The following is a 72,089-nucleotide window of genomic DNA, read 5'->3' as shown; positions in this document are numbered from 1 at the left end:
ACCTTTTATCCTCTCTCATCTTATATACCAGAATGAAAATTACACTTCCTGAATAGTTCTGTTTTGTTTCTTCCTCTTCATTTCCACTGTCAGTTTTATTTCAGGTCTATTTTTTTCTAATTAATGACCATAAAGGCTCTGAATGATCTCTTTGCCTTCAATCTTACCTACATTTCATACTTTCTACCCTCTGCTTTCAGATTTGTCTATCTAAAGATCAAATATGGTGTTATATACAACTAATGAATCCTTGAATACTACATCAAAAACTAATGATGACTATATGTTGGCTAATTAAACATAATAAATAAAGATCAAATATGGTCATGTAACTCTCCTATTTCATTTTCTGGTTCTGTCATTGTGGATATGTTAAAATCTACTAGCATATCACATCAAGCTCTTTATACACTTGATCTTAGCCAAAAGGCCGAGAAGAGTTAAACTGAATGTGTTACTCTATTTTTTCACATTTCTCTGCTCTTGCATATACTGTCATCTGTGTTATTCCTGGTCATTACAAAGAGGAAACATATTTGCTTAAAAGGCCTGATAGACTTGGTTGCCATTCTAGATCTGCCACATATGATCTCTATAAAATAGGATATACTAGCCAATTATGCTGATGGTATTTATTTGTCTATAAATTGAGAGATGTCTAACTTACGTCTCCAGATTTTTTTAAAAAAATTATTTAATTTTATTTTTTTCAGTGTTCCAAAATTCATTGTTTATGCACCACATCCAGTGCTCCATGCAATACAGGCCCTCCATAATACCCACCACCAGGCTCACCCAAACCCCCCTCCAGAACCTCCAGTTTGTTTCTCAGTCTGAGAAACATATCCAGATGTTTGAAGATTTGAGAGTACATGGGTAAAACTATCTGGCAGAAATGTTAATTCCACTTTCCTTTATCCTTCAAAACTGAGATTAAATACAAGCTACTCTGGAGTATTCATTTATAACCCTAAGCAGAGTAGTATCTCTGAACTACTGTTATATCTTGTACCTTTTAAAAAATAAAATATATAATAATTTCTTTATAATATAATATAATATATTATATTATAATTTATTTGAGAAAAAGGGATTTTAGCCAATTTGTATACCCCAATAGTTAGCACAATTTCTGGCACAAGGTAGGCACTATCAAATGATAGTCTTCACTGACATTCAAGAATACATGGTAGGCAAAATCAGGGCATAGAAGCTATTGTAGGATATTTAGTGGAGAATAAATCTTCACCAAATGACTTTGAGGTTTGAACTCATCGGCACCTGCTTGCTGATGGAGAATGGAAACCAATCTCCATCAGCAACCTCCTTGTCATGACATCATTCTCACAGAGTGATCTCAGCACCTCACAGTCACGAGTCGATCCTAAATCTAATGCAGTAAAACTGGAAAAAGTACAAACTTACCTCTTTATTTTTTGCCTCAAACAAAATGTGTATAATCATTACAGAGTATCTGGAACTGTCCTCAAATTATAGTAAAATATTAAAGCATCGTAAAGACGTATTACTAAACTGAAAACATCACTGGATATTTGGAAAAAAATCAGTAATTTGAAAGAGCAGTATACTTTTTAAGCATAAGCCTCCAGTGGAAAGCTGTTTGGTACATGAGGCAGGAAGAGAACTTTTAAACACACTTGAGTCTATGTTCAGAAGAGTTTTTGAACACATGACAAAGATTAGAACTTCAGATAAATGAAACTGAAAAAATAATTTGTTAAGTTAAAAAAAAGATTTTAAAATAACATATAATGTAAATGTATGTATAGAAATATTTAGGCTTTATAGTATCTTTAGTTTGTGGGTTTTTAAGTGATTTTATTTTTTCCTAAATATGAACTCTTATTTTCTATATTTTATAAGTAACATTTTAAAAGAGAATTTGAAATTAGTTTAAGAAATAAGAAAAATGATCTAGGAGTAATTTTATAAATAGCAGTATTGTATAGTAACTAATAGCAAGCATTCTGGGGACAGACTACCTGGATTCGAATCTCCATCTCCTTGATTTATGAACTATGTGTCCTTGGGTGAGTTGCTTCATTTCTCTCTCCCTGAATTTCCTCATCTGTAAAATAAGGATGATAATAGTACTTACCTTATACTGTTGTTGTTGTGAGGATTAAATGAGTTAATACATGGACAACAGCAGAGTATGCTGTGGCACATAATAAGTACTTAATACATTTTAAAAAATAATTATAATGATTTTTAAGACTTGATCATTCAGTTCTTTCTGAACATAAGATAGCTTGCTCTGCCAGACTGTACTCATTTGCAATGAAATAACCAAGATATAATGTTCCATGAATTCCCATGAATCTAATATCAGAGGGAAAAAAAGGCATGGAAAATTGAAACCCCTTCACATATCAATTTAATAAAGATATGGGCTCTTTGAAGAGAAATTCATCTCACAATATAATTGAAATTATCAAAATGATACCAGAACCTGTATAAAATTATGTGAGTAAAAATTATTCAAATAAAGAGAATGAGCAAAAAGAACCTTAAGATAAAGGAGAAAGAAGATTTGGGAATGAAATGTAACCAGTTCTTGGGGAGTTAGAGAGCAGGTTTCATGCTCAGGTGCAGGTCTCACTCAGCAGGAGCTTCAAGAGACTGAGACGTACAGACAGTTCACACCCTTTAGAATTGCCACCATTTCTTGAGACAGATAGTTATAAATAGTTCTTACTATTTGGAAGGGAGTCAGCTGGACTGGATGGTAGGACTGGGCAGAGTCCTAATTGCTTCTAATGGAAACCAGGTCTTTTGTGTACACTGGTTTTCCCAAAGGTAAATTATCACAACAGATCCAGGGAAATCAAGCAGTTCAATGTGTTGATCTGTGATTTTGTGCTCTGATACACTTTTTTTTTTTTTCAAATTAGAGAATTTTAGGTTAACTTTAGATGTTCATTGTGTTATTGCAAGTTATATAAACCATTGATGGTATTAGCTGGGCACCACTATCACGCTTATGAAAACTATCACATTATACCCATAATGGTTTGTCTAACTTGGAATTTTGAGAAATAATGAATTAATACTTGAACATATCAGGGGGAGTTCCAAAAATAGTGAAATATTAGATTGGCAAAATCTCATTTGGTATTTTAACAACTTTTTGAAGGTTTAATATGTATACTGTAAAATTTATCCAGTTAAATATATTACTCAGTAATTTAAAATAAATTTATGGAGTTGTATAACCATTATCATTATTCAGTTTTAGAATAATTCAATCTCCCTAAAATGTTCCTTGTGCCTATTTGTAGTTAATCCCCACTTCCATTCCCAGATCCAGGCAACAAGTAATTTGTTTAATGCATCCAGAGATTTACTTTAGAATCAATTCAATTTACCAAACTGAAGCTTCTTGAGTGAAGGGAGGGCTGTGTTGTCTTGAGGAAGGAGACTTCTACATAGCCATAACTATTTTTTAAGTTGTTACTAAGCCATTATTTATTAGTTTTTTTAAGCTTTAGGTATTTTAAGTATGGAGTGCAGAACAAACATGGTTCCCCCCACTGCCAGCAATTTGCAAAGAATCAAGAGGCTGGTTGACAGGTTGAACAATTTTCTCTATTTCTATAATACCTTTGCAGAAGGCTTTTTAGTACGTTATCAAAACTAAAAGTGAGTAAGGTAGTTTTTTACTCACTTACTAAAGTGCTCTATCTTTTAAAAATTGTAAACGCTGTTAATAATGTCATTTCTTTGATTTTTTTTTGTAACTAGATTGAAATTTTGGCTTTAGAATTTTCTATGTGTCTTTAAAAGTTCCTCCAGTGGGAAAGAAGGCCTCCCACTCATATCACATAGGAATAGGGAGGAATTCCTTTGACCCACAGGCCAGTTATCTTGAAGATCCCACAAGCTGCAGGCTGCTGCAGAAGACCCTTGGGATCTATTCCATCCTGGGCACAAGTCACGTACATTTCAGAGTAGTCCTTACCTCCGAAGCAGCATTAAGTTGTTTTAACAACAGGCAGTTTCACAGTTTGGAGTCTTTTTCCTGTCTCAGAATCTAAACAAATCACTCTCCCTCCATTATAACAGGCCACCCAGAGCTTCCCCTCAGCATAGATACACATCCCATCTGGAATTTGTTCTTCTTTCTCCAGCTTGTAAACACTTCTGCAGTTGGAGATCTTTCCTGTCTGTAGGTCATAGTTAAAGACATCCACCAAGTAGGACAGGCTGCCGATGTAATAGAAGATTTTGTGATCCAGGGATCAATCCAAACCATTGGAGATATCCACCTGCTCAAAATACTTTTCCGCTTGGTGGTCCAGAAAGAGGGAGTACAGGGACCCATGGTGCCACCCCAGAGCTGCCGGGTGGTCTCCTCGGCCATGGTGCCAGCAAAATATCTCCCAGCAGGATCTACCTTCCCATTATTGAACCAATTGTTTTTCTGGTCTTTATCTCCTGTGGCCAGGGCAACTGCTGAGTGATCTTCCCAGTTCAGAGCACAGAACTTTGTTCCAATGGTGGTGACATAGCCTCCTCCCTGGTGAAGGGATCAGAGCTGATGGGGACAGCCACAGTCACTTGCTGCACACACTTGCTGAGTGAATCCCATTGGCAAAGTTTTTTTGCAAGAATATCTATAAAGAGCAGTGAGATGGATGCCTCCTCCTGCACCGGAAACTCCCCGCACCAGCAATTCTCCCACAAAACACACTCGATCTTAATGGAAGACATTGTTAACCGAAAGCTGTCTTGGTGTCAGTGACCCTTGGAGAACTGGCTCCACAGCCACAATTTGATACTGTATTTTTCCTATTCTTCAAAGGATAATGAGAATAATCAAAATTTTTGAGGTTATTAGACACTGATTTTGATTTTGAACTGTCACTAATTTCTGTAGAAAGAAAATGCTACTGTGGACAGTCAGAAATAGGGGTTTGTGGCAATCAGGTGGCCAATGAAATTTTGTCTGTGCCTATCTCAGAGTGTGCTGTGTGTTTTCCTAAATCTATTCTTTAGTTATGTCCATACTTTGAGATAAAAATTGGCATAATTACACTGATAATTGGAATATTTCCATATTGGTTACCTAAGTCATGAAATGAGAGCTGTTATGATAAAAAAAGCCAAGTGAAGCAAAATAGATCTAATTAACCTACTAAAATAATAAACCAAAGTAATATTTCACTTTAAGAAGAATTGTAGAGATTAGTACTATTATCATTGAATTCAAAGATGGAGAGTTTTGGGGTGCCTGGGTGGCACGGTCAGTTAAATGCCCAACTCTTTGTTTCATTTCAGGTCATGATTTCAGGGTCATGGGATGGTCAGACTCCAAGCTCAATGCAGAGTCTGCTTAAGCTTCTCTCTCCCTCTGCCCCTCCACCCTGTTCTCTCTCCCTCAAACAGGTAAGTAAGTCTTTACAAAAAAAAACGTAGAGTTTTGTTTTGTGTGTGTGTGTGTTTTTCAATTGTAAGAATACTTGATACTTGAGGCACCTGGATGACTCAGTTGCTAGAGTGTGTGATTCTTGATCTCACAGTTGTAAATTCAAGTCACTACTGGGTGTAGAGATTACTTAAAAGTAAATATTTTAGGGCACCTAGGTGGCTCAGTGGGTTAAGCCTCTGCCTTCACCTCAGGTCATGATCTTAGGATCCTGGGATCAAGCCCCCCATTGGGCTCTCTCCTCAGCAGGGAGCCTGCTTCCCCCCTCTCTCTGTGCCTGCCTCTCTGCCTATTCGTGATCTCTCTGTCAAATAAATTAATAAAATCTTAAAATTTTTTTTCTTAAAAATAGAATACTTGAGGGGCACCTGGGTGACTCAGTGGGTTAAAGCCTCTGCCTTCAGCTCGGGTCATGATCTCAGAGTCCTGGGATTGAGCCCTGCATCGGGCTCTCTGCTCAGCAGAGAGCCTGCTTCCTCCTCTCTCTCTGCCTGCCTCTCTGCCTACTTGTAATCTCTGTCTGTCAAATAAATAAATAAATAAAATCTTAAAAAAGAAAAGAAGAAGAATACTTGAGGGACCCCTGGGTGGCCCAGTCAATTAAGTGTCTGCCTTCAACTCAGATCATGATCCAGGAGTCCTGGGATGGAGTCCCACATGCAGCTCCTTGCTCAGCAGGGAGCCTGCTTCTCCCTCTGCCTCCGAGGCTTCCCCTGCTTGTATTCTATCTCTCTCTGTCAAATAAATAATTCAAATCTTAAAAACAAAACAAAACAAAAGAATACTTGGTACTTAATCTAAGAATACTTCATCTGCTTTCTTAACAGAGTTTTAAGTGTCCAGTACAATGTTGTTAACTGCAGATAGAGTGTTGTTCAGTAGATCTCTAGAGCTTAACTCTAGAACTGAAACTTTCTATTGAATAACAACTCTTAATTTCCCTCTCCCTTCTAGTCCATGGAAACCATCATTCTACTTTCTGTTTTTATGATTTGATTATCTTATTTTTAAAAATTTTTTAAAAGATTGTATTTATTTATTAGAGCAAACATTGGGGAGAGGGGAGGAACAGAGGTAGAAGGAGAAGAGAGGGACAAGCAGACTCCCCGTTGAGTGGGGAGCCTTACCTGGGGCTCAATCCTAGGATCCTGAGATCATGACCTGAGCTGAAGTTACCCATTCAGCTGACTGAGCCACACAGGAGCCCATGATTTGATTATTTCAGATACCTCAGATAAGTGAGATCATGTAGCATTTGTTCTTTGATGACTGGCTGATTTCACTTAGTGTAATATCCTCTAGGTTCATCTGTGTTGTTGCACATGACATGATTTCCTTCCTTTTTGAGGCTCTGTAATATTTCATTGTATGTATATAAAACATTTTCTTTCTTCATTCATCCATAGAGGGACATCGGATTATTTCTGTATCTTGGCTATTGTGAACAATGCTGCAATGAATGTAAGAGTGTAGATATCTCTTTGAAATGAAATAAAACTGATTCCTTTAAACATAAACTCGTAAGTGGGATTGCTATATAATAAGATAGTTCTATTTGTAATATTTTGAAGAACTTCCATACTGTTTTCCAAAATGTGGTACTAATTAACATTCCCATGAACAGTGTACACGAGCTCCTTTTTCTGCACATTTATTGCCAACATTCATTCTCTCTTGTCTCTTTTATAATAACCACTGTAACATGTGAGGTGGTATCTTATTGTGATTTTGATATGCATTTCTGTGATGATCAGTGATCTTGAGTACCTTTTCATGTATCACTGGCCATTTTTATGTCTTCTTTTGAGAAATGTCTATACAGGTCCTTTGCCCATTTTAAAATTGGATTATTTGGTTTTTGCTGTTGAGTGGTCTGAGTTCTTTTTTGTATGTATATATATAGAGAGAGTTGTATTTTATATGTATATACTATAGTACATATACTATAGTGTGTATATATATACTATTCTATATAATATAAAGGCAACCTATAGAATGGGAGAAACTATTCAGAAACTATACTTCTCATAAGTGTGAATACTATATATATATATTTATAGTATATATATTATATGATATATGTAGATTGTATGATATATGTAGATCACTTGGGATAAAAATGACATTTGAACTAGTCTTCTAGTTCATGAATGTGAGAAATCTTTTCATTATTTATGTCTACTTCAATTTTTTACATTGGTGTTCCATAGTTTTCCAAGTAGAAGTTTTACCTCCTGGATTAAATTTATTCTTATGCCTTTTATTCTTTTGGTGATAGTGTAAATGGGATTGTTTTAATTTCCTTTTCAAGTGTTTATTGTTAATGTACAGACATGCAATGATCTTTTGTATTCTGATTTTGTATTCTACAACATAACTCAGTTTTTTCTTAGTTCTACAGTTTTTTGGTGTATGTGTGAGGAGCCCTTTCAGTTTTTATCATGTGCAAACGAAATAATTTTACTTCTTTTTTTATGGCTTAGTTGCTTTTTATTTCTTTTTCTCATCTAATTTCTTTGGCTAGAACTTCCAGTACTGTATTGAATGGATATTGGATGAGTTGACCACCTTGCCTTGTTCCTGTCCTTAGAGGAAAAGCTTTCTGTTTTTCTCCATTGATTATGTTAGCTGTGAGAATTTTATGTATAACCTTTATGATATTGAAGTTATTTCCTTCCATATCATTTCTTGGGAGTTTTAATCATGCAAAGGCATTTTTAAATGCTTTTACTTCATTTATTGAGATGATTGTATGATTTTTATCTTTTATTCTGTTAACATTCTGTACCATAATAATTGATTTGTGTATGTTGACTCTTCCTTAAATCCCAGGGATAAATTTTACCTGGTCATGGTGCATGATCATTTTAATCTTTGAATTTTGGTTTGCTTGTAATTTGTTGAGAATTTTCACATCTATATTGATTGGGAATATTGGTCTGTAGTTTTCTTTTTTGTAGTGTCTTTGTCTATTTTTTTAAGTTTTTGTTTAAATTCCAATTATTTAAAATACACTGTAATACTGGTTTTAGGTATACGATAGAGTGACTCAGCAATTCCATACAACACCCAGTGCTCATCACAACAAATATACTCCTTAATCCCCATTACCTATTTAACCCATTGCCCCATACACATGCACTCTGGTAACCATCTCTTTGTTCTCTACAGTTAAGAGTCTGTTTCTGGGTTTGCCCCCTCTCTCTTTTTCTCCTTCCCTTGTTCATTTTGTTTCTTAAATTCCACATGAATGAAATCATATGGTATTTGTCTTTCTCTGACTGACTTATTTTGCTTAGCATAATACTCTCTAGGTCCATCCATATCATTGCAAATGGCAAGATTCCATTCTTTTTAATGGCCGAGTAATATTTCCATTGTATAAATATATGCCACATCTTCTTTATCCCTTCAGCAGTTGATGGACACTTAAGCTGTTTCCATAACTTGGCTATTGTAGTGCTAATGTGAGACCTGAAACCATAAAAATCCTGGATGAGAACACACACAGTAATTTCCTTGATATCAGCCAGAGTAACTTCTTTCTAGATATGTCTCCTGAGGCAAGGGAAACAAAAGAAAAAATAAATTATTGAGACAACATCAAAATAAAAACCTTATGCACAGCAAAGGAAATGATTAAACCAGATGTCTTTGCTTATTTTTTATATCAAGGCCTTCTAAATATTAATAGTGGCCTCGTAAAATGAGTTTGGAAGTGTTCTCTTCTGTTTAACTTCTATAAAGAGTTTGAAGGATTGATGTTAATTCTTGTTTAAATGTTTGGTTGAATTTACCAGTGAAGCCATCTGGTTATGGGCTTTTTTTTTGGGAAGCTTTTGATTAGTCGTTCTATCTCCTTACTCAGTATTGGTCAGTTCAGGTATCTGTTTGTTCATGATGCAATTTTTTTTTTTTTTAAAGATTTTTATTTATTTATTTGACAGAGAGAGATCACAAGCAGACAAAGAGGCAGGCAGAGAGAGAGAGAGGGAAGCAGGCTCCCCGCTGAGCAGAGCCCGATGTGGGACTCGATCCCAGGACCCTGAGATCATGACCTGAGCCGAAGGCAGCGGCTTAACCCACTGAGCCACCCAGGCGCCCTCATGATTCAATTTTGGCAGGTTGTGTATTTCTAGGATTTTATCCATTTATTTTAGGATATTCATTTTTTGTCTGGTAATTGTTTATAATAGTCTTTTATGATCTTTTAAATTCCTGTGTTAATAGTCTTAAGATCTCCTTTTATTTTCTTGAAAAAAAATTTATTTCTTTTTGTTTCACTTGAGCCCCATTTATTAGTCCAGATAAAACTTTGTTAATTTTTTTATATTTTTTAAAAAAATGTAGGGCAGTTAGTTTCTCTTTTTTCTCTATTTTGTTTATTTCTGTAGCAAGCCACCTTCCCCTTTCCTTTGTTTTTAGTTTCCCTCAGACATCCAGCTTGTACTCGTTCATCAATACCAGTGAAAGGAAGATAGAAACTGGCCCCTCAGGTGGTGCATCAAAAGACTATGGCCCTTGGATGCAGGTTCTACTCTCTCCTTCCTCTACGGGAAATGTATAGGGCTGATGTGATCTCTCTAGACACTGAGTTGTGCTAACTTGAGGCAAGGGCTCACACAGATAATGAGAGATTGCTCTTCTTTCTCAGTATAATGTGTCTATTCTTGGTGTTTTGCTTATGTGAGGTACTATAATTTTTAAATGGATTCTAAGCCTCTCAAAAAGGTATTTTGGACTGTATGTTGTCAAATAAGTATTTCTGTAGGGGAATAAGGGCTGGGACTTCCGATTCTACCATCTTGTTGACTTTACTCTCTCAAAGATGCAGTTTGATTCCTACCACAATCTCTTTTGACTTGGCTATTTGACCTGTGCAGAAGTCTTGATGTATCTTTAAGGAAAACAATGTATTATGTTATACTTAATTAGGTGATAATTCTAATTATACCTGTTGTTTCATATATGAATTTGTTGCTGTATTAAATCACTATGTATTTTTGATTCCTGGTACATAGTTATTAACTTACTAAATGCATTTCACTGTGTGTATTTTTAGCAAAAATTTTTCCCAGTATGGTTAACATACAGTGTTATATTAGTTTCAGGTGTATAATATAGTGATTCAACAGTTCCATACACTACCCAGTGCTCATCACGACAAGTACACTCCTTAATCCATGTCACATCTTTTACACATTCCTCTATCACTTCACCTCTGGTAACTATCAGTTTGTTCTCTGTAATTAAGAGTCTTCTCTTATTTTTTCTTGATTTTCCCACCAACTTTTCCCCTTTGCTCATTTGTTTTATTTCTTAAATTCCACAAGAGTGAAATCATGGTATTTGTCTTTCTCTTAGAGTTCTATTCTCTACCTTCATCCATATCATAGCAAATATCTAGATCCCACTCTTTTTATGGCTGAATAATATTCCATCACTTATATATCATGTCTTCTTTATCCATTCATCTATCGATGGACACTTGGGCTACTTTCATAATTTGGCTGTTGTAAGTAATGCTGAAATAAACATAGGGGTGCATGTATCCCTTTAAAATAGTGTTTTTAGGGTCCCTAGGAGGCTCAGTTGGTTAAGCAACTGCCTTTGGCTCAGATCATGATCCTGGAGTCCTGGGATTGAGTTCCGCATTGGCCTCCCTGCTAGGCGGGGAGTCTGCTCTCCCTCTGACTTCTCTACTCTCATGTGCTCTTTCTCTCTCTCTCAAATAAATAAATAAATAAATAAATAAATAAAAATCTTTTTTTAAAAATAATGTTTTTATATTTGGGGGGTAAATATCCAGTAGTATGATTGCTGGATCATAGGGTAGTTCTATTTTTAACTTTTTGAGATGCCTCATACTGTTTTTTGGAGTGGTTGCACCAGTTTGCATTCTCACCAACAGTGCAAGAGGGTTCCTTTTTCTTCATATCCTTATCAAAACTTGTTATTTCTTCTGTTGTTGCTTTTAGCTATTCTGACAAGTGTGAGGTGATACCTTATTGCAGTTTTGGTTTACATTTCCCGGATGATGAATGATGTTGAGCATCTTTGAATGTGTCTTTTGGCCATCTATATGCTTTCTTTGGAGAAATGTCTGTTCATTTCTTTTGTTCATTTTTAATTAGATTATTTGGTTTTTGGGTGTTGAATTTAATAAGTTCTTTGTACATTTTAGATACTACCCTTTCTCAGATATGTCATTTGCAAAATACTTCTCCTATTCACTATTTTGCCCTGTAGTTTTCTTGATTATTTCCTTTGTTGTGCAGAAGCCTTTTATTTTGATGTAGTCCCAATAATTTATTTTTTAGTTTGTTTTTCTTGTGCAGGAGACATTGTTAGAAAAATGTTGCTATAGACAATGTCAAAGAAGTTATTGTCTGTTTTCTCTTATAGGAATTTTATGATTTCAGGTCTCACATTTAACCCTTTAATTCATTTTGAATTCATTTTTGGGTATGGTGTAAGGTGGTTGTTGGCTTTTTTTTTTCTTTTTTATATACCTGATCAGTTTTCCCAACACCATGGTTGAAGAGACTGTCTTTTTCCCCTTGGATATTCTTTTCTGCTTTGTTGAAGATTAAGTGACCATAGAGTTTTGGGTTTATTTCTGGGTTTTCTAATCTATTCCATTGTTCTATGTGTCTATTTTTGTGCCAATACCGTTTGTTTTGACTACTACAGCTTTGTAATAAGATTGAAGTCTGGAATTCTGATGCCTCCAGCTTTGTTTTTCTGTTTCAAGATTGTTTTGGATATTTGGGGTTTTTGTATTTCCATACAAGTTTTAGGATTGTTCATTCTAGTTCTGTAAAGAATGCTGTTGGTACATTGAAAGACTTTGGATTGAGTGTCTAGATTGCTTTGGGTAGTATAGACATTTTAACAATATTTATTCTTCAATCTATGAGGATGGGATATCTTCCCATTTTTTTGTGTCATCTTAAATTTCTTTCATCAGTTTTATGTAGTTTTCAGAGTTCAGGTCTTTCATCTCCTTTATTAGGTTTATTCCTAGGTGCCTTATTATTTATGGTTCAATTGTAAATGGATTGTTTTCTTAATTTCTCTTTCTGTTGTTTCATTATTGGTGTATAGAAGTGCAACAGATACCTGCATATTGATTTTGTATCCTGAACCGTTTTTTAATTCATCAGTTCTAGCAGTTTTTTTGGTGGAGTCTTTGGTCTTTCTATATATAGTATTATGTCATCACAAATGGTGAAAGTTTGGCTTCTTCCTTACTGAATTAGATGCATTTTATTTCTTTTCCTTGTCTGATTGCTTTGGCTGGGATTTCTAGTACCATCTTGATTAAAAGTGATGAGGGTGGACATCCTTGTCTTTTTCCTGACCTTAGGGGAAGAGCTCTCAATTTTGACCATTGACTTTGAGGTTAGCTATGGGTTTTTCATTTATGGTCTTTATTATGTTGAGATATATTCCCTCTAATCCTACTTTTTTGAGGGATTTATCTTGAATGGATATTGTACTTTGTCAAATGCTTTTTCTGCATCTATTGAAGTGATCATATGGTTTTTATCTTTTCTCTTGTTGATGTATCATTTCATGGTGGTTGATTTGTGAATATTAAACCACACTTATATGAGAATGGAAATGGGAATAATCCTGGGAATAATTTCACTTAATTGTGGCAAATGGCGTTTTTTTTTTATTAACATATAATGTATTATTAACCCCAGGGGTACAGTTCTGTGAATCGCCAGATTTACACACTTCACAGCACTCACCATAGCACATACCCTCCCCAATGGCCATAACCCCACCACCCCCTCCCTACCCCCTCCCCTTAGCAACCCTCAGTTTATTTTGTGAGATTAAGAGTCTCTTATGGTTTGTCTCCCTCCTGATCCCATCTTGTTTCATTTATTCCTTTCCTACCCCCCAAATCCCCCACGTTACATCTCCACTTCCTCATATCAAGGAGATCATATGATAGTTGACTTTCTCCAATTGACTTATTTTGCTAAGCTTAATACCCTCTAGTTCTGTCCACATCATTGCATATGGCACAAATTCATTTCTTTTGATGGCTGCATAGTATTCCATTGTATATATATACCACATCTTCTTTATCCATTCATCTGTTGATGGACATCTAGGTTCTTTCCATAGTTTGGCTATTGTGGACATTGCTGCTATAAACATTCAGGTGCACTTTCCCCTTCGGATCAATACATTTGTATTTTTAGGGTAAATACCCAGTAGTGCAATTCCTGGGTCATAGAGTAGCTCTATTTTCAACTTTTTGAGGAACCTCCATGCTGTTTTCAAGAGTGTTTGCGCCAGCTTACATTTCCACCAACAGGGTAGGAGGGTTCCCCTTTCTCCACATCCTTGCCAGCATCTGTCATTTCCTGACTTGTTAATTTTAGCCATTCTGACTGGTGTGAGGTGATATCTCATTGTGGTTTTGATTTGTATTTCCCTGATGTCAAGTGATGTGGAGCACTTTTCCATGTGTCTGTTGGCCATCTGGATGTCTTCTTTGCAGAAATGTCTGCTCGTGTCATCTGCCCATTTCTTGATTGGATTATTTGTGGGTGTTGAGTTTGAAAAATTCTTTATTGATTTTGGATGCTAGCCCTTTATCTGATATATTATTTGCATATATCTTCTTCTATTCTGTCAATTGTCTTTTGGTTTTGTTAACTGTTTCCTTTGCTGTGCAAAAGCTTTTGATCTTGATGAAATCCCAATAGTTCATTTTTGCCCTTGCTTCCCTTGCTTTTGGTGCTGTTCCTAGGAAGAAGTTGCTGTGGCTGAGGTCGAAGAGGTTGCTGCCTGTGTTCTCCTTGAGGATTTTGATGGATTCCTTTCTCACATTGAGGTCCTTCATCCATTTGGAATCTATTTTCATGTGTGGTGTAAGGAAATGGTCCGGTTTCATTTTTCTCCATGTGGCTGTCCAATTTTCCCAATACCATTTGTTGAAGAGACTGTCTTTTTTCCATTGGACATTCTTTCCTGCTTTGTTGAAGATTAGTTGACCATAGAGTTGAGGGTCTATTTCGGGGCTCTCTATTCTGTTCCATTGATCAATATATCTGTTTTTGTGCCAGTACCATACTGTCTTAATGATGACAGCTTTGTCATAGAGCTTGAAATCTGGAATTGTGATGTCACCAACTTTGGCTTTCTTTTTCAACATTCCTCTGGCTATATGAGGTCCTTCCTGGTTCCATACAAATTTTGGGATTATTTTTTCCATTTCTTTGAAAAAAAAAAAATGGATGGTATTTTGATAGGGATTGCATTAAATGTGTAATAGCTTTCGGTAGCATAGACATTTTCACAATATTTTGTTCTTCCAATCCATGAGCATGGAACATTTTTTCATTTCTTTATGTCTTCCTCAATTTCTTACATGAGTTCATTATAGTTTTCTGAGTACAGATTCTTTGCCTCTTTGGTTAGGTTTATTCCTAGGTATCTTAGGGTTTTGGGTGCAATTGTAAATGGGATTGACTCCTTAATTTCACTTTCTTCTGTCTTGTTGCTGGAGTATAGAAATGCAACCATTTTCTGTGCATTGATTTTATATCCTGACACTTTACTGAATTCCTGTACAAGTTCTAGCAGATTTGGAGTGGAGTCTTTTGGGTTTTCCACATATAGTATCATAACATCTGCAAAGAGTGATACTTTGACTTCTTCTTTGCTGATTTGGATGCCTTTAATTTCTTTTTGTTTTCTGATTGCTGAGGCTAGGACTTCTAGTACTATGTTGAATAGCAGTGGTGATAATGGGCATCCCTGCCATATTCCTGACCTTAGGGGAAAAGCTTTCAGTGTTTCTCCATTGAGAATGATATTTGCGGTGGGTTTTTCATAGATGGCTTTGATGGTATTGAGGTATGTACCCTCTATGCCTACACTTTGAAGAGTTTTGATCAGGAAAGGATGCTGTACTTTGTGAAATGATTTTTCAGCATCTATTGAGAGTATCATATGGTTCTTGTTCTTTCTTTTATTAATGTATTGTATCACATTGATTGATTTGCGGATGTTGAACCAAACTTTCAGCCCTGGAATAAATCCCACTTGGTCATGGTGAAAATCCTTTTAATGTACTGTTGAATCCTATTGGCTAGTATTTTGGTGAGAATTTTTGCATCTGTGTTCATCAAGGATATTGATCTGTAATTCTCTTTTTCAATGGGATCCTTTGATGGTTTTGGGATCAAGGTGATGCTGGCCTCATAAAATGAGTTTGGAAGTTTTGCTTCCATTTCTATTTTTTGGAACAGTTTCAGGAGAAAATGAATTAATTCTTCTTTAAATGTTTGGTAGAATTCCCCTGGGAAGCCGTCTGGCCCTGGGCTCTTGTTTGTTGGGAGATTTTTGATGACTGTTTTAATCTCCTTACTGGTTATGTGTCTGTTCAGGTTTTCTATTTCTTCATGGTTCAGTTGTGGTAGTTTATATGTCTCCAGGAATGCATCCATTTCTTCCAGATTGTCAAATTTGCTGACATATAGTTGCTCATAATAGGTTCTTGTAATTGTTTGTATTTCTTTGGTGTTGGTTGTGATCTCTCCTCTTTCATTCATGATTTTATTTATTTGAGTCATTTCTCTTTTCTTTTTGATAAGTCTGGCCAGGGGTTTATCAATCTTATTAATTCTTTCAAAGAACCAGCTCTTAGTTTCTTTGATTTGTTCTATTTTTTTTTTTGCTTTGTTTTGGTCTCTATTTCATTGATTTCTGCTCTGATCATTGTTATTTCTCTATTCCTGCTGGGTTTAGGCTTTCTTTACTTTTCTTTCTCCAGCTCCTTTTAGTGTAGGGTTAGGTTGTGTATTTGAGACCTTTCTTGTTTCTTGAGAAAAGCTTGTACCACTATATATTTTCCTCTCAGGACTACCTTTGCTGTTTCCCACATATTTTGAATGGTTGTGTTTTCATTATCATTTGTTTCCATGAGTTTTTTTCAATTCTTCTTTAATTTCCTGGTTGACCCATTCATTTTTTAGAAGGATGCTGTTTAGTTTCCATGTATTTGGATTCTTTCCAAATTTCCTCTTGTGTTTGAGTTCTAGTTTCAGAGCATTGTGGTCTGAAAATATGCAAGGAATGATCCCACTCTTTTGATACCAGTTGACACCTGATTTATGACCCAGGATGTGATCTATTCTGGAGAATGTTCCATGTGCACTGTAGAAGAATGTGTATTCTGTTATTTTGGGATGGAATGTTCTGAATATATCTGTGATGTCCATCTGGTCCAGTGTGTCATTTAAGGGCTTTATTTCCTTGTTGATCTTTTGCTTGGATGATCTGTCCATTTCAGTGAGGGGAGTGCTAAAGTCCCCTACTGTTATTGTCAATGTGTTTCTTTGTTTTTGCTCTTAATTGGTTTATATAGTTGCCTCCTCCCATGTTAGGGGCATAGATATTTAAAATTGTTAGATCTTCTTGTTGGACAGACCCTTTGAGTATGATATAGTGTCCTTCCTCATCTCTTATTATAGTCTTTTGCTTAAAATCTGATTGATCTGATATAAGGATAGCCGCCCCAGCTTTCTTTTGATGTTCATTAGCATGGTACCTTGTTTTCCATCCCCTCACTTTAAATCTGGAGGTGTCTTTGGGCTAAAATGAGTTTCTTATAAGCAGCATATTGATGAATTTTGGTTTTTTTCCATTCTGATACCCTGTGTCTTTTGATTGGGGCATTTAACCCATTTATATTTAGGGTAATTATTGAGAGATACGAATTTAGTGCCATTATATTGCCTGTAAGGTGACTGCTACTGTATATTGTCTCTGTTCCTTTCTGATCTACTACTTTTAGGCTCTCTCTTTGCTTAGAGGACACTTTTCAATATTTCCTGTAGAGCTGGTTTGGCATTTGCAAATTCTTTTAGTTTTTGTTTGTCCTGGAAGCTTTTTCTCTCTCCTTCTATTTTCAATGATAGCCTAGCTGGATATAGTATTCTTGGCTGTATGTTTTTCTTGTTTAGTGCTCTGAATATATCATGCCAGTCCTTTCTGGCCTGCCAGGTCTCTGTGGATAAGTCTGCTGCCAATATAATATTTTTACCATTGTATGTTACAGACTTCTTTTCCTGGGCTGCTTTCAGGATTTTCTCTTTGTCGCTAAGACTTGTAAATTTTACTATTAGGTGATGGGGTTTGGACCTATTCTTATTGATTTTGAGGGGGGTTCTCTGTGCCTCCTGGATTTTGATGCTTGTTCCCTTTGCCATATTAGGGAAATTCTGTACAATAATTCTCTCCAATATACCTTCTGCTCCCCTCTCTCTTTCTTCTTCTTCTGGAATCCCAATTATTCTAATGTTGTTTTGTCTTATGGTGTCACTTATCTTTCAAATTCTCCCCTCGTTGTCCAGTATTTGTTTGTCTCTCTTTTGCTCAGCTTCTTTATTCTCTGTCATTTGGTCATCTATATCACTAATTCTTTCTTCTGCCTCATTTATCCTAGCAGTAAGAGCCTCCATTTTTGATTGCACCTCATTAACAGCTTTTTTGATTTCAACTTGGTTCGATTTTAGTTCTTTTATTTCTCCAGAATGTGATTTTATTTCTCCAGAAAGGGATTCTCTAATATTTTCCATGTCTTTTTCAAGCCTGGCTAGCACGTTGAGTATTGTCATTCTGAACTCTAAATCTGACATATTACCAGTGTCTGTATTGATTAGGTCCCTAGCCTTCGGTACTGCCTCTTGGTTTTTTTTTTTTTTTTTTTTTTTTGGTGGTGAGTTTTTCCATCTTGTCATTTTGTCCTTTCAGAAAGTGGTCGATTTTCTTTTTCTAGAATTGCTGCTCTTCTTCTCTTCGATCTCCTGTTGGACTTGTTGGTGTTCACAATGTTTTGATAAGCTATCTAGCTGATCTCCTGCTACCTGATGTCATCTGTGCCCTCTACTTCTTTGCCATCTTGGCTCCTCAATCCAAATCATTATTTTAAAGGTGCCTGAAGGAACAATCAGGCATAGAAACTACTGCGGGAACCAGCACCTGGAAGGAAAACATCAAGCATAGTCTCTGGATTGCTGGAGGTTCAGTGAGGGCTACTCTTGAGAGTTATAAATTCCAAGGGCACGCAATCAAAGAAGAAATCCCGACATACTGTGAGATTTACCTCCAGGAGGTTGGCCCGTGCATCCTGGATTTTGATGCTTTTTCCCTTTGCCATATTAGGGAAATTCTCTACAATTGTTCTCTCCAATATACCTTCTGCTCCCCTCTCTCTTTCTTCTTCTTTTGGAATCCCAGTTATTTTAATGTTGTTTTGTCTTATGGTATCACTTATCTCTTGAATTCTCCCCTCATGGTCCAGTAGTTGTTTGTCTCTCTTTTGCTCAGCCTCTTTATTCTCTGTCATTTGGTCTCCTATATCACTATTCTCTCTTCTGCCTCATTAATACTAGCAGTAAGAGCCTCCATTTTTAAAAAAATTATTATTCATTTATTTGACAGAGAGAGAGAGAGAGAGAGTGAGTGCATGAACAAGCAGGCAGAGCAGCAGGCAGAGAGAGAGGGAGAAGCAGACTCCCTGCTGAGCAGAGAGCTTGATGCAGGGCTCAATCCCAGGACCCTGAGATCATGACCTGAGCCAAAGGCAGATCCTTAACCCCCTGAACCACCCAGGCACCCCAAGAGTTTCCATTTTTGATTGCACCTCATTAATAGCTTTTTTGATTTCAACTTGGTTAGATTTTAGTTCTTTTATTTCTCCAGACAGGGTTTTTCTAATATCTTCCATGCCTTTTTTTGAGACTGGCTAACACCTTGAGAATCATCAGTCTGAACTCTAGATCTCACATATTACCAATGTCCTTATTGATTAGGTCACTGGCCTTTGGTACTGCCTCTTGTTCTTTTTTTTTTTTTTTTTTTTTTGTGGTGAGTTTTTCTGCCTTGTCATTTTATCCAGATAAGAATATATGAAGGAGTGAATAAAATATTCAAAGGGTGGAAAAGACCCCAGCAAAATGTGCTTTAACCAAATCAGAGGAGACCCCAAACTGGGGGGGGGGGGGGAAAAGGGGGGAAAAAAGAAGTTCAGAAAAAAAATTAAAAAGAGAAAAAAATAAAGAAAAAATATAGAAAAGAAAAAAATATATATATTAGAGTGGTGAATAGAACAGGTTCACCCAATTAATTTTGGGAGTATTTTGGTCTCTTAGAAGATACTACGTCCCAAAATTTTAAAGAATGAAAAACATATATAAGGGTAAACATGATGAAGGGATGGAATATGTCTATAAAGATGAAAAAAAATTCTTTTTTTCTAAAAAGGAGTTGATAAATAAGTTGGTTGGGAGAACAGAGAAAAAGAACGTGGAGAGAATTTGCTCAGGCTGGAGACTAGAACAAAGCCCCGTGCTAGATTTAGGGTATATTTTTATCTATTAAAAGAAGTTGTATCCCAAATTTTTTTAGAAGAAAAACCCTATGTGTATACAAAAAATAAATTTAGATACAATGAAGGATAAAATGTGACTATAATAATGAAGGCTCAAAAAAGATTTTTTTTGAAAGGTATTGTGAAGGTAAAATAGTTAAAAAATGTTAAATGAGGAAAGGGTAAAAGTTAAAACAATAGCAGAAGAAAAAAATGAAATTACAAAAAATTAATTAACTTTGCAAGACAAAAGAATCATGGGGACAAAGCCATGAATTCCATGCTTTACTTCTCCTCTTCTGGAATTCTGCTGTTCTTCTTGGTGAGTGAACTTGGTCATGGCTGGATTTCTTGCTGATCTTCTTGGGGAGGGGCCTGTTGTAATGATTCTCAAGTGTCTTTGCCTGAGACAGAATTGCACTGCCCTTACCAGGGGCCAGGCTAAGTAATTTGCTCGGGTTTGCTTTTGGGAACATTTGTTCCCTGAACAATTTCTGTAGAGTTCCAGAGGACAGTAATGAAAATGGCGGCCTCCCAATCTCTGGCCTGGAGGAGCTGAGAGCTGGGAGCACTACTCCTCAGTGCACCCTCAGAGAAAAGTGCTCAATCACTTCTGTCTCCCTGGTCTCCGGCTGTGCTCCAAACTCACCCAGCCTGTGACCCAGCATCTCTCTCTCTGGCACACAGCCCCACCTGGAGTCTCCAAACTCCACAGATCCCTGCACTCTTCCAGGAGAGTCTCCCTGGGTCTTGTGGGGTCCCTGCTTGCACAGCAGTGACCTGTGCCACTGATCACAATAAGGTAACCCCAAGTTGAGAGCTCACTCCTCAGCTCCGTGTCTGTAGCCAGCTTCCCTGCTCTAATACCTGTGAGCTCCGTGACATTCAGACACCCCAATCCTTCTGTGACCCCGTGGGACCTGAGACCATGCTGTCCCCACATGGGCTTCACCCCGGTTTAGCCTCTGGAGCGATGTCCCTCAGTGGAGCAGACTTTTAAAAGTTCTGATTTTGTGCTCTGTTGCTCCCCTGCTTCCTGGAAGCTGGCCCCTCCCACTGTGGTTTATCTTCCCATCGCTTTGGATTCACTTCGCTGTTCCTACCTTTCAGAAAGTGGTTGATTTTCTCTTTCTACAATTGTTGCTCTTGTCTTTGATCTCCTGTTGGATTTGTAGGTGTTTGGAATAGTTTGATAAGCTATCTAGCTGATCTCCTGCTACCTGATGTCATCTCAGCCTGCTACTTCTCCACCATCTTGATTCCTCCCCCTGGCAAATGGGTTTTTTAAAATGTATTTTTCATTCAGTTTGCTATATTTTGTTGAGGATTTTTTGATCTATTGTTCTTCAGAGATATTGGCCTGTAGTTCTCTTTTTTGTGTGATGTCTTTATCTGGTTTTGGTATCAGGTTAATGCTAGTCTCATAGAATGAATATGGAAGTTTCCCTTCTTTTTCTGTTCTTTTTGGAATAGTTTGTGCAGAATAGGTATTAACTCTTCTTTAAATGTGTGGTAGAATTTGCCTGTGAAGCCATCTGGTCCTGCACTTTGTTTGTTGGGAGATTTTGATTACTGATTCAAAATTCAACCTCTGTCTCTCTCTCTCTTTTTTTTAAATGTTTCAATATTTTATTTAAATTCTAGTTAGTTAACATATTATGTAATATTAGTTTCAGGAGTAGAATTTAATGACTCATCACTTAAATATAACATCCAGTGAGTGCTCTTCACAACAAGTGCCCTTTTTAATATCTGTCACCCATTTATCCCATTCTCCTGCCTACCTCTCCTCCAGCAACCCTTAGTTTGTTCTCTATAGTTAAGAGTCTCTTATGGTTTGCCTCCCTCCCTTTTTTTTTCTCTCTCTCTTTTTTTTCTTTCCCCTATGTTCCTGTGTTTTGTTTCTTAAATTTCACATATAATGAAATAGTATAGTATTTGTCTTTCTTTGACTGACTTAATTCACTTAACATAACACTCTCTAGCTTCGTCCATGTCATTGCAAATGGCAATATTTCATTCTTGTTGGTGGCTTAATAATATACATATATAATATTTTTAGCTAAACTATGGAAAGCCAAATTATGGAATAGTTAAATTATGGAAAGATCTCAAATGTCCATCGACTGATCTTTTTTATCTGTCAGTCAATAGATATTTGGGCTCTTTCTATAATTGGCTATTGTTGGTAATGTTGCTAGAAATATGAGGGTGCATGTGCCCCTTCATGATTACTGATTCAGTCTCTTTGCTGATAGTCAGTCCATTAATTTTTTTTTTATTTATTCCTGCTCCAATTTTGGTAAGGTATATGCTTCTAGGAATTTATCCATTTCTTCCAGGTTGTTCAATTTGTTGGCATATAGTTTTTTTATAATCCTTTTATTACAATTGTTTGTATTTCTATAGTGGGTTGTTATTAGCTTTTCATTTGTAATTTTGTTACTTAAGTCCTTAGGTTATATATTTCATATTTTTCATGCTTCTTGAGATAGGCCTGTGTTGCTCTTAACTTTCCTCTTAGAATTGCTTCTGCTGCACCTCAAGGTTTTAGATTGTGTTTTCATTTTCATTTGTTCCCATATACTTTTTGGTTTCTTCATTGGTTTCTTGGTTGACCTGTTCATTGTTTAGTAACATGTTATTTAACCTTCATGTATTTACGTCTTTCCAGATTTTATTTATTTATTTATTTTTGGGGTTGATTTCTAGTTTCCTAGTATTGTGGTGAAAAGAAGTACATGGTATCACTTTGATCATTTTGAGTTTGTTGAGGCTTGTTTTGTGGGCTAATATGTGACCTGTTCTAGAGAATGTTCTGTGTACAGTTGAAAGAATTTGTTTTCTGCTGCTTTAGAATGGAATGTTCTGAATATATCTGTTAAATGCATCTGGTCCTGTCTGTCATTTAAAGCCACTGTTTCCTTGTTGATTTTCTGTTTGGATGATCTGTTTATCAATGTAAATGGAGTGTTAAAGTCCCCTAGTATTATTGTATTATTATTGATGAGTTCCTTTATGTTTGTTATAACTGTTTTATATATTTGTGTCCTCCCATGTTGGGTGCATACATGTTTAGAATTACTATTTTTTCCTTTTGAATTGCCCCCTTTATTAATATATAGTGTTCTTTTTTGTCTCTTTTACAGTTGTTTAAATCGGTTTTGTCCAATATAAGTGTTTGTACTCTGGCTTTCTTTTGACATCCATTTGCAAGATACATGTTTCTCTGTCTCCTGACTTTCAATCTCGGGCATCTTTATAGCTAAAATGAGTCTCTTATAAGTAGCATATTCTTGGGTCTTGTTTTGCTCACTCTGTCAACCTATGTCTTTTGATTGGAGCATATAGTCCATTTATATTTGACGTAATTAATGATTAGATATTTACTTATAGCCATTTTGTTACTTGTTTTGTGGTTGCTTTTGTAGTTTTCCTCTGATTTTTTTCTTTTCTTTTTAAGATTTTATTTATTTATTTGACAGACAGAGATCACAAGTAGGCAGAGAGGCAGGCAAAGAGAGAGAGAGGGAGAAGCAGGCTCCCTGCTGAGTAGAGAGCCTGATGTGGTGCTCGATCCCAAGACCCTGAGATCATGACCTGAGCTGAAGACAGAGGCTTTAACCCACTGAGCCACCCAGGAACCCCTGATCCTTTCTTTTCTTGCTTTCTGTAATGATTTTCTGGTTGTCTAGACTTGGATTCTTTTTTTTTTTTTAAGCTTTTAAAAAAAATCTGTTAGTGGTTTTTGATTTGTGGTTACCATTAGATTTGTTTATGACATCTTCTGCATATAGCAGTCTATATTAAGTTGATAGTTGCTTAAGTTTGAACCTATTCTTTACTCCTCTCTCTCTCTCTCTCTCTCTCTCTCACATTTAGGTATATCATGTCATATTTTATTTGGTGAATCCCTTGACTAATTTTTATAGATATACTTATTTTTACCATTCCCTACTTTTTGTACTTTCAATTATGGTCTTTCCTTTTCATTCAAAGAGTCCCCATTGATATTTCTTATAGGGCTGTTTTAGTGGTCATGAGCTCCTATAGTGTTTTGTTTTGTTTTGTTTTGTTTTGGTCTGAGCTCTTTTTTTAAAGATTTATTTATTTTAGAGAGCTGGGAGGGGCAGAGGGAGAGGGAGAGAGAGAGAGGGAGAATCTCAAGCAGGTCTCTACTGAGTACAGAGCCTGATATAGAGTATGATCCTGTGACCTTGACATCACAGCCTGAGTCAAAACTGAGAATCAGACACTCAACTGAGTGAGCCATCCAAGAACCCCTGTCTGAGGAACTCTATTTCTCCTTCTATTCTGTATGAGAGCCTTGCTAGAAAGAATATTCTTATCTGTAGCTTTTTTCCTTTAGGCTTTTGAATATATTATCTCTCCTTTTATGCCTGCCAAGTTCCTGGTGAGAAATCAGCTGATAACCTTATTGGAGGACGCTTATATGTAACTGTATTTTTCTTTTCCTGCTTTACATTTTCTTTCTTTGTCACTGTTTGCTGTATTGATTACTATGTGTCTTTGTGTGGATTTCCTTGGTTTGATTTTGTTGAGCCTTCTCTGCCTCTTGGATCTGCAGATTAGAGAACTTTGCATTTATTATTTCTTCAAATATATTTTCTCCCCCCCCCGCTTTTTCTCTTTTCTCCCTTTGGGACCCCTATAATGGAGATGATGGATGTCACTGTGTTCCTGAAGACCATTCTTGTTTTGCATAATTCTTTCTTTCTCTCATTTTTTCAGTTTGATTATTTTCCATTAATCTGTTCTAGTTCATTAATTCATTCCTTCTCTTCTTGCAGTCTGCTATTTATTCTATCAAGTGCATTTTAAATTTCATTTATTCATTTAATGTGTTCTTCATCTATGGTTGGTTAATTTTTACTTTTTACTTTTTTGGTGCAAAAGTGTGGTTTTATTAAAGCACAGGGATAGGACGTTGTGGGCCGAATTGCACTGGGGTTGTGAGGAGCAATTGATTATATGCTACAGGGTGGGGGAGGTAAAGAAAAAGGGAGGTTTTCAAAAGAACTTTCATATGCTAAAGAGGATCTACAAGATATGGGAAGCCTTGCCAGTGTCAAGTTAAGGTTGTTTTTCCCTCTGGCAACCTGGAAGAATGTTACACATATCCCATCTAGAAATGGGTGTGGGGGGAAGTTGAAGGGTGTCAGCTTATGCTTTGTCCTCAGCTAACCTTCTGCTCCCTCATCACTTCCCCCCTGAATAATTTTCATCCTTACATCTTTAAGGTTGCTGAAGGCAGAAGGTCCCATCTTCTGTAATTTCTTCTTGCTGAATAGGGGCATAGAGATGTCCCTATCTGAAGGTCAATATTGGTCAGTTGGGGATCATAAAGGGGAGTTACGAAAGGGAGAGGCAGTTTTCATATATGAACCTCTTGACTGGAAAAGATTAACTGTCAGTTGGAAGTTATGGCAGTGAGGGAGTCTTGGCACTAGGCAGGGAGACACCAGAAATGACAATAAAATAAGGTTAACATTATAACGAGAAAGAGAAGTCTGAATAAAAGACCTTTGATAGTTGACCTTTGATAATTGACCTTTAATAATTTTCCTCCAGTCCAGGAGTTTAAAGCAATAACTAAAGGAAAGAGAGATTATTTAAAGTGCTAATTTGAGTATTCATGTCAGTTAAAAACCTGGAAATATTTTTGTGGTAATGTGGAACATATACATAACATTCTGTTTTTATGACATTTTCTATTAAGGATCTCACCAATGCCCTCCGCTCTCTTTTCAAGTTCATTGAGTATCTTTATGATCATTACCTTAAATTCTCTATCAGGCATGTTAATTATATATGTTTCACTTAAGTCTCCTGTGGTGATTGTGTCTTTTTCCATTTATGACTCTTTCCTTTGACTCCTCATTTTGCTTATTACTTTGTGTCTGTTTCTCTGTGTTAGGAAAGTCACCTACAAATCTTGCTCTTGAAAGTAGTGGGTTTGACTTGCATTTTTAACTAGATGGGGCTGGTCCTTCTCAGAGTGGACACAAAGCTGGTGAAGAGACTGGCTGGTAGTGGGGTTTGGGAGGGTGCTATGGTCCTGCGAGCTGTGTGTGCTGTTCTTCCTCAGGAAGAACATTTCCACAGGAAATGCATTGCTGCTATGGAGACTGTGCCAGCCAGGCTATTTTGCAAAACATATACAGGCTGGGGGTACCATTTTAACAAGGTGTGGGCATTCTCTGCAGGAGCTGGTGATGTGCAGTGTTGGCAAAGTTTGTGTATATCTTCTGGGGGAGGAAATCTGCAGCACCCATACTGTGGCATGTCTGGCTTGAGGGCTGGGGGTAGTGTAAGCAAGTTAGGTAGTGAATGCTGGAGCAGTGCTGATTCTTGCACATGGTTGTGTGTTTATGATGAGGGGTGGATAAGGGAAATGGCACCTGCTATTGCCTTTGTTCCTAGAGAAGTCCCTCAGATAATTATGAGATTAGTAACTAACTCTTTCTCCCATAAGCTCCAGGCACCTTCAAACTGTTGCTTCCAAGGTGTATCTCTGTGAGCTGTTGGCTATGCTATCTCTTTAAGGTCAGGGGCTCAGATTTCTATCACCCTCTGGGCTCTCTCAGAGCTGAGCCTGCTGATTTTTAAAAAAAAGTTGTATTTAAGTTCAATTTAATTAACATAGAGTATATTATTAGTTTCAAAGGTAAAGTTCCATAATTCATCAGTTGCATACAACACTCAGTGCTCATTACTTTAAGTGCCCTCCTTAATGTCCATCACCCACTTATCCCATCCCCCCACCCGCCTTCTTTCCAGCAACCCTCAGTTTGTTCCCTATAGTTAAGAGTCTCTTATGTTTTGCCTCCCTCTCTGTTTTTCTCTTGTTTTACTTTTCCTTCCCTTTCCCTATGTTCATCTGTTTTGTTTCTTAAATTCTACATATGAGTAAAATCATATGGTATTTGTCTTTCTCTGACTGACCTATTTCACTTATTACACTCTAGTTCTGTCTATGTCATTGAGCCTGCTGATTTTTAAAGTTCCAGGCTTTAAATTCCACTAGTGGGAGCATTCATGAAATTTAGCCCTTCTGATTTTCAAAGCCATATGCCGTTGGGATTTCTCTTCTTTTTGCAGGCTCCCTGGTATACTAATCTGATTTTTGCCCCTCTCTACACCCATGGCTCCTTTCCTCTTGTGGTCAAATGTAGGGTTTAGGTTTCCACTGAGTCTTCATCCTTCTAACCTCTTCAATATAGACTCTCTCTACCTTCATTTGTGGAGTACATTCAACTAGTCTTTGAGTCCTTTTCTGGGTTATTTTCCCTTATGTAAGTGTTATCTAGTTATATCCATGGGACAAAATAAATTTAGGGTCCTCTTACTCTACCATCTTCCCCAGAAGTTATTAGCAAAATTTTTCAGAAGCATTGTGTTTTTTTCTGGAACATGCAACTATACAAATTCACTATTTTATCTCAAGGCTCTATCAACTCTCCAGTATTCTATTCCATAGGTCATTTTCCAGGTCCATTACAGTGATGATATAATGCTATCGGAACTGGTGAGAAAGAAGTGGCAAAATTCTAGACACTTTTGTAAGTCACACATATACCAGAGAGTAGGAAATATATTTTCCCCAAATTCATGGACTTACCCCTTTAAGATAATTTTTAGGAGGCCAGTGGTTGAGGGTAGATGCAGTAGTGTTTGAATTTTCTGAGACACATATGGATATTATGTGGAGAATTTGTTAGCTCCTATAGGCGAATCTTAGTGTAGAACTTTATGATTTAAAACAGTGCTCTTCCATCCTCTGCAGCTTTCTTATAATAAGAAAACATTTCTGTAACACTAATTTGAAGAGATATATGCACCTCTATATTTATTACAACATTGGTTATAATAACCAAGATATGGAAGCAACCCATATCCATCAATAGATGAATGGATAAAGACACACACACACACACACACACACACACACAGAGGAATATTACTCAGCCATAAAAAAAGAATGAAATGTTGCCATTTGCAATAATATGGATGGATCTAGAAGGTATAGTGCTAAATGAAATAAGTCAGACATAGAAAGAAAAACATGATTTCATTCATATGTGGAATTTAAGAAATAAAACAAATGAACAAGGAAAAAAGAGAGAGAAACAAAAAACCAGATAACAAACTGATGGTCACCAGAGGGGAGGTTGGTGGGTATATGGGTGAAATAAATAAAGGGGAATAAGATAGTTACAAAATAAATAAATCACAGAGATGAAAAGTACAGCATCTAGAATATAGTCAACAAGATGGTAATAACATTTCTTGGTGGCAGATGGTAGCTAACACAGTGGTGAGCACTGAGTAATGCATAGAGATGTTGAATAATGTTGAATACACCTTAAACTAATATAGCACTATATATTAGTTATACTTCAATAAAGGAATTTAAAACTGAAAAGAAAAGGAAGGAAGAAAAGAAGAAGAGGGAAGGAAAGAAAAAGAAAAGAAACAAATAAGGGAGAAAAAAAAAAATTTCTGGCTAGTTGCTAGAACTTAGTAGAGACCAAGCACTTGAAGTTAGCACATAACATCAGTTCTGTAAGTATGAACTGAGTGAAAATCCACTATGACTTTTAAAATAGTGATTCTCAACCCAGGATTATCTTATCCAGCTACTGCTTTAAAAATCTATAGCAGGATAGGGGCAATTGGGTGGCTCAGTCATTAGGTGTCTCCCTTCCGCTCAGGTCATGATCCCAGTGTCCTGGGATTGAGCCTTACATCGGGCTAAACCTGCTTCTCCCTCTCCCACTCCCCCTGCTTGTGCTCCCTCTTTTGCTGTGTCTCTCTTTCTGTCAAATAAACAAATAAATAAAGGTGGAATATACATTGGCATTTATTGTTTCCAAACAAGGAGATGGTTCTTAACTGCCAACATCCGAAATTCTACCTACCAGCTTCCTTTAACGCACAGTATTCTCTGTGGGAAAGCTGAGACATACTAAGGAGTTAATGCACTCTATGAAAATGAAAACAAACAAACAAACCTCCAGCTTCCTTTACCTTCAGTTAGGACAATTCTAAGCCACAGTTTATAGAGTCTCCCAGTGGGCCATGATAGGCTTAAATCTCAGTTACATTTATCAACATAAGCATCTTTCGTGTCTTAGTCTCAATTCCCACATCCTTAATGATGTTATCAAAAATCAGCTTTCAAATAAACTACTGGCAATCAGTTTTTGTCTTTGGATCTTCTGAGGGAGTACAACCTGAGTAACTAGACAGAGTTACTAGTCCTTCATATATTTGATATAATGATGCCTGACATTCTCCAAAGCAAGTTTGCAGTTTATTTGCAAACCTATAGGAAGTAGAAGAGAAGTAATTATATCCTTTTATTATCAAATTATCATAATTTCAGTTATAAATGTTATTTAGTAGATAGTGATGCTGTCTGCTAAAACCACCCATATTGTAGTAGATTCACAATTTCCATGGTAGCAAAGGTAATGGGTATCTACAGGAATAGATATCTATTCAATGAGGTAGATGTTATATCTAGATCTGGATGTGTTAAGTTTCAGAAACCTAAGTAAAAATATTCAATAGGCTAATGGATATATAGTTTTAGAGCTCCAAAGCCAGATTTATTCAGCAAAATTTGACATAATATCCATGTTTGCTCAATCTTTTTATAGCTACCTTGATGTCTTTATTCCATAATGTATAGATGGTGGGACTCAAGACAGGGGTAATAGCAAAGTCAACAATGAACAGGTATTTGTCAATTGATGATGTGGGGAAAGGCCAGACATAGAGAAACATGCATGGAGTGAAAAAAAGAACCACCCCAGTGATGTGAGCTGACAGAGTGACAAATGCTTTCGATAAGTCTCCTGAAGAACGTTTCCAGACAGTGACCAAAATGAAGATGTAGGAAAGAATTAGCAAGAAGGTGCCCATGCTCATGAAGCCACTGTTGGCAGCAATAATAAACTCAAACCTGTCTCCATCTGTGCATGCAAGTTTTATGATCCTGGGAAAGTCACAGTAAAAGCTGTCTACTTCATTAGGACCACAAAAGGGCAAGTTTATAATGAAAGCAAACTGAGACATAGCATGGATCACCCCAGTTACCCAGCCAGCAATTACAAATGAAACACATATTTTAGGATTCATGATGTTCAGGTAGTGAAGAGGCTTACAGATTGCTGTGTATCTGTCAAATGCCATGGCTATGAGTAACACCATCTCCACTCCTCCCATGATGTGGATAAAACATATCTGTGTCATGCAGCTTTGGAAAGAAATAATCTTATATTCATTTAAAAGGTCCTTATTCATCTTTGGGACTGTGGTAGAGGAAAGCCCTACATCAATGAGTGACAGGTTGGCCAGCAGGAAGTACATAGGAGAATGTAGGTGAGAATCAAAAATTACCAAAAAGAAAATGAAGAGATTTCCCAGGATGATCCCTAAATAAATCAAGGAAAAAATCAACATGAGAAAAACTTTAGTTTCCCAAGAACTAGAGAGTCCCAACAACATAAACTCAGAAACCACAGAATCATTTAATCCTTCCACTGACTTGGGCAGACGAGCTGATTTCAAATCACCTGAGGATAGAAAATGAAAAAGAGTGAGAATCAATAGTACAAATGTAGGTTTTCTGTAGTGCCTGGGTGACTCAGTCAAAGTGTCTGACTCTTGATTTCGGGTTAGGTCATGATGTCAGGGTTGTAAGATCAAGCCCCACATCAGACTCCATGCTCAGTGTACGGCCCCTCTGCCCCTCTCCCTTCCCTCTTTAGAAAACAAAACAGAAATCAAATGCAGTTTTCCTACTTATGCTGGTAGTTTGTTGTATGGTTCATATTCTAGAGTTAGAAATCATTTAACTGATAAGAAAAAATACAAATAAAATAGAATTACTATAACGATCAGGGAGTGATTATATAAAAATAGAAAAAAAATTGAGTACTTTAGATAGAGATTAATTGGGGGTATTTCCCTTCTTAGTCCATTATCAGGCATTTTTTTCCTTTTATTGATTTCAAGACATTTTCCCTGACCACTTAATTAGGTATTCTCACAACCGAATAATCTCTAACATTTCTGTAACTTTCACATTAATGCTCACATACTAACTTGCATATTTTTGTCAGCTGGATATTTTATTTCACTGGTCAAATAGACAGTTTTAGGCTGAAACTGTTTAATAAATTTCACCTTGTTTTACCTCATCTGTGGGTTTTTTTTTTTTTTTTGGTACAATTTATCATGCATGTCTGATATTCAGATTGAAATTATTCATAATGCTTTATTCAAGACACACTGTCATGATAGATGCATAGATCTCTATATCAAAGAAAATATTGAAGAGAATAAATACCTGTTAGTAAGGAAATGTTTATTAAGCAAAGATAATATCAATAGATAACATACATTTATTCCTTCTTGCAAGCCACTGTGCTAAGCACATTATCTGCACTAAGCACATTTTAACTTTATAAAATTCCATAAGATAGTAACTGTTTTATTAGATTCATTGTATGAGAGGAGAAACTGAATTCCAAAGGGATCAATTGTCGGAGCCAGAATTTGTATCTACAGGTACAGGACATCAGAATTCCTGATTTTAAACATGGCACTATGATCTTCAAGGACAGCCCCTTCATATATATCCTGGGTCTTATAAAAGACCCATCAATTAATTTTCTTCCTCTTTAAATTTTCCTTGACTTATAACAGGCATAAAATTACTATTATTACCTATTATTAGCATAATGAACTTCCTTTTTAAAAATTAACTCTCTGTATCTTGTGTCCCGTTCCAGATTTTTCTCTCTCCAACTCTTCATTGGTAAGCTGGTCCACACTTTTGTTCATTCATAAGCTAAAAATGGTGTCCACAGATTTCTTGTTTGTTAGAAAGAAGCTTTAGATTCCAGATTCCTCATGTAATAATCACTTTTCAGTCATTATTTACCTTGATTTTTCTGCAGGTTTTTATAGTTTATCATGCCATTGTTTCTGTAACCCCTTCTGCCTTTGGCTTCCTGTCTTCTTTAAAGCCATTCCCCTTCCCACTTCTTGCCAGTAGAAATTCTGTTTGTTTAGGTAGTGAGCTGAAATCACTTCAATTAGGAGGGAGTAATCCTTGAAAGTATATTATATGATTTTCCTAACCTAGTTACTATAATTACTTTTTTCTTGGTCCTGGATTGGTGTAAGATGGGTCACACGGCCCATGACTGTTCAGTGAATTGTAAATCAATGTCGTCTGTGAAGGGTTTTCTTTCCAAATAAAATGACATATCTTCATGTGCAGATGGATTTTCCTGGTCCATTTTTCCTGCGTTTGATGCTAATGATGCTTAAAGGTGAAGCAACCATAAAATTCTAAAGCTCAAATACTAAAAGTAATAGTGAAAAGTTCTAAAGTTATCTGGGCCCCAAGTTGCATGTAGAGTCACTTACCCAAAGCCACAAATGATCTCCCTCCTTCTGCTTTTTAGTACCTATATGTTCACTTCTCTATCTTTAGATTTATCACTGGACTTGAGAGCAATATATTTAAAGCTGTATGCGATTCACACAAATTCAAGTCTGGCCTCCACCTTCAAGTTAACATGACAAACCGAACTCATTGTATTCCACTCCAATGTTTTAATAAATATCATTACCATTTTCCCAGATGCCCAATATAAACATCTGTATGGGACTTTTGTTTGTATTACCCTTTCTACCTCTAGTTGCATGACTTTTATTGTCAAATATTTCTTAATTTCTCTCCTCTTCATTTCTCTTGTCATATTATTCTGCTTCTAGTCCATATATTTTCCCATCTTGACAATTGAAAAGGGTACTCAATGATCTTTCTTCTCCATTCTTCCCCAAGTCCAGTCCATTCTATAGTTTGATTTGAGATATTATCTATCAAAAGTCAAAAAGAATCATGTGATTTTCCTACTTAAAGCCTCTAGTTTGTCAAGAGAAAATTATTGAAATCCCACAGTGTATCTCCTACTACTTTGAAAAGAGAGGAGTGATATTTGGTTTCAGAAGATATTTCCATGAAAATTATAGGGAATTAATGCCCTAAACAGTAACTGGATAAGTTTCAAAATTGATTCCTGATAAAAAACCCTGAGTAAATTAGGAAAGATTACTATTTTTAACATGATTCTAATAGAATTTTTAAACTAATAGTTAAAATCTGATTACAGATGAAATATCAAAATCAGTAATATAAAAAGGAAGCCTACAGCACTGTTTCAATCATATTACATAGTCAGAATGATTAAATCAAATAATACCGAAGGGAAGGTAGCAAAATATATTTATTCACAAAGCACTCAATTATCTACCTCAAAAACTTAAGACAAATATTAAGAAATACTACATTTAATAAGATCATTTTAATAAATGTAGTGTCAGTAATAACCTATTAAATATAAGAGAAACTTCATTTATAAGTGAACCAAATGTTCAGTGTATGCATTCCACTGAAGAATCATAAATTTTTCTGAAATATTTGAAACCCTATATGATATAGGAAATGAAACTATGCAAATGGAGAGAAGAAAACGCCAAGTAATAAAAATATCAATTCTCACTGACCAATCGGTGCAGTGAAAATCTTTTAGAATATTAAAAAGTGACTTAAATGTCCATCTTAAAGCTCAGAAAATTTTGCAAAAGAAATGAAATGGAGGGGTGCTTGGGTGGCTCAGTGGATTAAAGCCTCTGTCTTCGGCTCAGGTCACGATTCCAGGGTTCTGGGATCGAGCCCCGCAAAGGGCTCTCTGCTCAGTGGGGAGCCTGTTTCCCCCTCTCTCTCTCTGCCTGCCTCTCTGCCTACTTGTGATCTCTGTCAAATAAATAAATAAAATATTAAAAAAAGAAATGAAATGGAAATTAGAAAAGGAATGAGAATGCTTATTATGAAAGATATTAGAGTATATCCTAAATCTATATGAATTAAACTGATTAATTTGACAAAAGTTGAACAGATAAACATAACAAAACACAGTTAAGACTGTGATACAAATAGAGAATTTAGTATAAGATAAAAAGGCATCACAATTATGTAAGTAATGAAGATCTATTCAATCTAATACAACACTCTATGTTAACTACACTGGAATTAAAATAAAAATAAATTCAGAATATTTGATAGTTGTTAAACATGTACCTCAACATTGGGAACATGAAATTTTAAGTATCTTATTTTACATTTTATAACAGGTTTAAAGTAAATTCTGGGTGATTAGAAGGCTTAAATGTACAAGTAAAATTATATAATTTTGATAAAATATGTGAATTAATTTTAAAACTTGAGATCAAAGAGATTTACTCCAAATTCAGAAAGTAGGTTACATTTTTTAAATTTTCTCCTCAACAGAATGAATAAGCCTATTGCTGCTTTAGAATTGGGGAAGAAGTGCTTCTCATTCTCAGCTGAAGGGAAATGTGAAGTGGTACAGTCATTCTAGAAGTTAACTGAGTCATAAAAATAAAAAAAAAAAGGTGGGGGGCTGTCTGAGTGGCTCAATCTATTAAGCATCTGCTGACACCTCAGGTCATGATCCCAGGGTCCTGGGATTGAGCCACACATCAGGCTCATTGTTCATCGGAGAGCCTACTTCTTCCCTGCCTGCATTTCCCTCTGCTTGTACTTGTGCTCTGTCTCTCTCTCACTTGCTCTCAAAAACTAAAAATAAATAAATAACTCAGTAATTCTATTGGAATGATTTTGAAAGGAAATAGACACATGAACACAATGTATTTGTAACATCATATTACTATGAGCATTTTGAATAATGTGAACTAATTGGAAACACATTGTTTAAGAATAACTGATTAAATAAGTGGATACATTCATATAAAGCAGGTTTAAAAATGAATATTAAATCTACTATAAGTAGTGTGAAGTTATCAATAAGTCAAGGAAACATTTGCAGAGTAATGGCATTTTTCATGGTAAATGTGTTGGACTCACCCCAATTTTCTGCATATAGCGTGATTTTAAATAGTATTATATTTGTTTCCTTATCCCCAACTTGATTTGCTATATTTTTAGAGGTAACATTTATTTTTTTAACTTGAAAACAAATGTTTCAAAATAAATTGAGTCGATGGAAATATTTATATAGGAGCCATTTCCAATACATAGTAAAACACAGTGTTTAAGGTCACAGACCAAAAGGCTAGACTGTTTGCATCTCCCAGATCCCCCCTTTACCTTCTGTGTGTTCCATGTGAGTTACTCAGTTGCCAGATGTGTCTGTTCCTTCATCTGTTAAAGGCAGATACTAACAGTCACTGTCTCCTATAGTCGTTTTGAGGACTAAATGAGTTGCAACAAGAAAACATCGGACAGTGCCTGAACATACATTAAGTGCTAAATAAGTGTTCTCTATTATGATAATTTTGATGATTTTTCAGGAAGCAGACCTAGAGTTTTCAGACTGGTAACAGTGGTTGAATAAATTTGGCAGACAGAAAGCTAGCATGCTTTTTTCATGTTGTTTCAGTAGGAATGGAAGAGCAAAGACACAGACATTGCTTTTTATTTTTATGATCCTAATATTCAGAGAAAAAGGAGATGGAAGACCCAATATACTTCACATTCTATTTTCAAAATATACTAGAGCTTTGAAGAATATGTTTTGTTCATCTATCATATAGTTTTAACTCTGAGGATAAGATCAGAAGTATATCAAAGAATGACTGAAAATCATTTAAATAAAGTGAGTTAACAAAAGAAAAGGGTGACTAGAAGAGAAGTAAATTGTGGGGAATATTTAAAAAAGGAGATAATTATGGAACCTGATGCTAGAGAATTAAAAGGTGGGATTTCTACCTACCTGCACAGGCTCTGGTTTTCAACCCTCAGTAGCTTCAAGGGATTGGGAAACACAGAGACATTCACTCCCTTTTAGATTCATCTTTATTGAGACATAAAGTTATAAATAGTTGTTACCATTAGGAATGAAACCAATTACAGGACTGGGTATTAATAACTAATATCTATTCCATTATTGGCTGTCTATAGACATTAGGAATTTTATGAACATTTACTTTTTTTCCCCAAGGGTCAAGTTACATGAGTTGCAGAACGGAGTAACAGAGAAATTGAAGAGTCCCTGTGATGAGTAGTAATTATATGGTTTTGGCAGTATTTTTATAAAATTTGAGATTAGAGATGTTATACATTATAGATATTTTATAAATTATAGAATTTTTGAAAGTTATCATCATCATGAATCACTGATTATATCTGTTTGGCATCAATATCATGCAACAGAATAAATACTACTACATACTCTTAATTGCTAATTCCTCTTAAAATTTTGAGAAAATATATAAACATTTGAAAAATATGAAGGCTCAAATATGTCACTTGGAGTTTTAATATCTAAAATTATTCTATATAGAGTTCTAGAGACAAAGAAATTTTTGTTTTATGAAAAAAAAAAGTTTGTTCATGGGTTAAATATACCTAAATGTGTTTTTCAGTCTTCACAAACCACTGAATAAGCAAACAAGAGTATCCTGCCTAGGGTTTCACTGCGGGATTGCTTGGATTTCCATCAGTATAGCTTTGTGAAGAAATGATTTTCTGTTTAAAGGAAACCCAAAAGCTATTCAATTAAGGTGAATCTATTTTCTGGAGGGATTTGCTCCAGAAAACCAGTCCTTTTTAGCTAAAGTGGCAAAACATTTTATGGCAAGTATACTGGCTAAGTCCTTGTACATAGAGATAGAAAAATGGTGAATGACAAAATGAGAATATAATAATCAGAGAAGAATAAGAAGAATAAGAAGCATAAGAAGAATAAGAATAAGAAGAATAAGAAGACAGTCTAAAAAAATAAGAATACAGTCTAGTTTATGAAGTGTGAATTTTGTAGATGAGGCATGATCAAGATGAGGTAACAGTGCAGAAACAACTTGCAAAAGCCTGAGGATCTTTTTTCCACAAAGTTGAACCCATTAATATTTATTGTTTCAGGCAGGCCTGATAAAAGAGTGGGAAGGCAATAGGTTCAGCATTAAAGAATTAAGGATACATTCTCTAGTGACTACTTGTTCTCATCTCAGCAGTATAAACTACAAGGAAATGTGAGGCAATGTGACTATGCAATGGCATGATGTATTATCTGTACTGACTTGACCAAAGTACTGAAGAAGTTACCCATTTTGTGGCCAATTGTTTAGAAATATGAATATTTTGTTCATATATTATTAATAAAAAACCAACTTACCTTACCAGTTTACCTTTTATTGCTTATTTCATAGTATTGACTTTACCAGGACAATAATTTACCTTACAGTACATTCTGTCAACATAGCATTATAATGGGGGTGGTGTAGGTGATTTGGTGTCTGAGAAAAACTTGTTTGCTGCTTGACTAGGCAATTTTGGGTAGTAACCCTTAAAGTCTGGTATTCCTCTTAGTATTTTGATCATAGACATTTCAGTGTTCAAAACCAAGTGTTAGTGTCAGTTCTGGTACTCTGTGAAGCAGTGACCATGATGGAATTATATGATATTTCTTGACAGCAATGTCTGTGAAGGGGAATAAGAGCAGTAGTGGTAGGGAAAGCCTTCCTACAAAATGCCATGTGGCTCTTGTGGGAAAAAAAAAAAAAAGAGGGGAAAGGAAGGAGGTAGGGTGGAGTAGTCTCAGACTGCAGTGTGCCTGTGAGAAAGCTTCAGTAAGGTTGATGGGGGAGGCTCCAGGGCAAAGGTTGCCCATTACAAGAATTCCACATGGGGCAGAAATGTCCTGGCTCTGGTATGCCCGCTGTTGTCAATCATTGGCTAGGAGAAGCCTGGGCAGACTGCGGCCTCTGTGAATGCTACAGTGGAATCTGACATGCAACAGCTAGAAGCGGTCAGTTAAGTTCTTTCCATGAAGCCAATTTTTGTCTTGAAAGGAGATGTGAGTGGTACATTCCTGTGGCTAAGTATAGTGTAAGAAATTCCCTCCTTATTATATAGCAGATTTCACAACATTTGAAGCCTTTGCTTGATTTTTTTCACTGTTCTGGTACTTTTGGTTTTGTTTCAAAAGAAGCTCATTTTTCTTTACTAATACCTATTTGCTTCTAAAACGCTATTACATCTGCCTTTATATTATTCTTTACTCTTTAGAAATTCCTATTCTCATGAAGTTTATTGTCTATCTAGGAAAACAAATGAAACAGGCAATATTGTATATTAAATGCTATTGTAAGTAGGTAGATGGTCCTGGGTTGAGGAATCTATAGAAAGGGTATATAACTTTAAATAAAAATATTGTCTAGGAACAATAAATTTATTTTCTTTTTTTCTGTTTGTGTACCTCTTAATCCCTAATATATCACACATATCCTCATTCACATTTCTATCCTTTTATGCATTTTATTTAGTGCCCTTGCCTGAATTAACTGGTCGGGACTTCCAAAAAATACCAAATATTAGTGTTACGAGGAAGCATGTCTTTCTCATTTCCAGTTTTAGGCAATTTGTGCTGCAGATGTTATTTGCTCAAGTAATTTTCATTATAATTCCTTTCCTAAGTTTTATCATGAATGTGTATTAGATTTTTTTCAAATGCTCTTTCTATACCCAGATATTTGTATGTATGCTTCCCCCCACCCCTTTTTAACCTGGTGATTGACTTCCAATCAACCTTGCACTTCTGGTATTAAATTAATTTGGCATGATATTTTATTCTTATTTTATATTGTTCCAGTTTCTTTGATATAGTTTGGGAATTTTGCATGTATGTTCATGAGAATGAATGGCCTATGACTTTTTCTTTTTATGTCTTTATCTGATTTCATGTCAGATTTATGTTGGCTTTATAAACAAATTTGGACAAAGTGTTAACATTGGTCTGAAACCCTTTCTTCCTAATCTGTGGATATCTTGGAGCAAAAATATAGAAGGAAAGATAGAAATGACTTGGTCAATCTCCTTGCAAGCATGGTAATTGGACCACTTGATAGTATTTATTATTAGAAAGAAAATGGGGAGTCTTCACATATGGAGTCCTTTTAGCAGGCTACGCTTGACCTATCTTGGTTGCTAATGGTAGATTAGCCTGCGATTTACGGATTTATTGGATAGAACCAACAGAAAAATGTCAGTTAGCTAACCAGTTATCAGAGTAAACATTGAAGATGTTTTATGACCTAAATAAACTTCTTTTCTGTAAATTATGCTCTCCATGCATTATTAGAACTGAGTCTTGATTGTTATATCTGGATAGGTGCATCCTAAATATTGTGAGCAAACTTGGGGATTCAGATTAGTGGTCTTAGAAGTCTCCATTCTTGACCTTTATATTCTGTTTCCTTTGAATTACCACTAAATTTTGATACTGGATAATATTTTTGATTATCCAACTTTGTTATCTCAGCCCAAAACAAGGTGTTTCTACTTTTTCTTTTCTCAAAAGAACTTTATGTAAAAAACACTTCTTTTTTCTTTCTTAAATGTTTTGCAATATTCACCAGGGAAGCCATTTAGGCCTGTGTTTCTCCTTGTGGGAAGCTGTATCAGTCAGGAATCAGTCATTAAAGAGGATATACACATTATTTGAACAGAGTTTAATATAAATATTAAGCAGGTATCAAGTTGTTAACTAGCTATCTGAAAGTATAAAGATAGCTCTCTATTGTCATGGAGGGAACAAGTGTAGGAAGCAGCTACTACTTCTAAGGGTGAGGGAACAAAGATAAGAAATTAGAATTACGGAAATTTTGTTATTTAGAAAAGGGATCCTGTGGGGCTAAAAATCCCTTTTTGGATGTAGTGTGTCTTGCCTTTTGCTTTTTCTCTGAACTCAGAGGAGAGGCATGATAGGCCTGGGACCCAGAGTTTTTGAAGATAGAGTACCAGCATGCTGACATTATCTATAAGAAGGTACAATAAGGCTGGTTCTGAAACTTCTGAAGAAACAGCAACCTGAATTCACTTCCCACCACAGAAAAGAAACTTCACTGTAGTAGCTGTGGTAATGTTCACACACCACAGCAAGCAGAGGGGAAGCCCAAATCTTTCTCTGCCTTTGAACTTCCCTCTAGCATGCTCTATCATTGGAACATAAAATGCAGATGTAGACCATGCAAATATCTTTAGTACCCTGTCTAGCTAAGTAAGAGTTAGTAAGTAAATCATGTAATTTTATTTTTTTTTAATATTTTATTTATTTATTTGACAGAGAGATCACAAGTAGGCAGAAAAGCAGGCAGAGAGAGAGGGGGAAGCAGGCTCCCTGCTGATCAGAGAGCCTGATGTGGGGCTCAATCCCAGGACCCCGAGATCACAACCCAAGCCAAAGGCAGAGGCTTAATCATGTAATTTTAGAAATGAGAATAATGATAATTAGATCAGAGTGGTTTTGTAATAATACATAGGCTAGATAAAATGTTTTAGCATGGTGTTGGGAAAGTTGGTAGTGTTAAATAATGGTAGTAATGACTATTTTTATAATTATCATTGTTATCATCTGGTAATCTTGGAATAAATGCAAAGGCATATTTATACAAATTATGATTATCAATTATTATTCTCTCCAAGTGGTAGGATTATAAATGTTGGATTCTTTTTAAAGGCTTATTTATTTATTTATTTGAGGGAAGCAGGTGGAGGGGCAGGGGGAGAGAGAAAATCCTCAAACAGAATTCTAGATGAGAATGGAGCCTGTTGTGGGGCTTGATCCCATGACCCTGAGATTGTGACCTGAGTCAATACCAAGACTTAGACACTTAAGAAACTAAGTCACCCAGGCATACCCAGTGTTGGAGTTTTGAACATATTTTTGTAATGGAATGAACACAAACCATACATCTGACAATACTTCAAGCATTCAGATATGAATAAGTCCCATTTCCAGTTTAGTTTATAGGTCAAAATGTGGACAAATTGGGATGCATTTTCTGATTACATGAGAAAACTAAAAATTATCCTGTGAATCCATATGCTGATTTATCAGTCTCTTTATGGCATTCCTAATGTCTTTATTTCTCAGTGTGTAAATGGCTGGATTCAGGAGAGGTGTGATTACTGTGTAAAACACAGCAAGAAACTTGTCCATCCAAGTGATGTTAAGTGGCCACAGATAGATGAAGATGCAAGGTCCAAAGAATAGCAACACTACTGTGATGTGGGAAGTACAGGTAGAGAGTGCTTTTGATGCTCCGTCCTTGGAGTTTAGACGGACAGTTAGGAGGATATAGGTGTAGGACATCAGTAAGAGAATGAAGCAAGTTGTTGCCAAGATCCCGCTGTCAGCGTTTATCAGCATTCCTAGAGTATGTGTATCCATGCAGGCCAGTTTGATCACCAAAGGGATATCACAGAAAAAACTGTCCACTATTCTGGATCCACAGAAGGGCAGATCTAAAATCATGGCTAGTTGGCTCATGGCATGCACAAAGCCAATGATCCATGAAATCAAAACTAACCAGATGCACTTCTGTCTGTCCATGATGCTAGAGTAATGGAGTGGCTTGCAGATGGCCACATAACGATCATAGGCCATTGTCACTAGCAGCACCATCTCACCCCCTCCAAAAAAAATGCACACAGAGGATCTGGGTCATGCAGCCACCAAAGGAGATGGTTTTATTATCCTTTAGAAAGTCTGTTGTTAATTTAGGGGTAGTTACTGAGGAAAGGCAGAAGTCCACAAATGAGAGATTGGCTAAGAGGAAGTACATTGGGGAATGGAGATGAGGGTCAGTGATGAATAAGAGCACAACAAAGAGGTTGCCCACAACAGTCATCAGGTAGAGCATAGAAAAAGGCAGTAAGAGGAAGGTCTGGAGCTCCCTTGAATCACAAAGTCCACGAAAAATGAACTCAGATGTCATAGACTTGTTTGCTTCCTCCATTTTGTACATGGAATTCTAATGGAGCCCAAAGAAAGAGATGAACTGAGAACTTCTAAAATGGAAAAAAGAATCTCCTTAACACTCAGGTACTGAGAGCAGACACCTCCTATTCATGGGCAAAATTCAAATCTTACCCTTGTACTAGCTAAAAATTGAAAATAAAATTTTCTCGAATTTACATGTAGACACAGTCTTAAGTCAAGATGAGGAGCTAAATATGGAAGGGGAGTTCAAAAACCTTACCTTATGTGAAATAAAGTTGTTATGGGAATCAGAAATGGATATTCTGTCAATAGTTATATATAACGGAAATAATTTCTCCAAGGCTTGAATCTATCTCTTCTATAGAACTTCCACAAACTCATGTATTCTTTGGCCTGAGTAACATCATTCATGAACGTATATTGACTGGTCCTTGGTTCTCCTTGGTAACAGAGATTTCTTTTCTGAGATTATATTAAATGACAGATATATGCAAGCTAGCTTACTCCTGACTGTACTTCACTGGAAAAAATATAAATTCTAAGTTCATTTGTATGTAAACTGTTGACATGCTGTTTAAGTTGACCTATGTGGAAACGCATATATTTACTATTCTCTATAACCTAGGAGCCCAAGTTCTTCTCTTATTCCATTCTTTCTTGTATTCTATTTTTTTTTCAGGCTATAAAGTTCACATTATAGAGGTGACTAAATAGCTCTTTTTTTTAATTTTTATTTTTTTTTAATTTCTTTTCAGCGTAATAGTATTCATTGTTTTTGCACCATACCCAGTGCTCCTTGCTATATGTGACCTCCTTAATACCCACCACCTGGCTCCCCCAACCTCCCACCCCCTGCCCCTTCAAAACCCTCAGATTGTTTTTCAGAGTCCGTAGTCTCTCATGGTTCACCTCCCCTTCCAATTTCCCTCAACTCCCTTCTCTCCATCTCCCCATGTCCTCCATGTTAATTGTTATGCTCCACAAATAAGTGAAACCATATGATAATTGACTCTCTCTGTTTAACTTATTTCACTCAGCATAATCTCTTCCAGTCCTGTCCATGTTGCTACAAAAGTTGGGTAGTCATCCTTTCTGATGGAGTCATAATACTCCACAGTGTATATGGACCACATCTTCCTTATCCATTCATCTTAATATGTATCAAGTTTATGTTAAACACCTTAAAAACATTTATCTGTTTTGCTTTTTATTTATCTGTTTATATTCCTTCCATAGGAGTGAAAGTATTTTGAATTTTCACAAGCAATGTAAGAATTACCTGTTTTTCCCCAGCTTCTCCAGTGCAATCTTATTCTCATATGATGATGAGAAATAGCAATTGAATTTAGTTTTTTTTTTTTTTAAGATTATTTATTTGAGAGAGAGAGAGTACACACATGCATGAGCATGACAGAGAGGGACAAGAGGAGTGGGAGAGAGAATCCCAAAACAACTACACAGTGAATGCTGAGCATGATCCTGAGCTTCATCTCAAGACCCTGAGGTCAGAACCTGGGCTAAAACGAAAAGTCTGACCCTTACCTAACTGAGCCACCCAGGTACCATTGAATGTAGTTTTAATTTCTGATTGTGAGATTAAGTGGTTTTCCCATTTTTAAGGATTAATTGCCTTTCCTTTTCTTTGAACTGCATACTCCTCTTTTCTTGTATGTTTTTCCTATTGGGTTTTGCTCTTTCTCCTTCTAAGCTTTTTTTTTTTTCCTCAAACAAAAAAAAGTCTTTTTTTTTTTAAACAAAAGTAACATGTGGTTGTGATTTCCTTGTGACTGTCATCTCACTACTGATTCTAATTATTTTATTTTATATTATGTATTTATTTTTTGGTAAGAATACTTAACAAAAACATCACAAACTATATACATACATACAGAAATTACCTATTTTCCTGGTTGTAAAATAACAATAAAGCTAGAATTTAAACTGAGGCCTGAGGGTGCCTGGGTGGCTCAGTTCATTAAGCATCTGCCCTTTGGCTAGGGTCATGATCCTGGGTTCCTGGGATCAAGCCCTTAGTCTGGCTCCCTGGTCAATGGGGAGCCTGCTTCTTGCTCTCCATCTGTCTGCCCTTCACCCTAATTGTGCTATCTCTCTCTCAAGTAAGTAAATAAATATACTTTCTTTCTTTTTTTTTTTTTTTTTACATTTTATTTATTTGATAGAGACCGAGGGAGAGCATAAGCAGGGGGAGAAGCAGAGGGAGAAAGAAGCAGGCTTCCTGAGGGGAGCCCAACAGTAGGGCTCTATCACAGAGAGCCAGGATACAACCCGGGCTGAAAGCAGACGCCCAACTCACCAAGCCACCCAGGCACCCTAATAAATAAATAATCTTAAAAGAAATAAACTGAGGTCTATCTGACTCCAAATTTTCTACAATAACTTCCCTACTATAAAATGGATCCTGATAGAAACCTTGATTTTGGCAGACTAGGAAAACTAGATTTCTGAAGTAATACATTTTTTCAATGAAAAGATAACAGAGACATGAGTAACTGTAAATGGCTAATAATGATAAGAATGATACATACAGGTTCACATTAAAACCAATCAGAAGCATTTTGTTTGATTTTAAATTTTAGGCACTTTGGCCTATTAATTTTTTCCTGAAGCATTTCTCCATTTGCTACTTTGAGGAAAGGCAAAACGAGTAAAATCCAAAAGGAATTAGAAAACGTCAGGATAAGTTGGAAGGTTTTGAGAACCAGTCATCCCCAACCTGGACTTCTGGGAGCATCTAAGAATGTAGATAGGCAGTGCTTTTGTTAGTGTGTGAAATGCTGTTAGGAATGTAGAAGCCCCAGGGATTCGCTGGGAGAGAAAACCCATAATCTTTCCCCTAAGACATTCACTGAATAACACATTCAGAACTCTAAACTCTATAGATAGGTATGAAAAAAAAAAAATGCTTCAGGGGAAGAGAAAGAAATAAGTCTCAAAATAGGGGAAGATATCAAATGTGTGAGTCAAACATTAGTTGTCCAGGATGTACTTACCTTACACAGATCACCCCTGAAACCGGTTCCTTCCTTGCTTACTGAGAGGGCTTACTCTAGAATCTACCTTACGTGGAATGAAGTCCAATTAAGTTTCTGCCATGAGCAGCATTGGAGGATTGTGTCCTCCTCGGTGTGCCAAGTTTCCACTGTAAGGAGTAGCCTCTGAGCTTGCAGGCTTTCCATCTCAGTGGCTTAAATAGAGCCAAGTGTTTGGAAAGGCTTTCCCTATCATGCTCTTGGGGATCCTTAACTTCCAGTTCTCCCTGAGGAAAATTTGGGCTTTGAGGGCATCATGCAATAACCCACGCCTTTCAAAGCTAGATTCAAGGTAGTCCAGTTAAATACAAGTAAAAGTGTAAGAGAAGGGGGATCAAAATGTTTAATTACTTTGTCTATGAGGAGGCTGTAACTTCCGTTCTTTAGCTATCTACCTTGTCATAAAGTGAACTAAGATGTCAGTTCCAGTCCCACCAGAATCTAGTTGAGTTATGTAGGTGGGCAGGTAGCAAGTAGCTCATCGTTGGCATGTTGCAACTATGGTCATGATTTAAGGGCCTACTTGAACTCGCTTCCTTGGATTTCAGAGGGATGTTAGGTCTCAGCCTTCACATTCCTTCCTTAAGCTGGTCCTGAACACCAACAGTTTGAGTATAAAACATATTAGAGGCATCTCTCTAAGTGATGGAGAGATAATGAAAGGATACTTTTCAAGTCATTCATTTACCAAGGAAATAATATGTGAATGGAATCTAATAAGATTCCAATGGAATCTTAATAAGATTTCAACTATTAAAAATAGGTGTATCTGGAACAAATAGTAAAGGCCCCCTTCACCTGTGCTCTCGCAGTCTCATGCACTCTTGGAGGTAACAACTACTGGTCTTGCAGTGCATCCTTCTGTTCCTGTTCCCATCAGTGACGATGACTGTACGTATCACCATGTGTCCTTAGAGAATTTTTTTTAATCTCGCTTTTGTGTTTGTTTTTACTTTTGATTTTAAATAAATTAGATGTGAAAGGCTATTAATAAATTCTCCCATTTCCTTCTTTTTCTCTTATTCCTTACTGGCCCTGCCCCTCTCTGTCCTCTTTGCTGTCTCATTTTCTCCCTTTCTGAGTTGCATGCATTTTTTTTCACACCTAGATCACAAAGCATAATCTATGTCTAAATCATCTCTGGTCTAGATCACAAAACATGATCCATAAGCCATTTTGTGCCCTGATGTCTAGAGTCCATAACCATCTCAGTCTGAGAACTTAAAGAGTCAATATTTATTCCCTTGCTTGTGTACTACAACACACTTTACAGGAATCATCTCATGCAATTGTGGTAACACATAGATCCATCTACAGAGGAGAAACAGGCAAAAAGAGGCTTAATGACTCTCCCAAACCTTAGAGCTGTTAAGTGAAAGGTCAGTGAGAGGTACCCTCTGGGGAAGGATGCTTGTTTAGGGGAGAGTTTGAAGAAGTACATGGTTGCTCTGAAACTTAGAGTGAAAACTTTGTAATTCAATAAAGTATTTCTTTCATTTTATATTTTTGTAATTTATAGCTTTTCACACACACTCACACTTTACATATATCAAAATTAATTCTGTAGTTACACACACAAACACACACATGCATACTTAAATTTTTATTTTAATTTCAGTAAGGTGATTCAACACTTCCATATATTACCCAGTGCTCATCACAACAAATATACTCCTTAATCCCCATCACCTATTTAACTCTCCCACACCACACTTCCCTGCTGGTAACCATTTCTTTGTTTCCTACAGTTAAAAGAGTCTGTTTCTCAGTTTGCATCTCTCTCTCTTTTTTTCCCTGTGCTTATCTGCTACATTTCTTAACTGCCACATATGAGTGAAATCATATGGTATTTGTCTTTCTGTGAGTGACTAATTTTGCTTAACATAATACACTCTAGGTTCCTGCCGCTCTGCTCTTTTGGCAGATGAAGGTGGGTCTCCCCAGATCTGCCACTTTTGGGGTCCCTGCTTAAAGAGCAGTGGACTGCCTGTGCCACAGATCACAGCTTAAGGTAAACACGAACTGCGAGCTCACTCCTCGGCTCCATCTCTGTAGCCGGTTTCCTGCTCTGACACCTGCGAGCTCTGTAATACTCAGACACCCCCAATACTTCCGTGACCCTGCGGGACTTGAGACCACAGTGTCCCTGCGAGGGCTCCACCCCCACTTAGCCTCTGGATTGATGTCCCTCAGTATAGCAGACTTCTAAAAGTTCTGATTTTGTGCTCTGTTGCTCCACTGTTTGCCAGGAGCTGGCCCCTCCCGCTGAGGTCTATCTTCCCGTCGCTTTGGATTCACTTCTTCTCACATCCTACCTTTCAGAAAGTGGTCGATTTTCTGTGTCTAGAATTGCTGCTCTTCTTCTCCTTGATCTCATGTTGGGCTTGTAGGTGTTCGGAATGGTTTGATAACTATCTAGCTGAACTCCTGTGACCTGCTGTCATGTCACTGTGCTACTCCTCTGCCATCTTGTCTCCTCCTCAGTTCCTTCTGTTTTTGTCTCTACTTTCACACCCATTTTCAGAAATACTAACAATACTTAAATCTTAAATGTTTGGGTACTTCTAAAGAATAAAGAGGCTGCTTCTCAGCTTTCATACATTTATATTTGGGTAACCAAACCACACCAAGACATCCTACAGATGCACTTCACATCAACTTCTCCTGTGGTCCTTTTGGTCAACCACACACCATTCCCTTGTTTCAGGAAACCAGTGATTTCTTTTCTGTCCCTGTAGTTTTCTTGTTCAAAGGATCATAAAAATGAAATCATATGTTACCTTTCGAGTCTGGTTTTTCTCCTTGTGCACCTGAGAGTCATCTATTTTGATGCATGTATTAGTAGTTTCTCTCATTGTACAGACACAGCAAGTTTATTTATCTACTCCCCAGTTGAAGACATTATGGCTGTTTTCAGTTTTTGGTGATTAAGAGTAGAATTGGGTGAATATTCTTCTACAGGTTAGTGTTGATCTTGATATCTTGATATTTCATTTCAGGAAATAACCAAGAGTAGGATTTGGGTCCTCTGGTAGTTTACATTTAATAATGTAAGTCTCCATAAGAATTTTTTTCAAAAAGGTGAAATGAATGGAACCTATCCATATGGAAAGATATTCCATAAACAATTTCATTAGTGTTGGTACAAATGATTTAAAAGTTTTCTCTAATGTAGTCTGCATCCACACTCATAGGATGTAAAAGGGGAAGTGTTCTGCCTTCAACAGTGGGGGCAGATGGCAAGTTTGGAAAATGAGACTGCAATTAGAAAATATAGGAATCATATAGGAATGGAGGTTGAGTTTTCATAGTCTGTATACTCGTAGCTTCAGTATAATTGATGGCTCGTAGTTTTTATGTTTAGGGCAGGATTATTAGTCTATTACATAATGAGTTTGTAATAGTGGTGGGGCAATTAGGATTAAGACGATGGCTGGCAGAATAGCTCAGACTGTTTCTGCGTGTGCATCTGTTTTATTTGTGTGGGTTAATTTGGTTCTTAATGTTAATGAGATGATATAGAGTTAGGAACTAGTTACTATATCATCATGAAAGTGTAAATGTTCCTCAATGATGGGTGATGTTGCATTTTGAAAACCTAGTTGGGATGGATGTGCCATGGAGATCTAAAGGATTTGAACTTATAATTTAAGTTTGATAAAGTTATTGAACTTTTTGCTAATGTCTCAGAAAGACACAGTGGTTATGATATTGGCTTGAAGCCAGGTGGAGGAGCTTCATTCCTTCCCTTCTTATTTTAAATTTCCTTGGGTAGGTTCTTCACATTTATGATATGGTAGGGGACATCCATGTAGTCATTTGAGGTTAGTAGTTGTTGATTCTACTCTTGATGCTTCTCACTTGGATACAAATGTCTCTCAGATTCTGAAAACTATTAACATTATTGCTGCTAATAAAACAGACAAACCTATGGTTGACATGGTGTTCTGTGTTGTATATGTATCTGAGTAGTCAACGTAATGTCATGGCATTCCTTAAAGTTCAAGAAAGTGTTGTGGGAAGAAAGTTATGTTAATACCTACAAATATAAATGTGAAATACATTTTTGTTCAGATTAAGTGTAACCTAACAATAATGGGAATCAGTGAACAAATTTTCTTATAATGGCAAAATGCTCAAATTGATAAGACACAATGAAAATGTGCTACTACATGATATATATCATGGAGAACAATGTTGATGGTGGATCTGCTAAAGTAATTTCTGTTTGACCTCTTAGTATAAACAAGAAAATAAAACCTAAGTGTCATAGTATGGCTGGTGAGCATTTAGTATTATCTCCATGGAGGATTGCTTGTCGACTGAATATTTTTATTCCTGTAGAAATGACAATAATCATAGGAACTGATGTAATATAGATGTATATAGATGTATCAACATCTATACCTGCTGTGAATATATGGTGACCTCATGCACTAAATCCTAGGAAACCAATGGATATTATAGCTCAAGACTTTCTTATATATTGCAAAGTTGCTTCTTTTCTTGAATCATATGTCACTATGTGGGAAATTATTTTGTATCCCAGTAGGATAGTAATACAGACTTCAGGGTAACCAAAAAATCAGAATAAAAAATGGCTATATATAATTGGATTTTATCCTGTGAGGTCAAAGAAAACAGTGTTTAGGTTGTGCTGTTAATAGTATAATAATTCTGTCTGCTAAAAGTGAGAATGATAGTAGTAGTAGCATAGTTATAATTAGGACTGGTCAAACAAATAATGTTGTTTGATATTCAGATATGGCTCTTAGTTTCATATTACTTATTGTAGCAATATGAATAATGGCACCTACAATTGAGAATATACCTGTTAAATGTAGGGAGAAATGATTAATTCAACAGAAACTCCAAAGTGGAGCAGATTGCTGGCTGGAGGTGTATATGCAGTTCAATCCATTGCAGGACCTGTTTCAACTATTGATGATTTAAGCAGGAGTTACAGTGATGATGGGAGTAGTCAGAAACTTATATTATTTTTCAAAGGAATGCTGTGTTAGGTGATCCAATTATTACTAATCGGATTAGCCAGTTTCTCAATCTTCCAATTATGATACGTGTAAATAAAATCAAAACTCTTGCAAATGCATGGGTGATTAAAACTACATTATAGATTTGGTCATCACTTAATAAAGCTCCCAGCTGACCTAGTTCAGTACCGAATAAAAGGCAGTACTACTATCCCAGGTTAGCACAAAAGAGTAGGTATAAAGTATCATTTATTGAGAATACTCAGTAGTTCACGAACACAGGTAAAATAGCTGAGTAAGCATTAGGCTGTAAATCTGAAGACAGAGGTTGGGTCCTCTTTTTCCCAAGCCCTGTGATACATAACATGCTAACTGCAAATTCATAGTAGCAGCTTCAGTTCTGTTGGGGTTTCTCATGCCTTTTCCCTGAAGTGGCAAGAAAATCAGATTGAAGCCTGTTAACTAGGATATTTAGATGTAACTCAAATTTTGTGGGGTGAAAGCCCACCGATTTAGTATGGATTTCATTTAATTTAAAGAATTTGATTTGCCTTCAGTTGTTATATCATAATAAGTCTTATTGTCTTTATTTTTTTGGGGGGGGGAAATTAAGTATACTTGCTTGGGGCTTGGAAGCCTATTTGTATATACAAACCTCCTAAATTACTAGTCCAGTAGTGACAATATTGGTATTAGGAGAAGTAATGAAATGACCATTAGTGTTGATTTAAGGATTGGTTGTTTTATGTTTTCAAGTATCATTTTATTTTTATGTTGTTTATTCATGGGTATATAGTTAATGATGTAGAGGAAGTTAATCATATCTAGATAGATTAAGTAGTGCTATAATTACTGTTAATGATGACAAATAATGTCATATTTTTATTTCTTGAATATTCATTTGTGTAAGAATTGTGAGAGTGTTGGAGTTTGATTCAGTGGCTTATGTTAAAAAAAAAAAAAAACTGGTGGAACTTCCATGGCTCACATGTGAATTAAATTTTTTTATTAAGTCTAGAAAAATAGCAACTATATTTATTTCATAGCAATTTCAGATTATTTGTGAATGTGAGCTCATTATCCCAATTATGGTTCCTGCAATGATCTTTAGTTAGATGATAGTGAGAATTGGAGATATTTAGTATGAGAAGAATATAAATCAACATTTTTGGTTATGGGCTTGATAGTTTATTCAGGTGACCTTACAATATAATTATGCTGTAATATGGTAGCATGAAGATTTTAGATTCTTAGGACTAGGTTTAATTCCTGTAATTCCAGAAATAAAAGGGTTTAAGCTCTATTATTTACTCTATTGAAGTAATTTCCTTAATGTTTATGATAGAATGCTTGATATAATAATGAGCAGTGATGCATGCTATATAGGCAAAAGGGTATTGTTAATTGTAGAAAGTTTTTCATAAGAGATGCATGAGTTGAACATATTGGAATCATGGATAGGATGCTCAGGTTCATAAAAAAGAGATAGTTAGAAAAAGGGTTTTGATAATAAAGTTAATTGTATACAATCTGGTATATAGGGGCTGTGGAAGGCTCCTAACAACAGGACTGTTGTAAAATATTTATTATAATAGCATTTTCTTTTTTAAAAAAGATTTTATTTATTTATTTGACAGAGAGAGAGAGAGAGAGAGATCACAAATAGGCAGAGAGGCAGACAGAGAGAGAGGGGGAAGCAGGCTCCCTGCTGAGCAGAGATTCTGATGTGGGGCTCTATCCTAGGACACCAAGATCATGACCTGGGCTGGAAGAAGAGGCTTAACCCGTTGAGTCACCCAGGTGCCCCATATAATAGCTTTTTCTACTAGGGACAACAGGACAAATGGACCTGCTACATAGTCATTGTTGAAACCAGAAATGAGTTTTGGTTCTCCTTCTGTTGGTCCAATGGAACTTGGTTTGTCTCTGCTAGGGTTGTGATAAGTTACAGCTAGTGATCAAGATGGAAAAAGTGAGTCATAGATATTCTGGGATAATAATTAGTGTGAAGAGTGTAGATAACCTGTATTTTAACAGGACTGGTAGTAGGATAACTGCTAATGTTACTTTGTATGAAACTCTGCCACCATTGGTAGGGCTCCACTAATTGGAATTTTGAATTTGCAGCTCAGCCCGATCCTGATCAGAAAATGGAATAAATAGCTAAACTAGATATGATTAGTATAAACAGTATGCCTAGGTTTATATTAACTAATGGGTATGGCATGGGCAGTGGAATTCATATTCTTAGGGTAAAGTGAGGGGTAGGGTTGGCACAAAAATAAATATGGATATTGATGATATTAGTGCTTTAAATGGTTCTCTAATGAATAATTTGAGAGCATCAGTGTTAGATTATAGTAAGCCATGGAGCCAACCAATGTTTGGTCCTTTATGAAGTTGTATCTAGGCTAATACTTTTCACTTGATTAGTGTGAGGAATGTCACAGCATGTGGCATAGGTATAATCAATAACAGAATTGTAATTATGAGCATGCTGTTAGAGGAATTGAACCTCTGGTAATACATGTTTAAGTTCTAGGCTGTTACCAGGTTCTGCCACCCTAACAAGCCCTGTTCTTTGGCAGGGCTAGGTATAAATTAATCATATTAATATTATCTCATCTATTAGTATGAAGACTATTTTGTAAAGTAGTCCTTATTTATCTTTTTGTGTTCTACTGGGTGAAATGTAGAACAGGTAGAAACTGATCTGGATTACTCAGATCTAAACTCAGATCACATAGGACTTTAATAGTTGAACAAACCAATCATTAATAGGGGTTACACCATTGGGATGTCCTGACCTAACACTGAGATCATAAACCACTTGGTCTATATAGAATAGTGCTGTTATCCCTAGGGTAACTTGTTCTGTTGATCCATATTTTAGATCAGTAAGTGATAAAACATTTTAACTGGTTGGTCTGGATTTTAATTACTTGGAGGATATTTTGTTAGCTGAAGTTAGATCAAACAAAATTGTTAGTACACTTAAAGTTTCGTTATCCTTTAAATTTGGTTAAATGTTTTGTTCTTTTTTGGTCTGATTAATTAAAGCTCCATAGATTCTTCTGTTTAACATGTCATTCTTACGTCTTCATGGGAAAGTGATTTTCACTGATTGCCTCTATTTCACAGAGTGCCTCTAATACTAGAAATGCTAAAGGTCATGTATTTGGTAAACAGATAAGGTTTGTGTTTGCTGAGATTCTTTTACTTTTAAAAATCTTTCCATAAATGCATACTTGTGTTGGGTTAACAATTAACTTAAATAGCAAGGAATCAATGTGTTAAATTTATTTTTTTTTTAAAGATTTTATTTAATTATTTGTCAGAGAGAGAGAGAGGGAGAGAGAGCAAGCACAGGCAGACAGAATGGCAGGCAGAGGCAGAGGGAGAAGCAGGGTCCCTGATGAGCAAGGAGTCCGATGCGGGACTCGATCCCAGAACGCTGGGATCATGACCTGAGCTGAAGGCAGCTGCTTAACCAACTGAGCCACCCAGGCGTCCCTTAAATTTATTTTTTTGTTAACCATCAGTGATTATCCATTCTGATAGAAGCTTGTGCAAGGAGAAATAATTCATGTTACTCAGATGAACAATAATGTTTCTATTAATGAATAGATTAATCTAGTGTTAGGTTAGGAGTTGGTCTTTAGTGTTGTAATTTAGATGAGTATATTGTTGTAATTTAGATGAGTTGTAATTTAGATGATGTTGTAATTTAGATGAGTATATTGTTGTAATTTAGATGAGTATATTGTTGAGATTGAATACTTTAATTGGAGGCTACATCTAGGCCACCTATGGTGGCCTACTTACTCTCTATGGAAGATTGTGTCCTGTATCTAAAGGCTGGTACCTTTTTAGATGAATATTTAAATTTATGTTGAAATTATTATTCCTTAAGGGAAGTTTAAAGTTGAGCTAAAACTCTGTTCTGGATAACTATCAGATAGTCTGTTCTGGATAGCTATCACCAGGCTTGATAGGCTTTTCACCTCTTCCTATAAATCTTTTCACTATTTTGCTACACAGGTAAATTTGTTCTTTAAAATTTTAATAGATAGCTCAACTGGTTTCAGAGCAGTTAAGTTCTCTTTAATTGTTCTAGGTAAATCTTTCTGCAGGTATAAAAAAGGGTAAACTTTGCTATTTAGTGCTTTTAATATTTCTTTTATCATCCTCTTATCATACTTTTTCTATAGCACTGATTAAAATTTTGTCTCCTTTACTTTTAATTTTAAATAAGTGTTTTATTTAATTCACTTATAATAATTGAGTTTGATGGAGCACTTGGATAGCTCAGTTGGTTTAGTGTCTGCCTTTGGCTCAGATCATGGTGTCAGGGCCCTGGGATCAAACCCCACATGTAAGCCTCCCTGCTCAGTGGGGAGTCTGCTTGTCCCTTTTCCTCCCCCTTCTACTCTATCTTGGCTCATGCTCTCACCTGTGTTCTTGCTCTCAGAAAAATAAATAAAATCTTTTTAAAAAATTGAGTTTGGGGGGCGCCTGGGTGGCTCAGTGGGTTAAAGCCTCTGCCTTTGGCTCAGGTCATGATCCCAGGATCCTGGGATCGAGCACTGCATCCGGCTCCTTGCTCAGCAGGGAGCCTTCCTCCTCTTTCTGCCTGCCTCTCTGCCTACTTGTGATCTCTGTCTGTCAAATAAATAAATAAAATCTTTTTTAAAAAATATTGAGTTTGGTAAGTTTGGGCCAGCTTTCGTTCAGGTACTCATATTAAATGAAATCTCCTGGGTGTAAACTAGGTGTTTTATTTAAAGTTCATTTTGATATGTCCAAACACACTTTCCAGGATACTTACCTTATTATCTCCTCTCATATATATAATGATTATTAATAAGTTCTATGTAAGTTTTGCTATTTGAAGAGGGTGATGTGTTCTGTCTCATGACCTAAGTGAATTAAGCTCTCTCATCTTAATTTATTACTAAATTCTCCTTTAGTTTTAATTTCATAAAGACTTTAGTATAAAATTTAATGTTTTTAGAATAGAAAATGTAGCCCATTTCTTTCTACCTCATAGGTTACAACTTGATCTAACATTTTAATGTTTTCATGTTTATGCTTACTATAATTCCTTTTTAGTGTTTGTTGAAGGTGGTGGCATATAGACCTCATTAGCAAGAGTTGATAAGGTTTATTAGGGTTTATCAATTGTAGAACAGGCTCCTCTGAAGAGATATAAAGCACCCCCAAGTCCTTGAGTTTTAGTCTGTTGCTGATGTACTTTCATGAATAATTTTGTTATTAAAACTATTGGAGTTTGGGGCTAAGCATAAGGGGTATCTATTCTCTAAGTTTGGGTCTTAGCTATCATGATATCTAAGTTTGGGTCTTAACTATCATGTAGTCAAGAATATTAAAGTCAATTTTGTAGGTTATTTTTATTTTATTTGTAGTTTTTTGCAGCCTAACTAAAATTTATTATAAAAATGTCTTAAAGCTTTATGCCAAAATTATATCAATTTGGCTTAACTGTATGGCCAGAGTGGCTGGGGCAAAATTTACCAACCCTAATTAATATAACTGCCAGACTTTTGTTTATGGATTAATTTTTATCACTGTTGTTTCCTGTGGGTGTATGTTAAAGCAAGGCTTTGCGAGCTACTTTTTAGAGTACTTGAGTGTCAGTGCACCAAAAGGCAGTTGGAAGGTTCTAATTTTCTCTAGTAAACTCAAAAGGATTTATTGACCATTTTCATAGAGCATAGCCTATCAGGACACATCAGGTGAAAGAGACCCGGAGTGTGAGGTGACACCAAAGTCCATGCATAGTTTCTCCGCTTACCACTTTCCTTGAAAGGCATTACTACTGTTTTATGTTGATTTACACATCACAGAGTATTGATAATATTATAAAATTAATTTATGTTACTAGCCAGATAAAGAATACCATAGTAATAAATTTTAGAAATACAAGATGTTTAAGGTCGAAGCAGTAGATCTTTGGGTTCCAAGAGTTTATATTTATATCTTCAGATATTCAAGACAGAACTCTCCTTAAAGAGGGGGTAAACATATGTGCAGATCAAAAGGAAAGATCTGGAAAAAACCTTTCTATACAATTCACATGCTAGGAGCTTCCATTCAAACTGTAATACCTAATCTTTATTATCCACGAAGTGGATTTTATGTTGAAATATATTTCAGGATATCTTTCAAAAGCCACAAAATTGGGAAGAAGCATAACTTGGGTACACATATTGGGTCCACTGACTCTTACTTCTAAGGTGCCATTCTGCCATTCTGATTCTGTCAAGTTCTAAAAGCTTGTTCTGTTTCTATGGAAAATACCTGGTTTTCATAGCATTCTGAGAGCCTTCCCTCTATATAATTCATTCAAATTCTTCCTGACCTAAACTGTTGGCAAACAATATGATTAACAGCCAGTTTTTTGTTTAGACATTTCTTGTAGCTGACATTATGAATCTCTGTCCAGGGCCATCTCTTTGTATAGGAGGATTGTGAATCATGAAGTGAGAATAGTCCTTCCTGAATGTCAATATGTAGGGAGCTCTAAGACCGTACTGAAGGCATTCCTTTTGGTGCAGGGAAGTCTTTGCTCTAGAGTCCAGATTCCAGGAATTACCTGAAAAGAACCCTGTGATATTTCTGGAAACTTTGTAAAACTTCCAGAAACAGGGACACCTGTGTGGCTCAGTCGGTTAAGCTTCTGCCTTCAGCTCAGGTCATGATCCCAGTATCCTGGGATGGAGCCCTGCATCAGTCTTCCTGCTCAGCAAATAAATAAGTAAATAAAATGAAAAAAAAAATTAAAAGACTTCCAGAAATATCCAGTTTGCTATATATGGAAAGTTGGTTTTGAAATTTGGTTTAAATATGAGGGAGGAAGAGAAGAGAGAAGTTATGAGTTTATTATAGAGTATAAGATGTATCACATTTGGAGACATCATTATCCATGATCCGAGTTTTCTTCATGGATATAAAGCTGAGTCCAAAATCTATTCAGGGCCTAAATACAGTCAGAATGCAATAAAACAATACATTTTGTTTGGGAAAGTTTTATCAGATAGTGATATCCTCAGAAATGGATGTGCTCTTGAGTGGGAAACATCGGAGCTCTGTGTTGTGGGTAGAAAAAGGCTTATAGGCAGATTATCCATGCTATGTCTCTGGGGATATTTTAGGAAGTTTCCCTAAATTGAGACATCATTTATTAGTGTGTCTTTTCTAAAATTCAGACCGAAAAATCCAAAGTCAATTTAATTATAACAATTCTAGAGTTGTTTTGAATTTCAGTTCATTTGAATTTTTTGAAGGTGTGAGAAAAATCTAACTTTATTTTCATCTATGTCTACAGTTCTTAAATTGGAACCAAGATTTCCCTTCCTGTTTTTTGAGGAAGTCGGAAGGCTTTTGTGGGTAGCCTGTGATGGCCAGCTGTGGGACGTGGTCCTGTAGGTTGGTCATGACTTGCAGAACCATGCTCCCAGGCGAATGGCCTACTTTGAACTGCTGGTTTTATGGGACTTGTGGAAAGCAGAATTACAGAATTCTCTGTGCTCAATTACCAGTTTGGGGCCTACTGGAGTAAAATGTTTAAGTAGCACTTCTTTAAGTTACAAAGCAATATTGGGAGGCTGCTTTTAAGTTTACTTTTACTGGAGATAAGTCTTTACTGTCAGCACCTCAAAGTCTATTTCATTGCTTGTGTCTGGCTTCTTGACAGAGATACAAAATATTTGCTGTGGGTAAGGCTGGGCATGCTAAGGAGTCAGTGAATCCTCTACAAATGAAGAAACACTTCAAATACCTTGCCTTTCAGTTGGGCTAATTCTAAATCACAGAATCTATACAGTCTCCCAGAGGACTACAGTTTGCTTGCACTCCAGTTATGTTACCAACATGAGCATCTTTCCTTTCACAAGACCATTTCCCAGTTCCCTTACTGATGCATCCAAAAATGAGTTTCCAAACAAACTAAATCAATACAGTGTTGTCTTTGGACCAGCTGAGAGAAACCAACCTAAGTAACTAAGTAGAGCTACTACTCCTACATATATAACCATTCAATGTGATAGGTCCTGACATTTCCCAAGTTGGGTTGTACTTATGGGAAGCAGAAGAGATTTTCGTATATTCTTACTTATTGTCAAAGTGATCACAATTTCAATTATAAAATATTATTTAGTAGGTATTACTGCTGTCTGCTGAAAAAAGAAAATAATACCCTTACATGGTAGAGTCACATCTCCCATGGTAGCCAAGGTAATGAATGAATGTTCTACAGAAGTAGTAGTAGAATTTTGTTCAGTGAGGTAGATAATACATCCAGTTCTATTTTAAATGTCAGATGCCTTAATAGAGAAGTCCAAAGAGCAGATGGATATATAGTTTTAGATCTCCAAAGATAGAGCCAGTTAGCAAAGTCTGACATAATGTCCCCGTTTGCTCAGTCTTTTTATGGCTACCTTTATGTCTTTATTTCTTAATGTATGTATGATGGGATTTAAAATGGGAGTGATAGCAAAATCAGCAATGAACAGGTATTTATCAATTGATGATGTGGGGAAAGGCCAGACATAGAGAAACATGCATGGAGTGAAAAAAAGAACCACCCCAGTGATGTGAGCTGACAGAGTGACAAATGCTTTCGATAAGTCTCCTGAAGAACGTTTCCAGACAGTGACCAAAATGAAGATGTAGGAAAGAATTAGCAAGAAGAAGGTGCCCATGCTCATGAAGCCACTGTTGGCAGCAATAATAAACTCAAACCTGTCTCCATCTGTGCATGCAAGTTTTATGATCCTGGGAAAGTCACAGTAAAAGCTGTCTACTTCATTAGGACCACAAAAGGGCAAGTTTATAATGAAAGCAAACTGAGACATAGCATGGATCACCCCAGTTACCCAGCCAGCAATTACAAATGAAACACATATTTTAGGATTCATGATGTTCAGGTAGTGAAGAGGCTTACAGATTGCTGTGTATCTGTCAAATGCCATGGCTATGAGTAACACCATCTCCACTCCTCCCATGATGTGGATAAAACATATCTGTGTCATGCAGCTTTGGAAAGAAATAATCTTATATTCACTTAAAAGGTCCCTAATCATCTTTGGGACTGTGGTAGAGGCAACCCCCACATCAATGAAAGAGAGGTTGGCCAGCAGGAAGTACATAGGAGAATGTAGGTGAGAATCAAAAATTACCAAAAAGAAAATGAAGAGATTTCCCAGGATGATCCCTAAATAAATCAAGGAAAAAATCAACATGAGAAAAACTTTAGTTTCCCAAGAACTAGAGAGTCCCAGCAGCACAAACTCAGAAACCACAGAATTATTTAGTCTATCCATTGACTTGGGCAGGAGAGCTGATTTTCAAATCACCTGAGGATAGAAAATGATTAAAAAGATATAATCAGTGGTATAAATGTAAATTTCCTATTTCTTGCTAGTTGTTCTTTGGGGTACATATCCTGAACTAGAAATAATTAAATAGGATAAGAAAAAAAATAAGGATATAGAAATGTTGTGGTAGTTAAGAGAATGATTACATAAAAACAGAAGAAAATTATTAATATTTTAGATGGAGATAAATAGTGTTGCTTCCCTTCATTTCCATTTTCAGATCTTTTTATTTTGCTTCTCAAGGATTTTTAGACATACCCCTGATCACTTACCTAGGTGTTCTCTCACCTGAATAATCTCAGCTATTACTGTCAATTTCACAGTAATAGTCTCACACGTATTTGCTAATTCTCCTTAGCTGGGTTTATTTCAGTGGTCACATAGAGATCTTTAGGCCAAAATAGTTTAGTGCCTTTCACCTTGTTTCACCTTGTATGTGTGTTTTGTTTAATTTTTTAAATTTTGTATAATTTACCATGAAAGTCACATGCTGAGATGTGGTTATTCATAATTTTGATTCATAACTATTATCATGGTATCTGCCTCTATATTCAATTAAACTGTTGGATACAAAGGCTGAATACTTGAACGTAAAAGTGTTAATTAAACAATTATAAAATTAATAAATAGCATTTATGCAAAACTTTGTATGAACCACATTATCTCACTTAAATCCACAGAATTCCATAAGAAATTCCATAAGAAATGCTTTTTTTACATTCATTTTGCTAACGAAGAAACGGAGTCTTAAAGGGATCAAGTATTAGAGCCGCAACTTTTATCCAGAGCTCTAGGACACTGTAATCCATGTTTATAACCATGCCATCGTGCTTTTCAAGCCTGGCACCTTCCAGTATATGCTGGATCTTTCCTAAGGATCCGTTGGTAAAACTTTCTTCTACTTTTTGCTTCCTTTTACCTATTCATAAAGTTAAGTTCTTTTTTTAAAAATTTGATTTATTGGGGTGCCTGGGTGACTCAGTGGGTTAAAGCCTCTGCATTCGGCTCAGGTCATGATCCCAGGGTCCTGGGATCGAGTCCCACATCGGGCTCTCTTCTCGGCAGGGATCCTGCCTCCCCTTCTCTCTGTGCCTGCCTCTCTGCCTACTTGTGATTTCTGTCTGTCAAATAAATAAATAAAATCTTTTAAAAAAAAAAAGATCTCATTTATTTGTTTTAGTTGATTGATCAAAAAGATTTTATTTATTTATTTATTTATTTGAGACAGAGAGAGAGAGATGCATGAGTGTGTGGGAGGGGCAAAATGAGAGGGGCAAGTTGATTCCTTGCTGAGCAGAGAGCCCAATGTGAGGCTCAATCTTAGGACACTTAACCAACTGAGCCACCCAGGTTCTCCTACATAGTTAAGTTCTTTCTAAAAAAATCAAATCTCTGAATTTTGTGTCTCCTAATTTTCTTTTCTCCCTAAATCCTCATTGGCAGCCCTCATTTTTTGGTTGCCAGTAAGCCAAAACAATCAGTTTCCAAAATTCCTTTTTCTTAGAAAGAGACTCTGGCTTCCAAATACATCATACAATAATCAGTTTTCAATTATCATTTTCCTTGATATCTCTGCAGGATTTGATACTGTTTTTCATGTCCTTAGTTCTGTAACTCCCTCTGTCCTTGGCTCCTTGGCTTTCATAAGGCCAATCCTCTTCCCACTTCTTGCCAATAGATAGCATTTGTTTAAGTGATTGGCTGAAATCTCTAGATTTGAGAAGACAGTAGATCTATCCTAAGTTGAGAGCATGATATGTGATTTTTCTAAACCATTTCCTATAATTCCATTTTCCCTGCCCATGATTTCATCTAAGGTAGGTATGTGACCAAGAAATGTTCAATGTGATGTAAACCAATGTTGTTTGGAGAGCTTTCCTTCCAAAAGAAAACACAAAATTCCATATAGAGAAGGCTCTTTTCATGGTCTTTTTTTTTTTTTCATTTAATTCCAATGATATCTTAAAGTTACAGCAACAACAAAGTTGTAAAGCCCATATAATACAAATAATACAATAAAAATTTAGAGGACCCAGAAACCAAAAACATGTTGAATCATTTAAAATCTGCCATAGTGTCCCTTCAGATTTGTTCTTCTAGTGTGAGAAAAATAAACTAGAACTTCTTTGATCAACTGTAAGCCAGGTTTTCTGTTAATTGGTTGAATGCAATCAGACCATTTTTATGATAGCCCTTTCCTAACTATTCTTCTGCCTTTCTGACTTCTCTATACCTTTCACTAACACAGTAATCATTTTCCTTTGCTCAACCTTAATTTATGGTGTAACTCAGAGTCTATGATAAGTAATTGCTCTTTTTTTTTTTTAATTATGCTGAAAATACCTCTCCTAACCATACTCAGCAAAGTCTTATATGCCTGTTTACCTTGGTCTGATGACAGAAAGGATTTAAAAATGCAAATCTTACATTACATATGTATCTTTTTTAAAACCCTTGTAAGGACTTTTCACCTGTGTCTTTTTAAAACCCTTGTATGGATTCTCATTGCCCATAGGGTAAAAGTTTTATTTAGTATCAGGTTATTCATTGTAACTAGTACCTACATGTTGAATTCTGAATCTGTAGCTTTATCTCTTACTCCAGAGTAATATATCCAAACCAGTATGTGGCATACGCAGATGGAAGTTTCACCTCCATCTTCAAGTTAATGTCAAACTGAATTTATGATAATTTAATTGACAGCAATGCTTTAATAAATGTCATTACCATTCTCCCCAGTGCCCAGTGTAGATACCTGGGTCACACTCTGTCCTTGTACTTCCAGCTTCAGTTGCACAATTTTTACTTTGAACTATTTTTCACTTCAGTTCCTTCCTCATTTTTATTGTCATTTTGTCTTTTACTTCTGGTCTACATATTTTCCCATATTAATTGTTGAAGAAGCTCCTAAATGATCTCCCCATTCCATTCTTCATCATGTCCAGTCCATTGTACAGTCTGTTTCCATATCTGTCTATCTAAAGATCAAATAACACCACATGGTTTTCCTACTTGAAACCTTTGGTGGGTCTGTCAAGAGAAAAGTTTTGATCCCTCAGCAAATCACATAAGGCCATGAGTAGAGATGAGCAATATTTGACTTGAGAGGATATTTCCATAAAAACTTTAAGGAATGAATGTACTAAATAGTCACTGGGTAAATTTCAAAATTGATCCGTGATTTAAAAAAAAGAACAAACAAACAAAAACCTCTTAGTGAAATAGGATTAAGAAATATTTTAATATGATGATTTTATGGCTAACAGACTCATGAAAAATTGTTCATCAGCATTAGCCGTCAGGGAGATTCAAATCAAAACCACATTGAGATACCACCTTACACCAGTTAGAATGGCCAAAATCACCAAGACAGTGAACAAGTGTTGGAGAGGATGTGGAGAAAGGGGAACCCTCTAACACTGTTGGTGGGAATGCAAGTTGGTGCAGCCACTTTGGAAAACAGTGTGGAGATTCCAAAGGAATTAAAAATAAAACTACCCTATGACCCTGCAATTGCACTACTGGGTATTTACCCCAAAGATACAGATGTAGTGAAAAGAAGGGCCATATTACCCCAACATTCATAGCAGCAATGGCCACAATTGCCAAACTGTGGAAAGAGCTAAGACGCCCTTCAACAGATGAATAGGTAAAGAAGATATGGTCCATATATACAATGGGATATTATGCCTCCATCAGAAAGGATGAATACCCAACTTTTCTATCAACATGGACGGGACTGGAGGAGATTATGCTGAGTGAAATAAGTCAAGCAGAGAGAGTCAATTATCATATGGTTTCACTTACTTTTTGACCATAAGGAATACCATGGAGGATATTAGGAAAAGGAAAGGAAAAGCGAATTGGGGGAAATTGGAGGGGGAGATGAACCATGAGAGACTGTGGACTCTGAGAAACATACTGAGGGTTTTGGAGAGGATAGGGGTAGGGGGTTAGGTAAGCTTGGTGATGGTTATTAAGGAGGGCATGTATTGCATGGAGCACTGGGTGTGGTGCATAAACAATCTTGGAACACTGAAAAAATAAAATAAAATAAAGTAAGTGATGATTTTAATAAATTTTTAAACCCATAGTCAATGTCTGGTTATAGATGGTGCATAAACAACAAATCTTGGAACATTGAAAAAAATAAAATTAAATTAAAAAATAAGAAGTATTAAAACCAAGAACATAAAGAAGGAAGCCTGCAGCACTATGTTTCAATGATTTACTATAGCAGAAAGATTAAATCAAATAATATTCTTGAAAGAACAGTATCAAAACTATAATCATTCCCAACTCATACAATTTTCCATGTCAAAAACTTACAATTAAATGAAAAATAAATCTAGCAAGATTATTTTAATAAATATAATAAATAATAAATAGTAAATGACTTTTTAAAATTTGATTGAAAAGCTCTCATTTGTAAGTGAAACAAATGTGTAATATATGCACTCTATTGAAAAAACAAACTTTCCTGAAACATTTGAAATGCAGATTAAAATAGGAAATGAATCCATGCAAATAGAAGATGTTTTTACAACTAAAAAAAATCCATTCTTAATGAACAATCTTGAGCAATAACTGCAGTGTCCATTAAAAGCCCAGCAGAAATGTTTTGGAGCTTTACAAAGATACCTAAATGTCCATTTCAAAGCCCAGGAATATTTTGAAAAAGAAATCAAGTGGGTACCAAGGGGAGAAAAGAAAATACTTTCTATAAAAGATATTGGGATATATCATAAACCCATGCTAATTAAATGATTGATTTGACTGAAATTGACAGGTAAATAGGACAAAATGTAGTTATGAATATGATACAAATTAGGGAACTTAGTATATGATAAAGAGGTCAAAACAATTAAATAGGATAATGGAGGGCTTTAGAATTTAGAATATATCTAAATTCAGAGTATTCAATGGTTATTAAACATGTGGCTCAACACTGGAAACAAACTTTTAAGTATCTTACTATATATCTTACAGCAAAGTTTATTGTAGATTATTAGAAGCCTTAAATGTAAAAATAAAGTTGTAAAGTTTAATACATTGAATTATGATTTATTTTCTAAAACTTGAGATTGTAGCATTTACCTCAAATTCAGAAAGCAGATTCCATTTTTGTATTTTCTCCTCAACAGACTGAATAAGCCTATTGATGTTTTAGAATTGGAGAAGCAGTGCTTCTCAGGTGAAAGGAAATGTGAAGTAGTACAGTCATTCCAGAAGGCAGTTGAGTCATAAAAAATATTTTAACTGTAATTCAGTAATGCTATGCCTTGAAATTAATTGAAAGAAAATAGATAAATACAAAAAACATATGTTACTTTACTTTAACATTTCTTATAATATGAAATGTTTAATGATAAAAGACTGATTATGTGGATATATTCTATTTTTTAAAAAGCCATTAGGTCTACATTAATGAGCATGGAAAGATATCAGTTAAGTCCAGAAAAATACAGTAAAAAAAATATTTTTACTGGTGGAGGGGAGTGCAAATGACATTTAAATGAATAGAGTTTTAGAATTTGTCCCAAATATCTATAGGTGGTGTGGTTAAAAACTTTTTTAATTTGAATATAGCTGACATACAATGTTACATTAGTTTCAGGTGTGATTCAGTATCGTTATATGCTATGTTATGTTCACCACAAGTGTAACTACCATCTGTGTCATACAGGTGGTGGGATTTTAACTAATCTTACGCTTGTTTCTTTACCCCCAACTTGATTTGCTGTATTTTTAGAGGTAATATTCATTTTTTTAAATTTGAAAACAAATGTGTCAAAATAAATTGAGGAGATGGAAACATTTATATAGAAACCATTTCAATACATAGTAAAACAGTGTTTAAGGGCACAGACATGGGGACCAAAATGCATCTCCAGGTCCCCCATTTACCTGCTGTGTATTCCATATGAATTACTCAACTGCCAGATACGTCTGTTTCTGCATCTGTTAAAGGCAGATACTAACAGTCTCTATTTCCTGTAGTTGTTTTGAGGACTAAATGAGTTGAAACAAGAAAACATCAGATAGTGCTTGGACATACACAAAATGCTAAATAAGTGTTATATATTGTGATAATTTTGATGATTTTCAGGAAACAGACCAGAGTTTTAACAGTGATTAAGTAAATCTGGCAGACAGAAAGCTAGCATGCCTTTTTCATGTTATTTCAGTAGGAATAGAAGAGCAAAGGCATAGACATTGCATCTTATTTTTATGATCCTAATATTCAGAGAAAAGGGAGATGAGAGACCCAATATACTTCACATACTATTTTCAAAAAGATACTAGAGCTTTGAAGAATATGTTACATTCATCTGTCATGCAATTTTAACTCTTAGAATAAGACTAGAAGGATATAAAACAGTGTGAATGAAATTTATTCAAATAAAGTGAGTTAACAAAGGAAAAGGGTGACTAGGAGAGAAGTAAACTGTGGGGAATGTAAAAAAGGAATTAATTATGGAACCCAATGCTGGAGAATTAAAGATGGGGTTTTCACCTACCTGCATAGTCTGGTTTTCACCCTCAGCAGCTTCAAGAGATTGAGAAACACAGAGACATTAACTCCCTTCTAGATTCATCTTTATTAATTGAGACATAAGATTATAAATAGTTGTTACTGTTAGGAATGAAACCAATTACAGGACTGGGTGTTAATAACTAACATTTATTCCATTATTGGCTGTCTATAGATGTTAGGAGTTTTATGACATTAGCTTTTTCCCCAAGGGTCAAGTTACAGGAGATGCAGAATAGAGTCATAGAGAAATTAAAGAATCTGTGTGTTGAATAGTAATTATGTGGGGTTTTTAAAAAGATTTTATTTATTTATTTGACAGACAGAGATCACAAGTAGGCAGAGAAGCAGGCAGAGAGAGAGGAGGAAGCAGGCTCCCCGCTGAGCAGAGAGCCTGACGCGGGGCTCAATCCCAGGACCCGGGGATCATGACCTGAGCCGAAAGCAGAGGCTTTAACCCGCTGAGCCACCCAGGCGCCCCTAATTATGTGGTTTTGAAGTATTTTTGGATAGTTTTTTTTTTTTTTTTACATTTCACAACAGTATTTTTACAAATTTGAGATTAGAGACATTATACATCACAGATATTTTATAAACTATAGAATTGTTGAACATTATTGTGAATCACTAATTATATCTTTTTGGCATCAATATCATGTAAAAGACTAAATACCACTACACATTCTTTTTTAAAACATTTTCTGTATAAATTTAATTAATTAACATATAATATATTATTTTGAGAGGTAGAGGTCAGTCATTCATCAATCTTTTATAGTACCCAGTGCTCATTACATCACACGCCCTCCTCAATGGCCATCACTCAGTTACCCCATCTCTCCATCTCCCTCCCCTCCAGCAACCCTCAGTTTCCTATGATTAAGAGTCTCTTATGGTTTGTCTCCCCCTCTGATTTCATCTTGTTTTATGTGTTCCTCTCTTCCCCTATGATCATCTTTTTTGTTTCTTAAATTCCACATAGTGATATTATCTGATAATTATCTTTCTCTGATTGAGTTATTTCATTTAGCATAATACTCTCTAGTTGTATTCACATTGTCGCAAATGGCAAGATTTCTTTTTCTTTTTTCTTTCTTTTCTTTTCTTTTCTTTCTTTCTTTCTTTTTTTTTTTTATGGCTGAGGAGTATTCCATTGTGTATATATACCATGTCTTCTTTATGCATTCATCTGTTGATGGACATCTGGGCTCTTTCCATAGTTTGGCTATTGTGGACCTTGCTTCTGTGGACATTGGGTTGCACATGCCCATTCATATCATTACATTTGTATCTTTGAGGTAAATACTTAGTAGTGCAATGCTGGTTCATAAGGTAGCTCCATTTTCAACTTTTTGAGGAACCTCCATACTGTTTTCCAGAGAGTCTGCACCAGCTTACATTTCCACCAAAAGTGTAAGAGGGTTCCCCTTTCTCCGCATCCTCACCAATATCTATCATTTCCTGACTTGTTAATTTTAGCCATTCTGACTGGTGTGAGGTGGTATCTCATTGTGGTTTTTATTAGTATTTACCTGGCACCAAGAAATGTTGAACATTTTTTTAATGGATCTGTTGGCCATTTGGATATCTTCTTTGGAGAAATGTCTCTTCATGTCTTCTGCCCATTTCTTTCTTTTTTTTTTTTTTTTTGCTGTAAATCTGATTTAATGTTAGATACAAATGTATACAATATCTTAATGTTTCTTCTGACATTTTTTGCAATATGTAGATATAAAACATGAAACTGACAGTAGCTCCATAATTTGCATACACTTCAAAACACCTGTTTATTACATTCTATCTCTGTTCTTTCAATTACAATTAATTTTAAAATTGTCTTTTTAGATTGTTTAGTATGAAGCTTCATATAAAATAATTGCTCTTTATCAAATGCGACAATATTTTTTTATGTTCAACTTTTTTTTAAAATTTCTTTTCAGTATAACACTATTCATTGTTTTTGCATCACACCCAGTGCTCCATACAATACATGTCCTCCCCAATACCCACCACCTGGTTCCGCCAAACTCCCACCCCCCACCCCTTCAAAACCCTCAGGTTGTTTTTCAGTGTCCATAGTCTCTCATGGTTCTCCTCCTCTTCCAATTTCCTTCAACTCTCTTCTCCTCTCCATCTCCCCATGTCCTCCATGTTATTTGTTATGCTCCACAAATAAGTAGCAAGACAGGAAACAACGTGTGTTGGAGAGGATGTGGAGAAAGGGGAACCCTCTAACTCTGTTGGTGGGAATGCAAGTTGGTGCAGCCACTTTGGAGAACAGTGTGGAGATTCCTCAAGAAATTAAACATAGAGCTTCCCTATGACCCTGCAATTTCACTACTGGGTATTTACCCCAAAGATACAGATGTAGTGAAAAGAAGGGCCATCTGTACCCCAATGTTTATAGCAGCAATGGCCACGGTCGCCAAACTGTGGAAAGAACCAAGATGCCCTTCAACGGACAAATGGATAAGGAAGATGTGGTCCATATACACTATGGAGTATTATGCCTCCATCAGAAAGGATGAATACTCAACTTTTGTAGCAACATGGACATACTGGAAGAGATTATGCTGAGTGAAATAAGTCAAGCAGAGAGAGCCAGTTATCATATGGTCTTCTGCCCATTTCTTGATTAGATTATTTGTTCTTTGGGTGTTGAGTTTGGTAAGTTCTCTATAGATTTTGGATAGTATCCTTTATCTGATATGTCACTTGCAGATATATTCTCCCATTCTTTAGATTATGTTTTGGTTTTGTGTTCTGTTTCCTTTGCTGTGCTGAAACATTTTATCTTAATGAAATCCCAGTAATTCACTTTTGCCTTTGGAGATTGTGTCTAGCAAGAAGTTGCTGTGGTGAAGATCACAGAAGTTGCTTCCTATGTTCTCCTCTAGGATTTTGATGGATTCCTGTCTCACATTTAGGTCTTTTATCCATTTTGAGCCTATTTTTGTGTATGGTGTAAAGAAATGGTTCACTTTCATTCTCTCATGTGGCTGTCCAATTTTCCCAACACCATTGGTTGAACAGACTGTCTCTTTGCCATTGGATATTCTTTCCAGTTTTTTTGAAGATTGACCATAGAGTTGAGGGTCCATTTCTGGATTCTCTATTCTGACCCATTGAACTATGTGTCTGTTTTTGGGTATGTACTATACTGCCTTGATGATTACAGATTTGTAATAGAACTTGAAGTCTAGAATTTTGTCACCACCAGGTTTGGTTTTCCTTTTCCAACATTCCTTTGGCTATTTGGGATCTTTTCTGTTTCCATAGAGATTTTAGGATTATTTGTTTCAGTTCTGTGAAAAAAATTTGATGGTGTTTTCATAGGGATTACAAGGAAGGTATAGATTACTCTAGGTAGCATAAACATTTTAACAATATTTGTCCTTCCAATCCATGGTATGGAACGTTTTTCCATTTTTTTGTTTTTTCCTCAACTTCTTTTATGAGTGTTCTATAGTTTTTGGAGTACAGATCGTTTACCTCTGGTTCAGTTTATTTAAGGTATCTTATGGTTTTGGATGCAATTGTAAATGGGATCTACTCCCTAATTTCTCTTTCTTTTGTCTCAGTGTATTGAAATGCAACTGTTTTCTGTGCATTTCTGTGCCACTTTGTTGAATTCCTATCTGAGTTCTAGCAATTTTGGCATGGGGTATTTTGGGTTTTTCACATGAATCATCATATATCTGCAAAGAGTGAGATTTTGACTTCTTTGCTGATTCAGATGTGTTTTATTTCTTTTTATTCCTGATTGGTAAGGCTGGGCATTTAAGTACTATGTGTAACAGTAATGGCATTACTGGACATCCCTGTCATGTTCCTCAGGGAAAAGGCCTTCAGTATTTCCCCCACTGAGAATGATATTTGTTGTGGGCTTTTGTATATGGCTTTTATGATATTGAGGTATGTTCCCTCTATCCCTACACTGTGAAGACTTTTAATCAACAAAGGATGCTGTACTTTGTCAAATGCTTCCTCTGCATCTACTAAGAGAATAATATGGTACTTGTTCTTTCTTTTATTAATGTGATGTATCACACTGATTGTTTTGCAGATGTCGAACTATCCTTGAAGCCCAGGAATAAATCCCACTTAATCATGGTGAATAATACTTTTAATGTACTGTGGCATCCTATTGGTTAGTCTTGGTGATAATTTTGGCATCCATGCTCATCAGGGATATTGGTCTGTGATTCTTCTTTTTGGTGGAGTCTTTGTCTGGCTTTGGGATCAAGGTAATGCTGGCTTCATAGAATGAGTTTGGAAGTTTTCCTTCCATTTCAATTTTTGAAACAGCTTCAGAGGAATAGGTATTAATTCTTCTTTAAATGTTTGGTGGAGGGTGCCTGGGTGGCTCAGATAGTTGAACACCTATCTTCAGCTCAGGTGATAATCCCAGGATTCTGGGATCTAGCCCTGTGTCAGGCTCCCTGCTGGGCTGGGAGCCTGCCTCTCCTTCTCCCTCTCCTGCTCCCACTGCTTATACTTGTCTCACTCTCTCTGTCAAAATAAGTAAATAAAATAAAATCTATAAATAAATAAATAAATAAATATTTGGTAGAATTCCTCTGGGAACCCATCCAGTCTGGACTCTTGTTTGTTGGGTGATTTTTCACTACTTATTCCATTTGCTTGCTGGTATCATTCAGGTTTTCTACTTCTTCCTACTTCTGTTTTGGTGTGTATACATCTCTAGGGATGCATTGATTTCTTCCAGATTGCCTAATTTGTTGGAATATAGTTGCTCCTAATATGTTTTTGTAATTATTTGTATTTCTGTGGTGTTGGTGTGATCTCTCCTCTTTCCTTTGTGATTTTACTTTGGGTCCTTTCTCTTTTCTTTTTGACAAGGAAGGCCAGGGGTTTTTCACTGTTATTAATTTCTTCAAAGAACCAGCTCCTAATTTCCTAGAAAGAAAGCAAGGAGTGTTCTACTGTTCTTTTGATTTGTTTCATTAATTTCTGCTCTAGTCACTATTAATTCTATTCTACTGCTGGGTTTAGGCTTTATTGTTTGTTCTCTCTCCCACTCTTTTAGGTATAACATTAGCATATATATTCGAAAACTTTCTTGTTTTCTCTTGTTGAGAAAGGCTTGTATTGCTATATACTTCCCTCTTTGGACGAACTTTGCTTTTTCCCAAAGGTCTTGAACAGTTGTGTTTTTATTTTCACTTCTTTCTAAGAAAGTTTCTTCTTTAATTTCCTGGTTGACCCATTCATTCTTTAGTAGGATGAGTAGGATGCTCTTTAGCCTCCATGTATTTGAGTTCTTTCCAAATTTCCTCTGTGATTGAGTTTCAGTTTCAAAGCATTGTAGTCTGAAAATATGCAGGCTATGATCCAGTCTTTTTGTATTGTTTGAGACCTGATTTGTGACCCAGTATGGGATCTATTCTGGAGAATGCTCCATGTACACTTGAGACAAATGTGTATTGTGTTACTTCAGGATGGAAATCTTTGAATGTATGTGTGAAGTCCATCTGGTCCAGTGTGTCATTCAAAGCCCTTGCTTCCTTATTGATCTTTTGCTTAGATAATTTGCCCATTGCAGGGAGTGGATGTTAAAGTCACCTGCTATTATTGTATTATTATTGATGTATTTCTTTAATTTTGTTACTAATTGGTTTATATAATTGGCTGCTCCCGTGTTAGGGGCATAAATATTTATGATTGTTAGAACTTCTTGTTGGATATACCCTTTAAGTATGATACAGTGACATTTCTTATCTCTTATTACAGTCTTTAGTTTGAAATCTAATTTCTCTGCTATAAGGATTGCCACCCCAGCTTTCTTTTGTTGTCCATTAGCATGAAATGGTTTTCCACCCCTGTACTGTAAATCTGAAGGTGTCTTTGGGTGTAAAATGAGTCTCTTGCAGACAGCATATCAATGGGTCTTGCTTTTTTATCTAATCTGATACCCTGTGTCTTTTGATTGGGACATTTAGCCCATTTACATTCAGTGTAACTCTTGAAAGATATGAATTTAGTGCCATTGTATTCCCTGTCCAGTCATTGTTTCTGTATATTGTCTCTGTTCCTTTCTGATCTATTTTACTTTTGGACTCTCTCTTGACTTAGAGGACCTTTTCAATATTTCTTGCAGGGCTGGTTTAGTGATCACAAATGCTTTTAGTTTCTGTTTGTCCTGAATGCTTGTCATCTCTCCTTCAATTTTTTTTTTTTTTTTAAGATTTATTTGACAGAGAGAGATACAGCAAGAGAGGGAACACAAGCAGCGGGAGTGAAAGTGGGAGAAGCAGGCTTCCTGCAGAGCAGGGAGCCCAGTGTGGAGCTAGATCCGAGGACCCTGGGATCATGACCCGAGCCAAAGGCAGACGCTTAATGACAGAGCCACCCAGGCGCACCTCTCCTTCA

At 36.1% G+C, this 72,089-nt stretch overlaps 3 protein-coding genes and 2 pseudogenes across 3 annotated transcripts; all 5 read right to left on the bottom strand.

Moving 5' to 3' along the window:
- Positions 1-3,836: 3,836 nt before the first annotated feature.
- On the bottom strand, positions 3,837-4,734 carry LOC111159375 (annotated as a pseudogene).
- A 19,464-nt stretch (positions 4,735-24,198) lies between these two features.
- On the bottom strand, positions 24,199-32,093 carry LOC111159365 (olfactory receptor 4F21-like). The gene is made up of 3 exons (XM_022521777.1): positions 32,048-32,093; positions 29,525-30,457; positions 24,199-24,287 (listed from the first exon to the last, which is right to left on the bottom strand). Exons 1-3 carry the CDS (start codon positions 32,091-32,093, stop codon positions 24,199-24,201), a joined length of 1,068 nt encoding a protein of 355 aa, XP_022377485.1.
- Positions 32,094-40,798: 8,705 nt separating this feature from the next.
- Positions 40,799-41,738, bottom strand: LOC111140409 (olfactory receptor 4F4-like). The gene is given in 2 exon segments (XM_022492673.1): positions 40,799-41,422; positions 41,424-41,738. Coding segments are annotated over 2 exon segments (939 nt in total).
- A 6,786-nt stretch (positions 41,739-48,524) lies between these two features.
- On the bottom strand, positions 48,525-49,132 carry LOC111158681 (annotated as a pseudogene).
- A 9,039-nt stretch (positions 49,133-58,171) lies between these two features.
- Positions 58,172-59,107, bottom strand: LOC111139107 (olfactory receptor 4F21-like). Its single transcript, XM_022491259.1, has one exon. It carries the CDS (start codon positions 59,105-59,107, stop codon positions 58,172-58,174), a length of 936 nt encoding a protein of 311 aa, XP_022346967.1.
- Positions 59,108-72,089: the final 12,982 nt, after the last annotated feature.

This window comes from Enhydra lutris, unplaced genomic scaffold, assembly GCF_002288905.1.
Source record: "Enhydra lutris kenyoni isolate GAN:26980312 unplaced genomic scaffold, ASM228890v2 scaffoldscaffold4, whole genome shotgun sequence".
Lineage (NCBI taxonomy): Eukaryota > Metazoa > Chordata > Mammalia > Carnivora > Mustelidae > Enhydra > Enhydra lutris.
This window is presented reverse-complemented; position numbering and strand designations above follow the sequence as displayed.

Coding starts and splice junctions, on each gene's coding strand:
- LOC111139107 (XM_022491259.1), bottom strand. CDS start 59,107: ATGGATAGACTAAATAATTCTGTGGTTTCTGAGTTTGTGCTGCTGGGA.
- LOC111159365 (XM_022521777.1), bottom strand. CDS start 32,093: ATGGGCCGTGTGACCCATCTTACACCAATCCAGGACCAAGAAAAAA. Junction 30,458..32,047: donor AATCCAGGACCAAGAAAAAA/GTAATTATAGTA, acceptor TTCTATCCTCAG/GTGATTTGAAATCAGCTCGT. Junction 24,288..29,524: donor GGTAGCTATAAAAAGATTGA/GCAAACATGGAT, acceptor TCCTCCAATAAG/GTTATCAGCTGATTTCTCAC.